The sequence below is a fragment of the Oncorhynchus mykiss genome, chromosome 11 (genome assembly GCF_013265735.2).
Source record: "Oncorhynchus mykiss isolate Arlee chromosome 11, USDA_OmykA_1.1, whole genome shotgun sequence".
NCBI classification, from domain to species: Eukaryota; Metazoa; Chordata; class Actinopteri; order Salmoniformes; family Salmonidae; genus Oncorhynchus; species Oncorhynchus mykiss.
The window spans coordinates 22,937,888-23,009,976 of record NC_048575.1 but is presented as its reverse complement, the minus strand read 5'-3'; the positions used below and the strand labels follow the sequence as shown (position 1 = coordinate 23,009,976).

The 72,089-nt window shown below is 42.5% G+C and overlaps 1 protein-coding gene across 2 annotated transcripts; it reads right to left on the bottom strand.

Annotated features, from left to right (window-relative positions):
* Positions 1-43,173: 43,173 nt before the first annotated feature.
* Positions 43,174-58,816, bottom strand: ptbp2a (polypyrimidine tract binding protein 2a). 2 transcript variants are annotated; one of them, XM_021620520.2, is made up of 13 exons: positions 58,693-58,816; positions 57,701-57,728; positions 56,331-56,397; positions 52,900-53,081; positions 52,157-52,453; positions 51,780-51,890; positions 51,156-51,369; positions 49,002-49,117; positions 46,422-46,455; positions 45,856-45,948; positions 45,370-45,586; positions 45,054-45,131; positions 43,174-44,826 (listed from the first exon to the last, which is right to left on the bottom strand). In XM_021620520.2, exons 1-13 carry the CDS (start codon positions 58,698-58,700, stop codon positions 44,697-44,699), a joined length of 1,575 nt encoding a protein of 524 aa, XP_021476195.1. In that variant the 5' UTR covers positions 58,701-58,816; the 3' UTR covers positions 43,174-44,696. The 2 variants fall into 2 exon arrangements, with proteins under 2 accessions (XP_021476195.1, XP_021476196.1); XM_021620521.2 differs by having other exon boundaries at positions 51,168-51,369.
* Between the last annotated feature and the right edge of the window lie 13,273 nt (positions 58,817-72,089).

The following is a 72,089-nucleotide window of genomic DNA, read 5'->3' as shown; positions in this document are numbered from 1 at the left end:
GAATACTAGACACATACCAGTAGCCTAATACAGCCATAGCAATACTAGAAACATACCAGTAGCCTAATACTGCCACAGGAATACTAGAAACATACCAGTAGCCTAATACAGCCATAGGAATACTAGAAACATACCAGTAGCCTAATACTGCCACAGGAATACTAGACACATACCAGTAGCCTAATACTGCCACAGGAATACTAGACACATACCAGTAGCCTAATACTGCCACAGGAATACTAGAAACATACCAGTAGCCTAATACAGCCACAGGAATACTAGAAACATACCAGTAGCCTAATACTGCCACAGGAATACTAGAAACATACCAGTAGCCTATTATTGCCATAGGAATACTAGAAACATACCAGTAGCCTAATATTGCCATAGGAATACTAGAAACATACTAGTAATACTGCCTCAGGAATACTAGAAACATACCAGTAGCCTAATATTGCCATAGGAATACTAGAAACATACCAGTAGCCTAATATTTCCATAGGAATACTAGACACATACCAGTAGCCTAATACTTCCCCAGGAATACTAGAAACATACAGGTAGCCTAATACTGCCTCAGGAAAACTAGAAACAGACTAATAATACTAGTAATGTAGCCTCAGGAAACCTAGAAACATACTAATAATGCTAGTAACACTGCCTCAAGAATACTAGTAACATACTAATAATACTACTAATACTGCCTCAGGAATACTAGAAACATACTAATAATACTAGTAATGCTGCCCCAGGAATACTAGAAACATACCAATAATACTAGTAATGCTACCTTTGGAAATCTATAAACATACTAATAATACTAGTAATGCTGCCACAGGTATACAAGCAACATACCAGTAGCCTAATACTGCCTCAGGAAAACTAGAAACACACTAGTAATACTGCCTCAGGAATACTAGAAACATACTAACAATACTAGTAACACTGCCTCAGGAATACTAGAAAAACACTAGTAATACTAGTAATACTGCCACAGGAATACTAGAAACATACCAGTAGCCTAATATTGCCATAGGAATACTAGAAACATACCAGTAGCCTAATACTGCCTCAGGAATACTAGAAACATACCAGTAGCCTAATACTGCCTCAGGAAAACTAGAAACATACCAGTAGCCTAATACTGCCCCAGGAATACTAGAAACATACCAGTAGCCTAATACTGCCTCAGGAAAACTAGAAACATACCAGTAGCCTAATACTGCCCCAGGAATACTAGAAACATACCAGTAGCCTAATACTGCCTCAGGAATACTAGAAAAACACTAGTAATACTAGTAATAGTGCCTCAGGAATACATTTAAACATACTAATAATACTAGTAATACTGCCTCAGGAATACTATAAAACACTAGTAATACTGCCTCAGGGAGTGTGCACACATCTATCATTGGCATTTGTAGTCATGGTACCCTATTGTTCATATTTCCTGCAGAGTTACATCAAATCAAATTTTATTTGTCACATACACATGGTTAGCAGATGTTAATGCGAGTGTAGCGAAATGCTTGTGCTTCTAGTTCCGACAATGCAGTAGTAACCAACGAGTAATCTAACCTAACAATTCCACAACTGCTACCTTATACACACAAGTGTAAAGGGATAAAGAATATGTACATAAAGATATATGAATTAGTGATGGTACAGAACGGCATAGGCAAGATGCGGTAGATGGTATCGAGTACAGTATATACATATGAGATGAGCAATGTAGGGTATGTAAACATAAAAGTGGCATAGTTTAAAGTGGCTAGTGATACATGTATTACATAAAGATGGCAAGATGCAGTAGATGGTATAGAGTACAGTATATACATATGAGAAGAGTAATGTAGGGTATGTAAACATTATATTAAGTTGCATTGTTTAAAGTGGATAGTGATACATTTTTCACATCAATTTCCATTATTAAAGTGGCTGGAGTTGAGTCAGTATGTTGGCAGCAGCCACTCAATGTTAGTGGTGGCTGTTTAACAGTCTGATGGCCTTGAGATAGAAGCTTTTCAGTCTCTCGGTCCCTGCTTTGATGCACCTGTACTGACCTCGCCTTCTGGATGATAGCGGGGTGAACAGGCAGTTGCTCGGTTGGTTGTTGTCCTTGATGATCTTTATGGCCTTCCTTTGACATCGGGTGGTGTAGGTGTCCTGGAGGGCAAGTAGTTTTCCCCCGGTGATGCGTTGTGCAGACCTCACTACCCTCTGGAGAGCCTTGCGGTTGTGGGCGGAGCAGTTGCCGTATCAGGCGGTGATACAGCCCGACAGGATGCTCTCGATTGTGCATCTGTAAAAGTTTGTGAGTGCTTTTGGTGACGAGACAAATTTCTTCAGCCTCATGGAGGTTGAGGAGGCGCTGCTGCACCTTCTTCACAGCGCTGTCTGTGTGGGTGGACCAATTCAGTTTGTCCGTGATGTGTACGCCGAGGAACTTAAAACTTACTACCCTCTCCACTACTGTCCCATCGATGTGGATAGGGGGGGCTCCCTCTGCTGTTTCCTGAAGTGCACAATCATCGCCTTTGTTTTGTTGACGTTGAGTGTGAGGTTATTTTCCTGACACCATATTCCGAGGGCCCTCACTTCCTCCCTGGAGGCCGTCTCGTCGTTGTTGGTAATCAAGCCTACCACTGTAGTGTCATCCGCAAACTTGATGGTTGAGTTGGAGGCGTGCATGGCCACGCAGTCGTGGGTGAACAGGGAGTACAGGAGAGGGCTCAGAACGCACCCTTGTGGAGCCCCAGTGTTGAGGATCAGCAGGGTGGAGATGTTGTTACCTACTCTCACCACCTGGGGGCGGCCCGTCAGGAAGTCCAGTACCCAGTTGCACAGGGCGCTGGTCTCGAGCTTGATGACGAGTTTGGAGGGTACTATGGTGTTAAATGCTGAGCTGTAGTCGATGATCAGCATTCTCACGTAGGTATTCCTCTTGTCCAGATGGGTTAGGCAGTGTGGTTGCGATTGCGTCGTCTGTTGACCTATTGGGGCGGTAAGCAAATTGGAGTGGGTCTAGGGTGTCAGGTAGGGTGGAGGTGATATGGTCCTTGACTTGTCTCTCAAAGCACTTCATGATGACGGAAGTGAGTGCTACGGGGCGGTAGTCGTTTAGCTCAGTTACCTTAGCTTTCTTGGGAACAAGAACAATGGTGGCCCTCTTGAAGCATGAGGGGACAGCAGACTGGGATAAGGACTGATTGAATATGTCCGTTAACACACCAGCCAGCTGGTCTGCGCATGCTCTGAGGACGCGGCTGGGGATGCCGTCTGGGCCTGCATCCTTGCGAGGGTTAACATGTTTAAATGTTTTACTCACGTCGGCTGCAGTGAAGGAGAGTCCGCAGGTTTTGGTAGCGGGCTGTGTCACCTTGGACATCCGTCACATCAAGTTTGACGTTTTTGCACACAATGACTCAAGGTTTTGGAACAAGTTGAGGGACAGGTTAGATTTTGACATTGGGGTGACACGTATGGATAAAACATCTAATGTGCTGTTTGATTCACGAGTTTGAGTTGACATTTACAATGCAGTTTCCCGTCTTTTGTAAGTTGGAAGAAAAAGTGTGCTATCAAAGTTTAGCTACATTTGAGTTTTATTGAATTTAATTTTGTAGCTACCAGACCTTCCTATTTTTTATTGCTGCCTGTCGTGGCTCAGTTGCCATAGCAACAAACAATTTACACTTTAAACACATCCGGCAAGAGCACCCCCCCCCCCCCCCAAAAAAAAACCAACAAAAAAAACAATTGGGGCTGGAGTGACTGGAGTAATGGCTAGCATCCCTGCTAGTATCCCAAGTGGGGTGTCCAAAACTTTCCGTGCCAAACCTCCATTCATCAGGTTGCTGCAATGTAATGAACAAAAGCATTAGCTCAAAGCTGTTGTATTTGCTCCTCCTGCGCCGTTCGATACTATATCTCACACCTGTCCATATCTTGCAGAGGGGGATGGTGCTGAGAAATCACAATGTCTGACACTAAGGGACTTCTGGGCCACAGTGATGGATGAACGAGGGAGACCTCAGTAACCAAGTTCTAAATGGTCTGTATTGAAGAATGTCCCTTTTTCCCCCTCTGGCTTAGACCATCAACCCCTTATTCTACAGTATGCCATATGATTAAGTCAACAGGCTGTCTGCGTCGTGTGGTTCTAAATACGCTGGGGGGAAACAACAGACTGAATAGTAAGAAGGAGACACAAGGGCCTTCGTCTATCGCTGGCTCTGGTAGCAGCTTTCAATGTGAACTTCAGCACAAAGGCATGTTTTGCAGTGTTATTGTTAAAAACCCATCCTTTGTTCTGTGCTTTGCTTTTGCCTCCGTGGAGCGAGGAGGAGGTTGACGTGCATTGTGAATTTTCTCTGTGGCAGCGTACTCAGCGGTGCCTTTCAAAAGTGTCGTGGAGGGGGCAGACAGAGCAGCGCCGAGCAGAATACAGCAGCCCTTCTAAAGGATACGCTCCCTGAAACATGTATAGTAATAGACGATCCACTCTACTGTGTAATAATCAATTTGATTTTGGGGTGTGTGTGTGTGTGCGTGGCCTGTGTGTGCCAGTGCAAACAGACACAATCTCCTCTCACTGTCAAAAGGAAGAGGCAGAGATGGTGGCCCGGAGTAATCATCAATGTGAAAGTTTGGCTGCTTCCATCAATGCCTCTCCCTTCTCCTCTCCCCATCAAATGTTTTAGAAAATATGAAGATTTTCTATTGGAAAATATTTTTGGGGGGAGTGAGCATGTATACAACCACCCTAACATCACATTGAGGTTGTGAAATAAAGCCAAATGTATCCCACTCCTATACGTACAACATCCTTCTCTAGAATGATACATTGGACAATACGTTGTTTGATGATTCTGTATTTTCCAAAGATACAAGTTCAAGACAGAACTCATGTCTACTAAATATTTAGAGTGAGTATACAGTATGGATGCAATCACATTGGGAGCGCACTATGCAAAACTGTAAGTGCAGAAACCAAAAATACAGTGCCTTCAGGAAGTATTCATACCCCTTGACTTTTTCCACATTTTGTTGCTTTACAGACAGAATTGAAAATGGATTAAGAAAAAAAAGATATGTTATGTCACTGGCCTACACACAATACCCCAAAGAGTCAAAGTGGAATTAATGGAATTTAATTAAAAATGAAAAGCTAAAATGTCTTGAGTCAATATGTATTCAACCCCTTTGTTATGATAAACCTAAAAAGTTCAGGAGTAAGAATTTGCTTAACAAGTCACATAAGTCGCATGGACTCACTCTGTGTGCAATGATAGCGTTTAACATGATTTTGAATGACTACCTCATCTCTGTACCCCACACATACAATTATCTGTAAGGTTCCTCAGTCTAGCAGTGAATTTCAAACACAGATTTCCAATGTCTAACAAAGAAAATAATTTATTGGTAAAAAAAAAAAAAAGCAGACATTGAATAGCCCTTTGAGCATGGTGAAGTTATTAATTACACTTTGGATGATGTATCAATACATCCAGTCACTATAAAGGTACAGGCGTCCTTCCTAACTCAGTTGCCAGAGAGGAAGAAAACCTCTCAGGGATATCACCATGATGCCATATGATGACTTTAAAACAGATACAGAATTGAATGGCTGTGAAAACTAAGGATGGATCAACAGAGTGAAAAGAAAGAAGCCTGTACAGAATAACAAATAATCCAAAACATGCATCCTGTTTGCAATAAGGCACTAAAGTCAAACTTAAAAATATGTGGAAAAGAAATTAACTTGATGTTTTGAATACAAAGTGTTATGGTTAAGGGCAAATCCAACACAACACACTACTTCATATTTTTACAAACATATTTTCAAGCATGGTGTTGGCTGCATCATGTTATGGGTATGCTTGTCATCGGCAAAGGAGTTTTTTAGGATAAAAATAAACAAAAGAGAGCTAAGCACAGGAAAAATCCTAGAGGAAAATCTATTTGTCTGCTTTTCAACAGACACTGGAAGACAAATTCACCTTTCAGCAGGACAATAACCTGAAACATAAGGCCAAATATACGCTGGAGTTGCTTACCAAGACGACATTGAATGTTCCTGAGTGGCCTCGTTACAGTTTTGACTTAAATCGGCATAAAAATATATAGCAAGACTTGAAAATGTCTTTCTAGCAATGATCAACAACCAACTTGACAGAGCTTGAAGAATTTAAACAATAATAATTTGCAAATATTTTACAATCAAAGTGTGCAAATGTCTTACAAACTTATTCAGAAGGACTCACAGCTGTAATCACTGCCAAATGTGATTCTAACATGTTTTAACTCAGGGTGTGAAATTAGACATTTCTGTGTTTTGTTTTCAATCAATTTGTAAAAATGTGTAAAAACATGTTTCACTTTGTCATTATGGACTATTGTGCGTACCCATCTACGCACAATAGTCCATAATGACAAAGTGAAACATGTTTTTACACATGTGTGCGTAGATGGGTGTGAGAAAAAATATTTAATACATTTCGAATTCAGGCTGAAACACAACAACATGTGGAATAAGTCAAGGGGTATGAATATTTTTTGAAGGCACTATGTATTCACATAATATACATCTTCATTCCCATTGCATATTTTCTATTAGCAGTTTCTGTATACTGCTTTTTACTCACATGGATTTACACTGACAGTTGTATTGTATGGTGTGTATTCAAGACAACAATGAACCATTAAATATATATTCTGTTCAGCCTCCCCTGTTCGCTGGGGCAGTACGGACATGTTTAACATGCATGGTTGATATGTGCTATTCTCCCTTTGCATTCACAGCCAATTCCCTATCCAGCCCTGCATAGCATTTCCTTGCTATCCGGATCCAGCTCCAGACTACTTCCCTCTCCTCTCTAATTGCAATAAGAGAATTATGCACTTGGACTTTGGCCAGCCATGCAAGATTAAATTATTCATAAATGTTAATAGGCGTACCGTCCTCCTCGTAGCCTCCCCTTCCCCCCAATCTCCCATAGCCATGCTCTCTCTATCTCTAAACATGCTCAAAGGACAATATTGACCTTTCCATTCGAGCATGGTATCAGGAGGTGGACTGTATTAAAACCAATAATTATATATACGTCATCTCAGAAGTGTATTTTTCTCCTCTGAGACATGTATATCTCTGCCAACCAACACAAAGGCTCCCATACTATACATGGAGGAGGACTAGGATGTCCACAAATAATAGTAGCCCACATCAGAACTTTGATTGCAGATGGGACATTATTGGTAATTATCCAGCCTGCAATTATTACATGGAAGTGTGAATAATCCTCATTTGTCAAACATTTGTGTCATCAGAGGTCTTCACTTTGACAAAGAGGAAACACACAGGAGTGGGAACAAGGAACAGCAGCTGAACAATGGAATAAAGGAGGCCAAAGGACAGACTGGAGCAACAATTCTCAACTAACGACTACTTCTGTAGTCTGTCTGGAGAGAACTGCAAAAGATCAACAATTACAAACACAAAGCCCCCGATGCATCAGACGACCCCGTACTGCCGAATAAACGAAACCATTTCGACTGCAGAATCGAATCACAAAGGACTCTCAGGACACCCCCACCCCCCACAGCACACCTTCCCAAGGTCCCCTCACCAACTCCATCTGCCAGTGGATCACTAACTTCCTGATCAACAGAGCACAACACAAGAAGTTAGGAAAACACCTCTCAGACTCTCTATCTCGCAGCATTGGAGCGCCGCAACGATGTGCTCTCCCCCTCCTCTACTCACTCTACACCAACGACTGCACCTCCAAACAAGGCATCTGTCAAACTACTCAAGTTTGCTGATGACACTACCTTGGTTGGTCTCCTCTCCTGACCTCTTCCATCACCGCCTGGTTCAGGAATGTGTCTGCCCGCCCCAAGGGCAATCTGCAACTCATTGTCTGGTCTGCCACCTACCTTCTATCGAGGACCTGCATGACTCCTGGGAAAGGAAAGATCATTGTTGAACTCTCCCACCCCGGACACCCGCTTTTCCAAAAACTCTCCTCTGGAAAAAAGGGTTCAGGGTCTGGTTTCCCAAAAGCATCTTAAGCCTAAGCTTATCTTTAGAACCTTCATCGGAGCATCATTACATCTCCAAGATGTTCCCCAAAACCACTACAACAGCTAAGTGCGTCATTAGATGTTTTTTCACAGAAGATCTCCGCTAAACATTGAATCAAGATTTTTACTGTGATCACCAATATATGAAGTTAACTACAAAGTTGCTAAAGTCTTTGCAATTGTTATAGACAGGTGAAGGATAAAGTGATGCTTTAAATGAAAACTGAGAGGACTGTATTGAAAGATAAATAGACTACATTAAAATGTAAATAGGCTACATGAGCCTATATACAGTGCATTCAGTAAGTATTCCGACCCGTTGACTTTTTCCACATTTTGTTACATTACACCCGTATTCTAAAATGGATTACATTGTTTCCCCCCCTCATCAATCCACACAGAGTAGCCCGTAATGACATGCCTAGTTAAATAAAACAATTATGCCAATGTAAAAATAAAAAATATATATTAAATTGACATAAGTAAATTACCCTTTACTCACTAGGTATTGAAGCACCTTTGGCAACGATATATATCCTTGAGTCTATTTTCAGGTCTCTCCAGAGATGTTCGATCAAGTTCATGTCCAGGCTCTGGCTGGGCCACTCAAGGACATTCAGAAACTTGTCCCAAAGCCACTCCTGCATTGTCTTGGCTGTGTGCTTAGGGTCGTTGTCTTGTTGAAGGTGAAATTTCACCCTAGTCTGAGGTCCTCAGCGCTCTGGATCAGGTTTTCATCAAGGATCTTTCTGTACTTTACGCCGTTCATCTTTCCCTTGATCCTGACTAGTCCCCTGGTCCGTGCCTCTGTAAAACATCCCCACAGCATGATCCTGCCACCAACCTTGCTTCACTGTAGGGATGGTGCCAGGTTTCCTCCAGACGTGACGCTTGGCATTCAGGTTCCTTTTGGCAAACTCCAAGCAGGCTGTCATGTGCCTTTTAACTTAGGAGTGGCTTCCGTCTGTCCACTCTACTATAAAGTCCTGATTGGTGGAGAGCTGCAGAGATGATTGTCCTTCTGGACGGTTCTCCCATCTCCACAGAGGAACTCTGGAGCTCTGTCAGAGTGACCATCTGGTTCTTGGTGACCTCTCTGAACAAGGCCTTTCTCCCCCGATTGCTCAGTTTGGCCGGGCAGCCAGCTCTAGGAAGAGTCTTGGTGGTTCCAAACTTCGCCCATTTAAGAATGATGGAGGCCACTGTGTTCTTGGAGACCTTCAATGCTGCAGACATTTTTTGGTACTGTCACGGATCCCTCCGGAACTTTGTCATTATGCACACCTGGTTCCTATTTCCATTGATTTGTAATTGTATAAGTGTGCCCTTTGTTCACCAGTAATAATCAAACTTAAAGGGAGACAGCGGGAATGGTCCATCCGATGACGCCGCAACTGGTCCGTTGCGGTCCTGTGATCGTTCTCGAGGCCGGTGTTGTTGCGCTGCTAGTGCAGCGTGTCGGAGAGAGTTACTGTCATGGATCCCTTAGGAACTTTGCACACCTGGTACCTATTCCTATTGATTAGTAATTGTATAAGTGTGCCCTTGTTCACCACTGTCCTGTCGATTATTGTTACAATGTCCGTTGGTCGTGTGAGTACCTGTGCTGTGTTGTTTTGGCTTTCGTACCGCTTGTATTGCGCAGATTATTACGGGTCTCATCCCGTGTGGCGTCATTGTGCGCCCAATGTATTTATTCGAGTTAGTCCTCACTCTTTTGTTTGGGTTTCAACCCTGTGTTTTGTACACGTGTTTGTTTGGGTTTCAACCCTGTGTTTTGTACACGTGTTTGTTTGGTCTTTGTCCCCGTATTTTTACATGGCACGCTGTAACTTGGGTAAATAAAAAAACCTATTACGCATTCCTGCGCCTGTCTCCCGATCCCTTTATACTTTATGCCAACGTGACAGGTACCCTTCCCCAGATGTTCTGTGCCTCAACACAATCCTGTCTCTGAGCTCTACGGACAATTCCTTTGACCTCATGGCTTGGTTTTTGCTCTGACATGCACTGTCAAATGTTGGACCTTATATAGACAGGTGTGTGCCTTTCCAATGTCCAATCAATTGAATGATTAGGATGATCAATGGAAACAGGATGCACCCCAGCTCAATTTCGAGTCTCATAGCAAAGGGTCTGAATACTTAAGTAAATAAATGTGCGAAATGATCTAAAAACCTGTTTTCGCTTTGTCATTGTGGGGTCATTATGGGGCGGCAGGTAGCCTAGTGTTTTGAGCATTGGACTAGTAACCGAAAGGTTGGTGGATCAAATCCCTGACCTGACAAGGTAAAAACCCCTGAACAAGGTAATTAATCCACTGTTCCTAGGCCGTCATTGTAAGTAAGAATTTGTTCTTAACTGACTTGCCTAGTTAAATAAAGGTATAAAAAGAAAAAAATATGTATTACATTTTAGGATAAGGTTGTAACGTATCAAAATATGGAAAAACTAGAGGGGTCTGAATACTTTCCGAATGCACTGTATATACCGTATATTCTTCAGGGATCTTCAGAGATTCACTCACACCAGCAGAAGAAGAACAAATGATAATTGAGGAAAGTGTCTCTGAAGTAAAAGTGTTTTCACACATCTTGCTAATGATTGAATGGTTGGGGTTATCCTAATAGGGTGCTAGGTATGTGTCATACAAAACGTTACACTAATATCTCTGTCTCTCTCTCTTTCTCTGTATCTCTCTTTCTCTCTCTTTCTCTTTGTCAGTTGAGTCATCAGTTAATTGTGGTGTAGGATTCATTAACTATGTTTAATTAGTAATCACGTCAAATTTCAGAGCAGAATTTTGAGTCCATATAGAATATAGTCATCCTAGAACAGCCTGAAGCTGTACAAAGAATAGAGTGAACAGTTGTCGCTTGAGACTCGAGTACTTGAACCCTTCGCTGTAGCATGCCTTTAAGCACTGACATTGCATGAATTCTCAATATAGTGAATTACATCAAACCAACACTCGCTCTCTGTAGTCAGATGCCATGCCTATTTCCCATGCCTATGTTTGACATTTCAAGAAAAAGGTAAATAGCAACGTAATATCCTCTGAAAATCCTTGACAGGGTAAACCCTCACACTAACTCTGTGGCTATGCATGCATAAAGCACAAAGCCAGTGGCCGACTACAGACGGCAGGCGGCTGACATTTTGATTATGATATTCTGTGTGTGATAACATGCTAATTCCAATGATGCTGCAGGAGCCGAGCCCATATGTATATTCTCTCTCTCTCCTCTCTCTCTCTCTCTCTCTCTCTCTCGCTCCACTCTCTTCTAGCCAATGATGCATGATGCTATCTATTACACCGCTGTATGTATTAGCATTTTTGGTCCGAGGCAGGCATTTTAATAATGCCACAACAGATGATATCCTGTAGGGAGGGATGGTATGTGTGTGTCTGTCCGCGGGTGTGTATGTGTGTGTGGAGGTTGCCGGTGACAGAATCAAAGCACATCAGAACACACAGATGTAACCGTTTCTTTCATTTAAAACAGGGACGGATTTGGAGAGAAGGGCAGTGAAGTGCATTTTAATGGTCTATTCACAACAGTCAATGGTGTGTTTCACAACACCTTGCATAACTAACCCTGCGATTGGATGTAGTGGTAAATGAGTACATATAGAGTTTAAGAAAGACCGACTGTATTCCCTGCATCATTTTATAGGATGAAAGTGACAATGACTATGGAGTCTAATTAGCATACTAGCACAATGGCAAAATGCAGGCAATGGTGTGAAGCAGATATGATGCAGAATCTTGACCTCTGTAATTGCTACAGGCAGGATGTTCTCATGGATTTTTGAAACTTTTTTTTTTTGCTGTCGCTGTCCTTGAAAGAAAAGCATAAATTAATTGAGAAATAACAGTGTTATCACGTCTGGAAGTATGATGAAGGCCCCTTTGATGGCCAGAGCTTGACTAAATAATTGCACAAAAGCATGCAAGCATGCACACACACACACACACACACACACACACACACACACACACACACACACGTGCACATGTACACGTACACGTACACATGCATACACGTATTAGCACACACACACTCTCTCTCTCCACATCAAGGGGAGTGGGATGGATTCGAGCGAATATACACTTCACCAGGATGAATATGTTGAATAAATGTATAAATTATTAATTACATATTTCATGATCTATAATTTTTTATGTAATTTGCTTACTTGCACATGAGGAAATTAATATTACGTTAAGCAATTGATTCAAGATTTTACATTGAATTGAATTAGTTTAAAATGGTTACACAAAGATAATTGTCACCCTAAAAACTTTTAGAAATCCCTTTTTGTCGACCTAGCCTTAATCAAAGAGGAGTACCTATATGTGTTCATTTCTATGCTTCAGCCTCACGTAATTCCGAGAAAGAGTCAGGTCTGAGTTGAGTTGAGGTGAGGTGAGGGGGAGGGGGTGTGGAGGTGAGGTGTGGGAGGGGGGTTGATGTCTGCACTGGGGTTGAGATGGGATGAAGTGAGGGGTGGCTGGGGGTGAAGTGAGGGGTGGGAGGATGTGTGTATGTGTGTATATGGAAGCTGGAGGCGGAGGTGAGGGGTGGGTCAGAGGCTGTGCAAGTCCGTCCATCAGTGTAATTGTCTCTTATTTTCAGCCTGGAAAAAAAGCTTGGTCCCTTTTGTTATTTCACAAAGGGCCCCATCCTCTTCCTCACAGCGAGTCCGCTTTGAAGAACACAGTACCTGGGAGAATTACCTTGACACTGGCATTCCAGGAGGCAAAGCTTTGATCAAAACATCTCTTCCCCCTCAAATGTCTCTTTAAGGCCATGTCTATCGCAGGTACGTGTGTGTGTGAGTGTGTGTGTCTGTGTGTGTGTCACCACAGACGTCTCCCTCCCAATGCACTACTAGCACAGCTGTCTTGTCAAGCACTTGTAATTGCTTTTCCTCCTTCACCTCTCTCTCTCTCTCTCTCCCTCCCTCTTTGTCTCTCTCTCTTTCTGTCTGTTTGTTGTTAACTTGGCCACCATGTTAATCCCCTTGACAAAGTCGATTCTTCACCGGATGACAGAGTTCCCAGAGTTTCCCTTAACACCGGCTTCTCTCGCTCCCCTTGTATTAGCTGTTGGCAGTCACTTCTGTGAATGAACCTCTTCCTTTCCTTGTCTCTCAGAGGCCATGGGGACATGGGTTTGATAGCATTCCTAGTATACTAGCTACTACCTGTAGGTGAATGGAACACACTAAACAAAAAACAGGATTGTGTTTTTTGTTTAGAGACCTAAGATGACGACAACAGCATGGCAGCAACACAACATGGCAGCAGCAAAACATGGTACTAACATTATTGGGCACAGACAACAGCACAAAGGGCAAGAAGGTAGAGACACAGGCCTCCTGGGTGGTGCAGAGGTTAAGGGCGCTGTACTGCAGCGCCAGCTGTGCCACCAGAGACCCTGGGTTCGCACCCAGGCTCTGTCGTAACCGTCCGCGACTGGGAGGTCCGTGGGGCGACGCACAATTCGCCTAGAGTCGTCCGGGTTATGGAGGGTTTGGCCGGTAGGGATATCCTTGTCTCATCGCGCACCAGCGACTCCTGTGGCGGGCCTGGCGCAGTGCAGGCCAACCAAGGTTGCCAGGTGCACAGTGTTTCCTCCGACACATTGGTGCGGCTGGCTTCCGGGTTGGATGCGCGCTGTGTTAAGAAGCAGTGCGGCTTGGTTGGGTTGTGTATCAGAGGACGCATGACTTTCAACCTTCGTCTCTCCCGAGCCCATACGGGAGTTGTAGTGATGAGACAAGATAGTAGCTACTAAAACAATTAGATACCACGAAAATTGGGGAGAAAAAGGGGTAAAAAAAAAGTTTAAAAAGGTAGAGACAACAATACATCACGCGAAGCAGCCACAACTGTCAGTAAGAGTATCCGTGATTGAGTCTTTAAATGAAGAGATTGAGATAAAACTGTCCAGTTTAAGTGTTTTTTGCATCTTGTTCCAGTCGCTAGCTACAGTGAACTGAAAAGAGGAGCTCCCCAGGGATGTGTGTGCTTTGGGGCCCTTTAACACAAAATCCGGGGAGGGGCCAGCTGAGTATAAGAAACCTCATTTGACTAAAGCAATAGATTACCATCAATGGTGTTGAAGTAGGAGACACAATGTAGAATAGATTATGTGAGGGAAATATTTTGGCACATGGAATGACATCATTGCTATGTTATGTGCATGAAACATAGACGCACCTGTGTTGATGTTGGAAAATGTGCTCTGCCACACTCATAAGTAGATATTCACTAGATATTGTATATTCAATAGGTATTGTATATTCAATAGGTGTTGTATATTCAAGAAGGTATCGGTCCTCGGCACAGTCCGGCACTCTGACCACCAACCCCTATTCAATCTCACTCGTCACAGGGAAGGCAGGATACTGTTGTTTTAGAAATCCTGATTGAAATGGAGCTGGAGTCTTTTTTTTCATTCATTTCCCCCTGCCTAAGTTCTAACTGGGAAGCTTCCAAAACGGAACAATATACTGTATCTCTGTCTCGTGACTTCAGATAATTCCCCCATAAACCTGTTATATTGCATACCGTAGATACACCCTTACAGAAATTAGCCCCAACTGCTGAATGTGGCTGAGGCAGTTAGGAATAAATCCAATAGCTGTATAAAAGTATAAAATCTTATTTGCTTCCTTAATAGAATCATCCTGTGGGAAGGAACTAGGATGTCTGTGGCATCACGTCTTCAATAATTAAATTTCTCCATCTTCTCAACTGAGTCTGGCCTGGCCCTCTGCCCGGTGGTGCCACCAAGCATCAGTTCAGGGTTCGCTCGGTGCCTGGCTACCAGCCTTCCCTGTCAAGGGTTTTGCCCAGGCACTGCATTATCAAAATCATCCAAACCTGCCGGAATGAAATGGTCTTGTTTTTTTGCTACACTAAATTAGGGTGATGTTCAGGGGGAGGTTGTGTGTGTGTGTGTGTGTGTGTGTGTGTGTGTGTGTGTGTGAGTGTGAGTGAGAGAGAGGTTCAAATGAACCAAGGGCCCATCATGGCTTGCATTTAGTCTGGAAATACCATTGTTTTTAGCAGATTTGTGGGGAAAAGCCTTTCAGCTGCAGCTAATACCGCAGTGTGCCCCAAAAGCCATAAATGAATGAACCCTGGCTGGCGCTACCTTCCCTCTGCTCTGGAGCCGCCCGGGCCTGCAGGATGGAGCGTCCTCCCTTTTAGAGCACAGGCAGGCAGCATAAAGCAGATGCTAGCAAAGTGGTCCCCTGATAGACAGTGCTGATAAATGCTAATGGAAGTGATTAGCTCACAAGGCAAATGGACCACTCTTTGGGGCTCTGGGAGGCGGTGTGGAATTATTGGCAGGCCCATTGACCACAGACACAACAGTTACAGGGACAGCAGGTGGAGTGGTGCATTACACCCTGGTCTGATGTTTAGCTCAGGTGCTCCTGGCATTAACGTACCAACATCATCAACATCACTAAATATTATCACCATCATCATCATTACCACCACCAGCATCATCATCGTCACCGTCATCATCACCACCACCACCATCATCATCATTACCATCCATCACCACCACCGTACAGAGGCTATGAAGAGACTCAATGTTTGTATGAAATTATCTTTGCTTTCTGTGAAATTGCAAGTTTGACCACCGTAACAACAAATATAAATCCCTCCACCCTCCACCTGATGTCCCTGTGCTTCATCTGTGGAGTTCATATGAAACAACCCAACAGCCCTGTGTCCTGTTTTTAGCAATAAGAACCCCAAAACCCTCCAAATCAAATGTATCCATAACGAACAATAACAATAGGTAAAAGAACTGGGCATGTGGTCAATAGTGTGTTCTAGAATCTTCCCACCAGGCCCATCAATCCCCTTTAGAGCCCTGCGTGGTGTAAAGCTGTCTCTGTGGTGTTGGACTGTGGAGAAGCAGAGTGAAGCAGAGTGTCATTATGGTGTTGTGGACCACAGTGGGCCTGGGCCTAGCAGAGGGGACAGACTCAATGTACTGTGGGATGATGTACAGGCTGCAGCCTGGCAAACTGAGACACTACGCTGTGTAGTCAATGACCCTTAGACGTCTCAGTACTTGGAAACCAGAAGGATAAAAGGCCACACGACTGATCCCCCACCGCACCGCACCGCTGGAAGCTAGGGAGGAGAGAGGGGGAGAGGGAGGGAGATAGGGACAGAGAGAAAGAGGGGAAAGGGCAGAAGGAGGGAGAGAGAAAGGATGAGGAGAGAGAGTGCAAGCATGGGAGGTATGAAACACAAGGGAGAGATGGAGACAGAGACGGAGAGAAGGAAGGCAAAAGAGAGGACGGGGAGGGACAGAGTGCAAACGGGAGGTAGGAGAATTAAGTGAGAGCTAGATTGAGAAAGGATAAGAGAGAGAGAGATGTGGAACGAGTTTGAGCGATGAGGTAGAGGTAGGAGGGATAGTGTGCCCATACTGTAGTGTGTGTGCCCATGCTGGGGGATCCATCCCTTCCTGTGGGGATGAAGAATGCCCCTGGGATTATCCCCTAGGCTCACTGTTCAAACAGCCCTCGCAGCTCCACTGATTTAGCTGCGGACATGCACACACACATGCACGTATGCATACACACACATGGCTCTGGAGTGTCACACACTCGCCCTGCACTCCACGAATTCCCGCTCTGCTATGCCTCCCTGTCACAGGCCATTCTGACAGTAATCTGCACAATAACAGTGAGAGTTGAATGAGACTGTGTGCGTGCATGCCACACATGCATGTCTGTGAGAAGAGAAAGAGAGGATATATCTGCATTGAACATGGTGTTTTGTCTTGATTTTTTTTTCTCTGATGTTGTCATAGCATCCCCACAGTCTGACTATGTTTCTCTTCATGCAGGAGACTAAAGCTTTGTCTAATTGCCATGGCAATTCCCCTTCAGTCTCTCGCAAATCAATCAAACAGTCTGTCCACCAAGGAAGATAATACAGATACAGTGACCGGGTTAAAACAAATCTAGCCAAAATACAATATCCAGTGAGAAACATCATGTGCTTTTTAAACCCTTCTATGCAATCTCAAAAGAGTGGAATGAATTGATCATTTTGATATCTGTTAGATTGTGACCCAGCGAGCACATAGAATTCTGAGAACCTTATGCTTCCTACAGCATACTGAGAGCGTGGTTGTCCTGTAGCTATTTTTTGCATACAACCTTTACACAATGTTCTGGTGTTACGATCGTTGGAATCATACTCGGACCAACGTGCAGCGTGATCTGGGTTCCACATCTTTATTTATTTAAAGTAAGTGAACCACATAACAAAACCATAAAGAATAACGAAACGTGACGACAACGGAGTGCTAACCTGAAACCAAAAGGCGGGGGGGGGGGGGGGGGGTCTAGTGCCTGCTCTGGTGCAGGCCGAAGAACCCGCTCATCCCGCGGATCCAGCCATGGACCCAGGCTGAACACTGCCTGGACTGGACCTCGGTGCAGAGGAAGGCTCCTGCCATGGAGCGGGACTGGACGCCGTGTCTGGACTGGGCATCGGCACAGAGGAGGGCTCCTGCCATTGAGCTGGACTGGACGCCGTGTTTGGAAGCTCCGGACCGTGGATCGTCGCCGGAGGTTCCGGACCGTGGACCGTCGCCGGCGGTTCCGGATCGTGGACCGTCGCCGGAGGTTCCGGACCGTGGACCGTCGCCGGAGGTTCCGGACCGTGGACCGTCGCCGGCGGTTCCGGACCGTGGACCGTCGCCGGAGGTTACGGACCGTGGACCGTCTCAGGAGGTTCCGGACCGTAGACCATCTCAGGAGGAGGAGGAGCAGGCACAGGATGTGCCGGATTGGAGAAGCGCACTGGAGGCCTGATGCGTGGGGCCGGGACAGGTGACACTCACTTCAGGGCGAGTGCGTGGAGGAGACACAGGACGTACTGGAATGGGGAGGCGCACTGGAGGCCTGATGCGTGGGGCCGGTACAGGTGGCACCGGACTGGTGACATGCACTTCAGGGCGTGTGTGGTGAGAAGGAACAGGACGTACTGGGCTGTGAAGGCGCTGGGCTATGAAGGTTTGTATAGCCTGCATCAATTATACCAGTTCGATGACACACTTCACATGACAAGTGCGAGGAGCTAGCACAGGACGCACTGGGCTGTGGAGGCGCACTGAAGACCTGGCACGTAGAGCCGGCACAAATTGTAGCGGAACGATGACACACCTCGCACGGCTAGCACAGGACGTACTGGGCTGTGGAGGCGTACATCTGGGTGAGTGCGAGAAGCAGGCACAGGATGTACCGGACTGGGGAGGCGCACTGGAGGCCTGATGCGTGGGACCGGCACAGATTGCACCGGACTGGTAACACGCTCCTCCAAATGCCTGCGTTGCCGCATACTCCTCGCCAACTCCATTCTCCGGTATCCCTCCTCTCACTGTTCCATTGATTCCCAGGCGGACTCTGGCACTCTCCCTGGGCCGACCGACCCTGGTTCACACCTCGGCTCCGCCGACCACCCCGTGTGCCCCCCAAAAAAAATATTTTTCGGGCTGTCTTTTGGGCTTTCCTTGTGGCCGCGACCCCCGGCGTTGTCGCTGTTCTCCCTTCTCTCCTTGCGTCTGCTGTGACTCCTGCCAAGGAAGGATCTCCTGTCCTTCCATTATTTCCTCCCAGGTCCAACTTATTTTCCCCATTGTAGCACACTGCTTGGTCCTGGTGTGGTGGGATATTCTGTCACGATTGTTGAAATCATACTCGGACCAACGTGCAGCGTGAACTGGGTTCCACATCTTTATTTATTTAAAGTAAATGAACCACATAACAAAACCATAAAGAATAACGAAACGTGACGACAATGGAGTGCTGACATACAACTACACATAAACAATATCCCACAAACACGTGGAAAAAATTATACTTAAATATGATCCCCAATTAGAGACAACGATTACCAGCTGCCTCTAATTGGGAATCATACCAATCACCAACATAGAAATAATAAACTAGACTAACCCCCAGTCCCGCCCTGACTATTCTACTCTGACATAGAAAATAAGGTCTCTCTTTGGTCAGTACGTGACATCTGGTAATGGTACAGGATGCCCAGCTAGCACATAACATTCTGAGAACCATATGTTGGTTAGGTGTGGATTTCAGTACTTCAGGATAAGGTTTCCATTTTTTGGTGAGTGGTTCAGATTACAGACAGGCAATATACACTGCTCAAAAAAATTAAAGGAACACTTAAACAACACAATGTAACTCCCAAGTCAATCACACTTCTGTGAAATCAAACTGTCCACTTAGGAAGCAACACTGATTGACAATAAATTTCACATGCTGTTGTGCAAATGGAATAGACAACAGGTGGAAATTATAGGCATTTAGCAAGACACCCCCAATAAAGGAGTGGTTCTGCAGGTGGTGACCACAGACCACTCCTCAGTTCCTATGCTTCCTGCTGATGTTTTGGTCACTTTTGAATGCTGGCGGTGCTTTCACTCTAGTGGTAGCATGAGACGGAGTCTACAACCCACACAAGTGGCTCAGGTAGTGCAGCTCATCCAGGATGGCACATCAATGCACATCAATGCGAGCTGTGGCAAGAAGGTTTGCTGTATCTAATATAATGTTTACATACCCTACATTACTCATCTCATATGTATACGAATATACTGTACTCTATATCATCTACTGCATCTTTATGTAATACATGTATCACTAGCCACTTTAACTATGCCACTTTGTTTACATACTCATCTCATATGTACATACTGTACTCAATACCATCTACTGTATCTTGCCTATGCCGCTCTGTACCATCACTCATTCATATATCTTTATGTACATATTCTTTATCCCCTTACACTTGTGTCTATAAGGTAGTAGTTTTGGAATTGTTAGCTAGATTACTTGTTGGTTATTACTGCATTGTCGGAACTAGAAGCACAAGCATTTTGCTACACTCGCATTAACATCTGCTAACCATGTGTATGTGACAAATAAAATTTGATTTGATTTTGTGTCTGTCAGCGTAGTGTCCAGAGCATGGAGGTGCTACCAGGAGACAGGCCAGTACAACAGGAGACGTGGAGGAGGCCGTAGGAGGGCAACAACCCAGCAGCAGGACCGCTACCTCCGCCTTTGTGCAAGGAGGAGCAGGAGGAGCACTGCCAGAGCCCTGCAAAATGACCTCCAGCAGGCCACAAATGTGCATGTGTCTGCTCAAACGGTCAGAAACAGACTCCATAAGGGTGGTATGAGAGCCCGACGTCCACAGGTGGGGGTTGTGCTTACAGCCCAACACCGTGCAGGACATTTGACATTTGCCAGAGAACACCAAGATTGGCAAATTCGCCACTGGTGCCCTGTACTCTTCACAGATGAAAGCAGGTTCACACTGAGCACATGTGACAGACGTGACAGAGTCTGGAGATGCTGTGGAGAACGTTCTGCTGCCTGCAACATCCTCCAGCATGACCGGTTTGGTGGTGGGTCAGTCATGGTGTGGGGTGGCATTTCTTTGGGGGGCTGTACAGCCCTCCATTTGCTCGCCAGAGGTAGCCTGACTGCCATTAGGTACCGAGATGAGATCCTCAGACCCCTTGTGAGACCATATGCTGGTGCGGTTGGCCCTGGGTTCCTCCTAATGCAAGACAATGCTAGACCTCATGTGGCTGGAGTGTGTCAGCAGTTCCTGCAAGAGGAAGGCATTGATGCTATGGACTGGCCTGCCCGTTCCCCAGACCTGAATCCAATTGAGCACATCTGGGACATCATGTCTCGCTCCATCCACCAACGCCACGTTGCACCACAGACTGTCCAGGAGTTGGCGGATGCTTTAGTCCAGGTCTGGGAGGAGATCCCTCAGGAGACCATCCGCCACCTCATCAGGAGCATGCTCAGGCGTTGTAGGGAGGTCATACAGGCACATGGAGGCCACACACACTACTGAGCCTCATTTTGACTTGTTTTAAGGACATTACATCAAAGTTGGATCAGCCTGTAGTGTGGTTTTCCACTTTAATTTTGAGTGTGACTCCAAATCCAGACCACCATGGGTTGATAAATTTGATTTCCATTGATTTTGTGTGATTTTGTTGTCAGCACATTCAACTATGAAAAAATGATTTAATAAGAATATTTCATTCATTCAGATCTAGGATGTTATTTTAGTGTTCCCTTTATTTTTTTGAGCAGTGTATATTCTTAAAGTACATATATAAAGAAACAAAACTGGATTCCTTATGGTCCTCAAATTGTTCAGAGAACATTAAGAAACATTATTTTGTGGGAACGTCAGTACTTCAGCATAAAATGTTCAGCAAGGTTCCTCGTGGTTGTATTAAAAGTCATTTTCTTAGAACATTAAGAAAGCGTTCCATAAAATCACAAGAAAACATTGGTAACGTTCAAAGAACGCTCTAAGGATGTAATTTAAAAACATATACATTCTGTTGAAAGCGTGAACAAAACTCTCTATCCTCTATCTTGCTAAGTGTGTTCAGGTGTGCTGGCCGCACACACTAATTGGCCACACCTGATTGTTGCTAGTTTCCTTTGAAATGGGCTGTTTGAATAGACTAAGATAGCTTTGTATGACAAAAAAATGGCATGCTAGCTCCATCCTGGTGGCGCAGTGGACTATTTTGATTGATAGAAAACAGAAGATTAGGTTTGAAAGATAGGTTTGAATCTCACTGAGCACAATAAAAAAAGATTCATGATTAATGTCTAAGCAAATTCATTTCCATGTGTCCTATCTGTGCTTGGAGTTAGAAACAGTTAATGTAAGCTGGCAGTGTTATTAAAAGTCTTATCGAAACATGTTTTCAGAGTGTTATTGAATTACCTAAAATGTTAGTTCTCGGAACGTTAATAAAACCTCACAGGAAAACTTTCAGGGAACCATAGTAAAATGTTCTCATTACCTCCCTGCAACCTGGAAATAAAATTGTAATTTCTGTTCAAATAATGTTCAGTTTTACCAGTCAGGAAACGTATGATTTCGTTCCCAGAATCAATGTGAAACCAAAAACCCACATTCCCATAACTTCCAAGGAACTAAATGTGCTAGCTGGAGAATCTCACAAAGATACATAATCAATTCAGTTTAATTATGCTTTGATCACACATCTCTCTATATGACTAGATACTTGTGTGTGGAAGGCTCAAACTACTTTGTATTATATTATTGTTGTGAACCCTTTCTGAGAACAAAACTTTGGTGGAAATGTATGTGCTTAGCACTGTTCTGCTGACGTACATCATAGACACAATCCAAGCAAGAGACTATCAGCTAACAAAATGAGTGCTAAAAACTAATTTTACAGACACAATTTTAATTAGCTGAAAATCCTTTGCCACGTTTTTTTATGATGGGTCAAAGTTTATTTGCTTCTGCCGTGAACATTAAGCCAATATAAGGCGTTAATTGGGGTTATTTTAGGCTCATTACTTTTTAATATTTTTTATCTTGCTTGAGATCAGATGTTGTTTCACCCCCCAAAAATGATGCAAATTCCTCGGACACACACACACACACACACACACACACACACACACACACACACACACACACACACACACACACACACACACACACACACACACACACACACACACACACGCATACAGACACCATACAGTTAATTGAGATCCAGGCTCCCCTGGTAAAGGTTTCCTCAGATTCACCTTTTCTCCTGTTCAGCTCCCAACGGCACATTACACATGATTACCAACATCCTCAAATGTGTACGCTGAGAATAATCACAGACCAAGGAGGTTTCACAAAATGTGGCTTATTTTTTTAATCATTTTTTTGTGGTCTTAGTGATTTTCTTGCTCACCTTTTTGACTGTTTGACTGTTTGTGTCTTAAACAAGGCTTTTTATTTAATATGTTTATTTAATACATCAATTAAATGTTTCCTTCCTGATGGAGAAATTATATTTGAAAGCCTATCAGTTATCAGATCCTTCATATGATAAAGAATTCATATGATTAAAGCTTTCAAAATGTGAGAATACAACAATTGTTTTCAAGTGACCAGGATATGTGTTTGTGTGTTTTATTCTGAAAGAATAAGACAAAACAGTGTTCAATGAGGCGAATTGCGTGGTTTCACACATCTTGAATGCGTGGTTTCACACATCTTGAATGTGTGGTTTCACACATCTTGAAGAAGACTAACATGCAAACCTCACCGGCCACATTGCGTGCGTGAGCGTTGCAAAATATATCTATACATACATGTTATTCAATAATTTCACCCACAACGCTTGAATGCGTGAATGAGCGTCTGCGTAGCCAAGCACTAAAATAAAACTTGGTTCTATTTGAAACGTGCCAACCACTCCCTCCTTATTGAATATCAATATCATTCATTAAAGATAACTAACTAAAAATGAACGAGGTTTCCCTTTTTATCTGTGAATTAATCGTCATAGAAGAGAAACACAATTTTGTATGACTTCAGGTCAAAATTCTACAAAGAACCAGCTAAAAAGAAGAGCAAATGCATGTCAGCTAAAATAACAACCCAATGTTCATCTCCCAGGACAAACTAGCTACAAACAGCTAGCTAACAAAATGTTCATCTCCCAGGACAAACTAACTACAAACCGCTAGCTAACAAAATGTTCATCTTCCAGGACAAACTAGCTACAAACAGCTAGCTAACAAAATGTTAATCTCCCAGGACAAACTAGCTACAAACAGCTAGCTAACAAAATGTTAATCTCCCAGGACAAACTAGCTACAAACAGCTAGCTAACAAAATGTTCATCTCCCAGGACAAACTAGCTACAAACAGCTAGCTAACAAAATGTTCATCTCCCAGGACAAACTAGCTACAAACAGCTAGCTAACAAAATGTTCATCTCCCAGGACAAACTAGCTACAAACAGCTAGCTAACAAAATGTTCATCTCCCAGGACAAACTAGCTACAAACAGCTAGCTAACAAAATGTTCATCAAAGTTTCATGTGTTTTTTGACCTGCCCCCAAATTGGTTGGTTCACAGTTGGTTTTGATATTTGAACCGGAGTGTCATGAGCACGTCTGGTGAGGATGGACACAATCAACATTTGCACGATGGCACACACGGACGGACGCACGTGCTTGGCCGATGTAGTCAGCATGTAAGTCACAACACAATTGTAATCCTTTTTGGCCTGTTTCTCTGGGATTACTGACATGTAATATGCCAGAAATTCCACTCATTCAATTTACCCAATGAAATTCCTTTTATGTATTTTTGACTGCTCTTCTCCCCCCTTTCTATAATATTTGCTCTTGTATGAGCCTGAATACACTGATTGCAAATGCCAATCGCCAAACAAATTGCAGTTATACAGATGCATGTATTACATCAATACATGCAAATGATATGCCAGCGCTGTATTCTAGGTCAGCCTTTGTTCTGTCAAGTTGTTATCAGCCCATCTTTTGGAGAAAAGCTCAGTGTCCTTCAAAAAGAATTGGCATTTCATCTCCACAGTTATGCCTATAGATAGATTTATGAAAGGCTCCACCTCTAATAACAGTGATATTGGCATAGATCAAGGCATTGCATGTACTGTATCTGCACATGGTCTCTCGCTCACACGTACATAGAGAAAATAGATATGCAAGCTAGTATGTATGTATGCAGGCGCGCAAACATGCACATGTACACGCTAAGTCACAAAAACCTTGTGATGGCCAGGTCTTATATTTACAGTACTGATCCGACTGGCCACACCTATTGAACACATTCATATAGGAATGTGGTCTCTTTTATAAATGAGGAAATGCTTTTCTCAAGTCAAATTCTCCCAGTTAGTCACAGCACATAGACCTTTCTCCTGAGAGTATGTGGTCTCACCGCAGGGGGTTTGATTAGATGACTCGATGAATTACTGTCTGACTGCCAAGCAACGGTTATGTTTAGAGAACAAGAAACATAACTGAACAAAAAACATAACATATCCTTCTTATCAACAGAGATCTGAAAATTACAGAAATTAAAAGCGTAAGTAAAACTGTTTAATTAAGGGAGGAAGGAAAGCTAATGGTTCCTTCTTTCCCCCTAGTCCAGAAAGAGAGGGGGGGGGGGGGGTGGGGGGAGAGAAGAGGGGGAGAGAGGAACACAATTTTTTATGCACTACACTGTATAGTGTATTTTTTATGAAAGGTTGTATTTTCTCAGTGTGGGTTTCTGCATTGCGGCTCGTGTCCATTCGTTATTCTTTTGTCACTGATACTTCCCTAGGAGGACTAGGTGGAGATTGAAAACATCTTAATGGATTCTGCTAGTCTCACAATTAGATATTTCCACAGGCAAAATCCACTTCGCTGCTTTACAGAGAATCCCCATTGATGCTATTTGATTCTCCTTTCTCTCCTCACCCTGACAGCCACAGTGTGTTAATTCCAAGCTGAATGTTTGCTGTTAACAATGCCAGACTAATATTAAGTAACTCTTCAAGTCCTAACCCCACCACAGCGGGGGACGCAGCCATAAGTAAGGCTCAGTAATTGTGTTCTCATTGATCGTTTTAAGCCAGAGACCGTAAATATGCGTGATATTCTTCCCCTCAAGTGTCACCAGTTCCTTCCTGCACAGACCGACACAGATGATTGTGTTGTTATGTATACATCCAGTATTCAATGATTTGACCCTGGCTTGATGGTTTAAGAGAACGTTTGTTCGTGCGGTAAAGAAATAGATTGTTTATTATACAAATATTTGCTTCAGTCGTACTAGCTCTCCAAATGAGGCCGTATTACATCTACAGGTTTCTCATGGATCCAGCAAGCATTTCCTAGGCAACGATAAAATAGCACAGCGTCTAAAATATGCCTCCCAATCGAAGGCAAATAGCACAAAGATGTGTGTCTTCCTTTTCAATGTCTTGTATTTAGTGTGATTATTCTCTCTCTCTCTTTCTCTCTCTCTCTCTGATATTCCCTGTGTAGTTCTTATCCTCTTCTTTCACAAATGCCCTTGGAGAGCAAGACCCTGTAAGCTACAATAAAGGCACCCAAGCATGTGCCTGAAATAAACCTATTAACGAACAACCAATTAGGCTGTTTTGTTTTGAAATCGGTAGCCACGGAGACCTTGTTTGAGACCGTGCCTTACAAGACCTAATACAGGAAACCAGTCGCGATGCGACGGCAGCAGGTCCTAATGCCCACCAAACCACTTGTCACTGTGAATACACAGCATTATATTAGCTGACAATGATATACTTTAAAAAATAATATAGAGATGCTGCATCTCTGCCAGCATTTTGAGGGCGAAAATACTTTTCAATCTTTTGTACCATCAATTTGATTATTACTTTGAGTTTGAGATTATTTCTTCCATATGGCTGAAATTAATTTGGAGGTAGTAAAGGTTAGATGACAGAATGTTGAGACACATATCCCCTCGTTCTGTCATATTGTCAGATCAGCTTCACATACGAGGAGAACCAGGATAAAGATCAAAGCAAACAGCACAAGACCAGAGCTGTGGATCAAATTATAAAGGATGAGAAATATTGAGATGTGATAATATCAGTAATGTCTTTCTGGATGGGGCTTTTACTCTGGCTCCGCCGCGGGGGACGAGGAGGAAGAGGAGGGCAAGCAGCAGGAAGAGAAGGAGCAGGAGGAGGAGAATAGGTCCCGTCCTAAAGAGCAGGATATTAAACGTGTTATTGTTCCCTAATATATCCTTCTGGGAGATAAGATCATCACTATGGTGACCTCACCTCACACACTAATGTCATCGCCCCATAACAGAACGATCCTCTGAGAACACTGCTGGGCCATTGGCCACATGTCATTCTGCCAAAATAGCGGAGAGAAAGAGATGATGTACATGTACAATCCTCAATTAGCGACCAGCGTTGAGATGAACCTTTGTCCAACCTTTAGAGCCGGTCGTATAAATCTCTCACTGTTACATTGTCTATGTCTTAAACAGGCATTCTCAGGAGTAAGTGTAGCTGCTTTGGTACATTGACATTAACTGAATGCATATAATTGATGACAAAAATGGGGTTTGAATGCCCCTGTTTTGAATGATAATAACATTAGAAGATATACAGAGAAGGTTTTTTGAAAGACAGACACGTTTGTTTAAGCTGAGGTGAATGCGGGATGGACAAAGGGCATACTGTAACTTGGTGATGGTGTACAAAATTTGACCATTTCTATCCTTACTCTGCATTCATAACAGCACGCAATCGGAATGGCATGGATTGGGAAGACAGTGTTTGAAGTACATTTCCCTTTGGGAGTGAGTCTAAGACTATGGCTGTTCATTGCCCTTTGACCTCTTTGAGTAGATGAGATCATTCCCCAGTGGAGTTTGTATTTTTTTTCCCGAACAAGTGGAAGATGTATATTCGTGTTTCATCAAATCAAATTAGGAACAGACAGAGAGCTCGTAAAATGTACAAACACACCCCAGTGGTATTGACATGCGGCCTACATATTCTGTACTGTAACAGTAGACTGTCACAAGCTAATTGTGTAACTAACAACTATGATTTGGTCATCTCAGTGTAGTGAAGGGAATAAAGATGGACTCTACAACAGTTCAGTAAATCAAATCAAATTGTATTTGTCACATGCGCCCTTACAATGCAACCTTACAGTGAAATGCTTACTTACAAGCTGTTTTAAGAAAATACCTAAAAAAGTAAGAGATAAGAAATAATTAAAGAGCAGTAGTAAATAACAATAGCGGGGTGTCATAGTAATATTATTAGAGAGTTATTAAAGTGACTATGCATAGATAATTATAGAAGCTTAGAAGAAGGGGAAGTGCAAATAGTCTGGGTAGCCATTTTCTTTATTTAACTAGGCAAGTCAGTTAAGAACAAATTCTTATTTTCAATGACAGCGTAGGAACAGTGGGTTAACTGCCTTGTTAAGGGGCAGAACAACAGATTTTTTTTTACCTTGTCAGCTCGGGGATTTGATGTTGCAACATTTCGGTTACTAGTCCAACGCTCTAACCACTAGGCTACCTGCCGCCCCATTTGGTAAGCTGTTCAGGAGTCTTATGGCTTGGGGGTAGAAGCTGTTTAGAAGCCTCTTTGACCTAGACTTGGCGCTCCGGTATTGTTTGCTGTGCAGTAGCAGAGAGAACAGTCTATGACTAGGGTGGCTGGAGTCTTAATAACAGCAGGAGAGAGAGTTCTCCTCATTGTAAGCATGATGTCAGAAGGTACAAAGAGCCAGTCTTCTACCACCACTCATCAACATAAAAGTGTCTTTACTTTGAGGTGTCTCTCTCCCTGGACCGTGCCTGTGCCATTCTGGTCATGTGACAGACAGGAGAGTGATGCCTGGGCTATTGAAGGGAACAGGAGTCATAGCTAGTAAGAGCCGACACACGACAACAAACATCTTAGACGTGAGATGAAATTACCCATGTCCCCATGTCTGAGAGGCATGACGTCTTGATGTGTGACAAGAGGTTTGACGGAGGCTTGAGGAATGAGCCGAGCACCTGATATTGACATTACTCTACCCGGTGAAAGCCCCGCAGGCAAAATATTCACAGAGAAAGAGTGCAATAACCATAACGTTGGCTCCCACAGCTCAACCCAGAGGAAAGCAATTGCTGTAATTGAAAGAAATAAACTCTGGTAAAAAAAAAAATTGTTAATAGTTTCCTTTATAGCCTAACTGGGTTATCTTTCGACGGCAAGAGACACCCACCTCACTTTCAAACCTTCACATAAATTATTCAAATCAGTGGAGGAGGGGAGTCATTTGCATATAGATAAAAGTCAGTTTAATATTGCAAATTACCTTTTTATACAGCAATCTAGAAGATTTGGCTTTAATCTCCCAATAAACGTCTCTTTGTGGATCTGTGTGAACCTGGAGAGTGTGAGAGGAGGAGTGTGGGGGGGGGGGGGGGGGGGGGGAGGATGGAAGGATGAAGATATCACAGGAAAAGGTTTCCTATTCATTCCACTCCTCCCTTTAATTAATAGATTATTTACACATGCACACCCCTGTCACTCTCTCTCAAAGCATCTCATTACCTCTCTGACCCCTCTGCCTGGCAACTGAGCTGAGCCTCCCTGACCACCCACACACACGGAGGGATATTTGACAGAAGGAGAGAGAGAGAGTCTGTTTTGTGTTGTGTATATGTGCCTTCTAGGCAGAGAGAGTGTCTGTCTGTCTGTCGGTTAGAGTCAGTATGTGTGTATATTGTACGTGCAAATGTTGAGGGGGGAGGGGGGGGGGGGGGGGGTTGTGCTTAGCATGTCTGACCGGTGACCACTCACCCAACCATACTCTCTCCATATTGGGAGAAAACCAAGACTAAAACAAACATATAGGGTATAATATAATCTGTTTCAGTTTATAAATATACAGACTGTGAGTTAGTAGGTCTACAGTACAGTGCCTTGCAAAAGTATTCATCCCCCTTGGCGTTTTTCCTATTTTGTTGCATTACAACCTGTAATTTAAATTGATTTTTATTTGGATTTAATGTAATGGAGATACACAAAATAGTCCAAATTGGTGAAGTGATATGAAAAAAAAACTTGTTTAAAAAAATGACAAAAAATGTAAAACGGAAAAGTGGTGCATGCATATGTATTCACCCCCTTTGCTATGAAGCCCCTAAATAAGATCTGGTACAACCAATTACCTTCAGAAGTCACATAATTAGTTAAATAAAGTTCACCTGTGTGCAATCTAAGTGTCACATGATCTGTCACATGATCTCAATATATATATACACCTGTTCTGAAAGACCCCAGAGTCTGCCACACCACTAAGCAAGGGACACCACCAAGCAAGCGGCATCATGAAGACCAAGGAGCTCTCCAAACAGGTCAGGGACAAAGTTGTGGAGAAGTACAGATCAGGGTTGGGTTATAAAAAAATATCAGAAACGTTGATACATCCCATGGAGCACCATTAAATCCATTATTAAAAAATTGAAAAAATATGGCACCACAACAAACCTGCCAAAAGAGGGCCACCCACCAAAACTGACAGACCAGGCAAGGAGAGCATTAATCAGAGAGGCAACAACGAGACCAAAGATAACCCTGAAGAAGCTGCAAAACTCCTTGGAGATTGGAGATTGGAGTATCTGTCCATAGGACCACTTTAAGCAGTAAAGCCCACTCCACAGAGCTGGGCTTTATGGAAGAGTGGCCAGAAAAAAAGCCATTGCCTAAAGAAAAAAATAAGCAAACATGTTTGGTGTTCGCCAACAGGCATGTGCGAGACTCCCCCAAAATATGGAAGAAGGTACTCTTGTCAGATGAGACTAAAATGTAGCTTTCTGGCCATCAAAGAAAACACTATGTCTGGCACAAACCCAACACCTCTCATCACCCCGAGAACACCATCCCAGTGAAGCACGGTGGTGGCAGCATCATGCTGTGGGGATGTTTTTCATCAGCAGGGACTGGGAAACTGGTCAGAATTGAAGGAATGATGGATGGGGCTAAATGTAGGGATATTCTTGAGGGAAACCTGTTTCAGTCTTCCAGAGATTTGAGACTGGGTACTTAAGTGGTTTAAGAGGAAACATTTAAATGTGTTGGAATGGCCTAGTCAAAGCCCAGAACTCAATCCAATTGAGAATCTGTGGTTTGACTTAAAGATTGCTGTACACCAGCGGAACCCATCCAACTTGAAGGAGCTGGAGCAGTTTTGCCTTGAAGAATGAGCAAAAATCCCAGTAGCTAGATGTGCGAAGCTTATAGAGACATACCCCAAGAGACTTGCAGCTGTAAATGCTGCATAAGGTGGCTCTACAAAGTATTGACTTTGGTGGGGTAAATAGTTATGCACTCTCAAGTTTTCTGTTTTTTTGTCTTATTTCTTGTTTGTTTCACGATAAAAAATATTTTGCATTTTCAAAGTGGCAGGCATGTTGTGTAAATCAAATGATACAAACCCCCAAGAAAATCAATTTTAATTCCAGGTTGTAAGGCAACAAAATAGGAAAAATGCCAAGGCGGTGAATACTTTCGCAAGCCACTGTATATGCTAGTTCTAGTCAGATCAAGTTAGTTAGTGTGAAGGGGGTGTTCTGTGTTCAGAGGGAACCGAGAAGGTGCATGTCAGACAGGCGGAAATTCAGAAAAAGGACCCTAGCTCTAAGAAGTAAACCTAGGGTCCTTTTTCTGAATTTCCGCCTGACTGACATGCCCAAAGTAAACTGTCTGTTACTCAGGCTCAAAAGCCAGCATATGCACATTTGGTATTACTGGATAGAAAACACTTTGAAGTTTGTAGAAATGTTAAAATAATGTATGAGACTATAACAATTGATATGGTAGCCGAAAATCCAAAGAAAAACCAACCAGAAATCTTTTATTTTGAGATCCCATGCTCTTTCAATGGAAAGATATGGGTCCTATGCAATTCCAGCTCCCAGATTGCAATTCCTATGGCTTCCACTAGATGTCAACTTTGTTCAAGGTTTCAGGCTTGTTTCTTCAAAAACGAGGAAGAATTTTGAGTTTTGGTACCGGGAGTCACAGTTGGAAATCAGTCTGTGGGCGTGCGACAAAGAGGACGCGCACTTGCTAATTTGACTTTTCTATTGAACTTCTTTACTTCTTTCCGTATGAAATATTACAGTTTATTTACATTTTAGGGTACCTGAGGATTGTATAGAAACGTAGTTTGACTTGTTTTCACCTTTCAAAGACATTGGTTCCCATTTGGGACTCTACCCTCCCACGTTCAGCTGGAACGGTGGCGCATGGAACGCAAAAATATTCTTAGAAATATTTAACCTCCACACATTAACAAGTCCAATAGCTCAAATGAAAGATAAACACCTTATTCATCTAGCCAGCAAGTCAGATTTCTAAAATGTTTTACGGCGAAAACATAGCACATATATATGTCAAACCACCACCAGACACAGCTCATTTGAATAGCCAAAACATGCAATCAACAAACGCAGGATTAAAAAATAAATCATTCACTAACCTTTTGAAAATCTTCATAAGATGACAGTAATAGGACATGTTACACAGTACATTTTTTTTCTTTCAATAATATGCCATTTATATCCATAAATGTCCATTTACATTGAGTTCATGTTCAGAAATTACTCAAAAATGTCCGCAGGAAATCTAGGTAGCGCGGCAAGAAAACGTAAATAGACATCATAAACTTTGACTAAATATACATGTTCTACATATAGTTAGAAAGATACACTGCTTCTTTATGCAATCGCTTTGTTACATTTATTTTTAACGTTACAGAAATCGCACACTATTCAATATTCTGAGACGGCGCTCAGATATAAGCTACATTTCTCCGTAATGTTGGAGTCAACAGAAACACAGATTTCAGCATAAATATTCCCTTACCTTCGATGGTCTTCGTTCAGAATGTTCTAGAAGGCTTCATACTTACCCAATACATCGTTTGGTTTCAAGTCTTGCGTCTTTGTATTAGCTACTGCTAATAACATCTGCTGAAATGCACCCAAAATGTCCTCTGGTCCGGAAAAGTTGCGCATCAAAACTTCTAAATTACATATTATATGTCGACTAAACAGGTCAAACTAAGTGCAGAAGCAAGCTTTATGATGTTTTAAACACACAAAACAAATTTTAATTCAACCCGTCGTCGTTTCTCCTTCTTCTGAGTACTGGAACAAAGGAATGGCTGGGACCAATTCGCGCCACAACGCACAACATATTTTCTCATGGCACACACTAATTTCACTCCCATAGGGCCAATTCTCGCGGGATTTGAACGATTAAAAGCTCTACTGAATGAGGACATCTAGTGGAAGACATAGAAAGTCTCCCCAGAATAACTGGTTGGGAAGGGTGGGGGCGATGACGTCAAAGTTGCTCCAACTTTCATGACCACAAAAACTAGTTTGGAAGAATGCCTGCCCTGTGAGTTCTGCTATACTTACAGACATAATTCCAACGGTTTTAGAAGCTTTAGAGTGTTTTCTGTCCAATAATAATTATTATATGCATATATTAGCAATTGTTGACAGATTTTTTTTTCAGTTTACTAGGGGTACCCAATTCCTCCAAAGGGGGCATAAGTCTGCCATATCCTTAACAGGTTTTAACAAAGTTTAGTGCTAGCTTTTTGGATTCCTTTGTCTGCATGTTGAAAAAGTGAATTGCTGAAATCAATGGCGCCAACTAAACAGACTTTTTGGGATATAAAGAAGGATTTTATCTAACAAAACGACCATGCATGTTGTAGCTGGGACCCTTGGGATTGCAAACTGAGGACGATTTTCAAAAAGTAAGTGATTATTTAATCGCTATTTGTGGATTTTATGAAGCCTGTGCTGGTTGAAAAATATGCTGATGTGGGGCGCCGTCCTCAAACAATTGCATGGTATGCTTTTCCAAGTCGTCCCTCCCAGCTGAACATTAAACTATATTCCACATCAAGTAACTTATGGAAGCAGTAAAAATAGATTTTTTAAAATACACCATACAACTTATGGAATAGCGGGGACTGTGAAGCAACACAAACATAGGCACAGACACATGCATACACACACACAATAACATGCACTATACACACACGTACACATGGATTGTGTGTTGTAGATACAGTGGGGCAAAAAAGTATTTAGTCAGCCACCAATTGTGCAAGTTCTCCCACTTAAAAAGATGAGAGAGGCCTGTAATTGTCATCATAGGTACACTTCAACTATGACAGACAAAATGAGAAGAAAAAAAATCCAGAAAATCACATTGTAGGATTTTTAATGAATTTATTTGCAAATTATGGTGGAAAATAAGTTTTTGGTCACCTACAAACAAGCTAATTTCTGGCTCTCACAGACCTGTAACTTCTTCTTTAAGAGGCTCCTCTGTCCTCCACTCGTTACTTGTATTAATGGCACCTGTTTGAACTTGTTATCAGTATAAAACAGTCACAGTCCAAACTCCACTATGGCCAAGACCAAAGAGCTGTCAAAGGACACCAGAAACAAAATTGTAGACCTGCACCAGGCTGGGAAGACTGAATCTGCAATAGGTAAGCAGCTTGGTTTGAAGAAATCAACTGTGGGAGCAATTATTAGGAAATGGAAGACTTACAAGACCACTGACAATCTCCCTCGATCTGGGGCTCCACACAAGATCTCACCCCGTGGGGTCAAAATGATCACAAGTGAACGGTGAGCAAAAAATCCCAGAACCACACGGGGGGACCTAGTGAATGACCTGCAGAGAGCTGGGACCAAAGTAACAACGCCTACCATCAGTAACACACTACGCCGCCAGGGACTCAAATCCTGCAGTGCCAGACGTGTCCCCCTGCTTAAGCCAGTACATGTCCAGGCCCGTCTGAAGTTTGCTAGAGAGCATTTGGATGATCCAGAAGAAGATTGGGAGAATGTCATATGGTCAGATGAAACCAAAATATAACTTTTTGGTAAAAACTCAACTCGTCGTGTTTGGAGGACAAAGAATGCTGAGTTGCATCCAAAGAACACCATACTGTGAAGCATGGGGGTGGAAACATCATGCTTTGGGGCTGTTTTTCTGCAAAGGGACCAGGACGACTGATCCGTGTAAAGGAAAGAATGAATGGGGCCATGTATCGTGAGATTTTGAGTGAAAACCTCCTTCCATCAGCAAGGGCATTGAAGATGAAACGTGGCTGGGTCTTTCAGCATGACAATGATCCCAAACACACCGCCTGGGCAACGAAGGAGTGGCTTCGTAAGAAGCATTTCTTGGTTCTGGAGTGGCCTAGCCAGTCTCCAGATCTCAACCCCATAGAAAATCTTTGGAGGGAGTTGAAAGTCTGTGTAGCCTAGCAACAGCCCCAAAACATTACTGCTCTAGAGGAGATCTGCATGTAGGATTGGGCAAAAATACTAGCAACAGTGTGTGAAAACCTTGTGAAGGCTTACAGAAAACGTTTGACCTCTGTCATTGCCAACAAAGGGTATATAACAAAGTATCGAGATAAACTTTTGTTATTGACCAAATACTTATTTTCCACCATAATTTGCAAATAAATTCATTAAAAATCCTACAATGTGATTTTCTGGATTTTTTTTCTCATTTTGTCTGTCATAGTTGAAGTGTACCTATGATGAAAATTACAGGCCTCTCTCATCTTTTTAAGTGGGAGAACTTGCACAATTGGTGGCTGAATAAATACTTTTTTGCCCCACTGTATGTGGTAGTAGAGTAGTGGCCTGAAGGCACACACTTAATGTGTTGTGAAATCTGTTATAAATGTATTGTAATGTTTTTTAAATTGTGTAACTGCCTTAATTTTGCTGGACCGCAGGAAGAGTAGCCGCTGCCAAGGCAGGGATCCTTAATAAATACAAATACAAAGATGAAAGGAATTTTCCCCTCCTCTCACTGTACAGATAAACTGTACAGTAGATAATACAATGTGATAATGTGTAGGCTTGTGAGGAGTGAAAATATCGCGGCTTGATTTGCATGTCCGACGGCAACACTTGAGATGAACGAACCGTGCCTCAAATTACCATGTAATAAAACTATACCTCAGAATGGGGGTTACTCCCTATGAAAAATATTGCTGGCAGCTTAATGGCGCCAATGAAGAAAAAACTGTATTATATTCTCCCATCTGAAACCAATTCCTTTAGTGATTCAACATGTAAAGATGGTATTGTGGTGATGTTATGTAAGTTGATAGTTTTCTTTTGTAGTATTAAGGTACAGTAAGATATCGATTTAATTGTGTTCATACTTTTTATTCAGTCATAATATTGAGTGTAAACTACAATACATTATTCTGAGGAAAGCTTCGAAAACTGTTCTAATGTCAGTTGGTCAGGAGTCAGGTAGAGCCACCCACTGTGTTTATGGTAGCTAGTCTTGCTCCAGGCACTAGGTAATCAAGTACACAACATAGGACAACACAGACCCATGAACGTCCCCCTATTTCCCCCTCTGCCCTGGGCGTTGGTGACAGCAATCACCATGCCGATCTTACAACATGCACTTCCACTGGGCCGGAGCAAGTGAGGGAAAGGGGGGTGGACGACACTGGTGATTGTGTTGGGGGAGGGTAAGTTGTTTGTTTGTGAGGGGGATCTCCGCACGGAGCAAACCAAGCAGTAAAAGACACAGTCCCTCCATGTCCCTCTCCCTCTTGAACAGGAACACAATCCAAATCAATAGTCATTACCAGCCGGGCCAACTGAATTGCATGTCACAGTAAGGTTACCTTGGGGCCAAGGGAGGCTGACACGTGAAGATTATGAGGCCTGTGTGATAGATAGGGACATACACACACTCACAGTCTTGAACAGCTAACCTTGTGGAGACACACAATTACGTCCCATTCCGTCCCATACAATCCTATTTTCCATAAACCCTAACCCTAAAAGCTAACCCGTACTCTTACCTTAACCCAAAAATCGAACCTTAACCCTAAACCTAGCTCCTAACACTAAATCTAACCATAACCCCCTAAGAAATAGCATTTGACCTTGTGGAACCAACAAAATGTCCCCAGTTTGTCAAAAACAAAAAAAAACATTATTGTGGGGACTTCTGGTCACGCATGCACGCACGCAAACACACACACACTCTTTAATGTGGTGTGTGTGTATTGGCTGAGTGGAACAGTATGGATTAGCAGTTACGGTCCCCACCATGCACTGATGACCAGGTAGTGAACTTAGTAAATGGAATACAATATCAAAACAGCAGGCTCACCACTGTGTCTCTATACAAGGGAATGAGACGAGATGAGTGGAGCACAGCGGCATGGAATGGCTGACTGAGCTGGAGACTGGAGTTGGTGCTGACTGACTGACTGCTAGAGGGCCTCACTGTATATTAGCCAGAGCCGAGCACAGATGAGAAGTGCACTTCTACTATTAAGAACTGTCTCTAAGCTCTGAACTGAACAGGCCTCCAGTGTGAACAAGATACTTCATGATTATCCACTGATTAACAGTCTGAATTAAATAAGTTACTGAATGACTTTGGAAAGAGCTATTATTTTCACACTCCAACAATTGTTTTGATGTCTTTAAATGCAGCTAATACATTAAATTAGATATTATTCTTCATTACAAATGCCAACACACTGGGTACACTACCTCATTTCACCGTGGTGATTGGGTAATATTTGGTTGAGACGTTGATCAATGAGATTACAACCTACAGTTGAAGTCGGGCGTTTACATACACTTAGGTTGGAGTCATTAAAACTAGTTTTTCGACCACTCAACAAATTTCTTGTTAACAAACTATAGTTTTGTCAAGTCGGTTAGGACATCTACTTTGTACATGACACAAGTCATTTTTCCAACAATTGTTTACAGACAGATTATTTCACTTATAATTCATTGTATCAGAATTCCAGTGGGTCAGAAGTTTACGTACACTAAGTTGACTGTGCCTTTAAACAGCTTGGAAAATTCCATAAAATGATTTCATGCATTTAGAACCTTCTGATAGGACAATTGACATCATTTGAGTCAATTGGAGGTGTACCTGTGGATGTATTTCAAGGCCTACCTTCAAACTCAGTGCCTCTTTAATTGACATTATGGGAAATCAGACCTCAGAGAAAGAATCGTAGACCTCCACAAGTCTGGTTCAACCTTGGGAGCAATTTCCAAATGCCTGAAGTTACCACGTTCATCTGTACAAACAATAGTACGCAAGTATAAACACCATGGGACCACGCAGCCGTCATACCACTCAGGAAGGAGACACATTCTGTCTCCCAGAGATGCACGTATTTCCCAGAACAACAGCAAAGGACCTTGTGAAGCTGCTGGAGGAAACAGGTACAAAAGTATCTATATCCACAGTAAAACGAGTCCTATATTGACATAACCTGAAAGGCTGCTCAGCAAGGAAGAAGCCACTGCTCCAAAACTGCCATAAAAAAAGCTAGACTATGGTTTGCAAGTGCACATGTGGACAAATAATGTACTTTTTTATTTTCTTGGAGAAATGTCCTCTGGTCTGATCAAACAAAAATAGAACTGTTTGGCCATAATGGACATCGTTATGTTTGGAGGGAAAAGGAGGAGGCTTGCAAGCCGAAGAACACCATCCCAACCTTGAAGCACGAGAGTGGCAGCATCATGTTGTGGGGGTGCTTTGCTGCAGGAGGGACTGGTGCACTTCACAAAATAGATGGCATCATGAGGCTGGAAAATTATGTGGATATATTGAAGCAACATCTCAAGACATCAGTCAGGAAGTTAAAGCTTGGGAGATGTTGCTTCAATATATCCACATCATTTTCCTGCCTCATGATGCCATCTATTTTGTGAAGTGCAACAGACACTGGCTTAATCCCATTCTTTAACTTGTATTTTTGGTTGAGTTGGAGATGTGAATCCAACATATAATTTGTGATTTATCTTCTGCTTAGTTCCATCTGTGCCACAAGTCATTTAATTTTTTGTCTTCAAATTAATAATTGATATGTTTGATTCATGTCTCCATCTCAACTAAAAATATATATTTTTTAAATATGTTATAAAAGTTATGAAAACTTAGTACACTAAAGAGGCCTTTCTACTGACTCTGAAAAACACCAAAAGATAGATGCCCGTGGTCCCTGCTCATCTGCGTGAACGTGTCTTAGACATGCTGCAAGGAGGCATGAGGACTACAGATGTGGCCAGGGCAATAAATTCCAATGTCCGTACTGTGAGACGCCTAAGACAGTGCTATAGGGAGACAGGACGGACAGCTGATCGTCCTCGCAGTGGCAGACCACGTGTAACAACACCTGCACAGGATCGTAACATCCGAACATCACACCTGCGGGACAGGTACAGGATGGCAACAATAACTGCCTAAGTTACACCAGGAATGCACAATTCCTCCATCAGTGCTCAGACTGTCCGCAATAGACTGAGAGTGGCTGGACTGAGGGCTCATAAGACATCACTGGCAAAAACGTCGCTTATGGGCACAAACCCACCGTCACTGGACCAGACAGGACTGGCAAAAAGTGCTCTTCACTGACGAGTCACGGTTTTGTTTCACCAGGGGTGATGGTCGGATTCCTGTTTATCGTTGAAGGAATGAGCGTTACACCAAGGCCTGTACTATGGAGCGGGATCGATTTAGAGGTGGAGGGTCCATCATGGTCTGGGGCGGTGTGTCAAGGCATCATCGGACTGAGCTTGTTGTCATTGCAGGCAATCTCAATGCTGTGCGTTACAGGGAAGACATCCTCCTCCCTCATTTGGTACCCTTCCTGCAGGCTCATCCTGACATGACCCTCCAACATGACAATGCCACCAGCCATACTGCTCGTTCTGTGCGTGATTTCCTGCAAGACAGGAATGTCAGTGTTCTGCCATGGCCAGTGAAGAGCCCGGATCTCAATGCCATTGAGCACGTCAGGCACCTGTTGGATCGGAGGGTGAGGGCTAGGGCCATTCCCACCAGAAATGGATTTTGACCCCCCCCTTTGTTCGGGGACACATTATTCAATTTCTGTTAGTCACAAGTCTGTGGAACTTGTTCAGTTTATGTCTCAGTTGTTGAATCTTGTTATGTTCATACAAATATTTACACATGTCAAGTTTGCTGAAAATAAACGCAGTTGATAGTGAGAGGACGTTTCTTTTTTTGCTGAGTTATTAAATTATTCATTCACAGCTGGAACTATCCAGGCAAGAAAATACATCTCTTTCAAATGTTGATTTTTGGTTGAGTTGGCTAAACATCATTACATTTGAAATCAACCAGAGCTTGAAACCCTAGGTCTATTGTATTGTCTATTTTCAGTCGGATTCTGGGTTGAATTGAAACAATAGCTGTTGAGGACTTCGCAAATGCTATATAGGCCTGAATAGCACCATTGACGATATGTGAGTGATGAAGTATGGTCATGTTTAATTTGCTCTGTTAAATGTACCCTTTGGAATCATTTCAATAGCAACAGTGAATCTATTTCGTGTTTAAGTGGAGACCTCTCAACAATCATTCTCACGATAGCACATTGGTAATGGTCAATGACAAATACCATAGCTAAGCAGGGCTTGGTTATTAAAACCCTGGATGAGAAACTAAAGGGTAGCTGTAGATACTGTTGATTAATTCTCCAGGAGGTGCTGCCTAGCCTATTATTATTTTTTCTGATAGTGTCTTCAGAAAGTATTCATACCCTTTGACTTATTCCACATTTGGTTGTTTTACAGCCTAAATTTAAAATGGATTAAAAACATTTTTTTTCTCCCACCCATCTACCTACCATACCCCATAAAGTGAAATATTTTTTGCAAAATGTATTGAAAATGAAATACAGAAATATCTCATATACTTAAGTATTCACACCACTGAGTAACTTGGCTGCTCAGGAACATTCACAGGCTTCTTGGTAAATAACTTCAGTGTGGATTTGGCCTTGTGTTTCAGGTTATTGTCCTGCTGAAAGGTGAATTCATCTCCCAGTGTCTGGTGGAAAGCAGACTGAACCAGGTTTTCCTCTAGGATTTTGCCTGTGCTTAGCTCCATTCCCAGTCCTTAGCGATTACAAGCATACACATAACATGATGCAGCCACCACCACTATGCTTGAAAATATGGAGAGTAGCACTCAGTAATGTGTTGTATTGGATTTGCCCCAAACATAATATGTTTTTAGGATAAACAAGTGAATTGCTTTTCCACATTTTTACAGTATTAATTTTGTGCCTTGTTGCAAACTGGATGCATGTTTTGGAATATTTTTTTTCTGTTCAGGCTTCCTTATTTTCTCTTTGTCAAATAGGTTAGTATTGTGGTAACTACAATGTAACTAGTAACTACAATGTTGTTGATCCATCCTCAGTTTTCTCCTATCACAGCCATTACTCTGTAACTGTTTTAAAGTCACCATTGACCTCATTAAATCCCTAAGTGGTTTCCTTCTTCTCCGGCAACTGAGTTAGGAAGGACGCCTATATCTTTATAGAGACTGGGTGTATTGATACACCATCCAAAGTTTAATTAATAATTTCACCATGCTCAAAGGGATATTCAATGTCTGTTTTTTTTATTTCTTTAAACCCATCTACCATTAGGTGCCCTTCTTTGCGAGGCATTGGCATTGGTCTTTGTGGTTGAATCTGTGTTTGAAATTCACTGTTAGACTGAGGGACCTTACAATTATCTGTATGTGTGGGGTAGAGACAAGGTAGTCATTACAAAATCATGTTAAACACGACGCAACTCAATGTAACTTGCAAAGCACATTTTTACTCTTGAACTTATTTAGGCTCAAATACTTACTGACTCACAACATTTCAGTTCTTCCATTTATAATCAATATGTTAACATGTCTAAAAACATAATTCCACTTTGACATTATGAGGTTATTGTTTGCAGGCCATTTTTTTCCATTGTAAATTCAGGCTGCAAAAAAGGCAAAGGTTGTGAATACTTTCTGAAGGCACTGTAACATTGAATATCTGATGTTTTAAAGGTACAAATTCAACATATTTCAGACAAGTTTGTCTATGTTGTAATTTACCATGATGACACTGTATTTTCCATGTCACAATACGCTGACAAATTATATTGAAACAACGTTGATTCAACCAGTTTGTGCCCAGTGGGAAATGACTTGTGGGAAATGACTTGCTCTCACATTACATTATGAAAGAAATAGTGTTCGTACAATATCACATGATTTGGAAGAGTATAGTAACATATGTCTTACTCGTTGGTACAATATCATATGAATTGGATAATGTTATTTATCATACGTCTTCGAGGACTTTAGGGTTATACGTCTTTCTCTGAGACCAGGCTGCTTGTTCCATGTTGCTGGTTAGGAGAACTGACCACAAAGGTTAGAAGAATGTAAAATGGTAGGAGAACTAACGACAAAGGTTACAGAGAATTTACTAAAATGTTAGAACTAAACGAGAAAGGTTAGGAGAGGTAGGATAAGGTTAGGAAAAGGGTTATCTAACATTCTACAATTGTCCCTGGTGCGACTTGAACCCACAAACTTTGGATTACTAAATGGTTGCGGTATAAAATATTACAAAATTACACAAATTTGAGCTTCACTGACAACAGAAACATTTTGACATTACTGGAACTTGCACAGGACAGAGTAACACTATATTCAACTCCAACAAGAACTTCTTAGCCACACCGCTCAGAGAGGGGAAAAAATAGAACAGCGCCCATCTTGTTGACTGGGTGATGGAGAGTGGATACAGATGTCTCGTGATGCATTGGGGCTAGACGAGCTATTGATTCGGTCTGGGTCGTCCGCCTGCTGATTTATCATGTATTTTGTGTTTATAAAGGTAGATGGAGAACACAAGCGCTTTCATTTAAGTGTGCAAAATAACAGCAGCGTGGACTGGGAGTACCGGTATGGTGGTAGTCAATCTAGGACTAGGCCATGATGAATCACACCGGCCCCGCGTTTCAACTCCAGAGCGGGGCTGGAGAATCGTCTTCATCAGACAGTCACAGACAGGGCGTCCATCATTGTACAGCCCATGCCGATGAACTGACTCAATAACGGCACTGCAAATACAGCAGCCACTGGTCAAGTACAGAAATGCGTTGAGACTATAATAAACAGACTGCCATAGACTAGACATTAAAACATTTCATGACCAGAAACATGAGTTATTGGTCAATGGATGTTAGACATGCTTTCCCCCCCTATGGCCTCAGAATGGAATGATATTACCCAGATTACTCCAGATGGTAGTAACTGACACAGTATACCCACACACAGTATGTTAGTTGGTCTAGATAAAATGGTGGCATTGGATTAGTGCGGTATGCAGCGGATTCCATTGGTTATGAGCATTTAGTGACAGATGCCCTTATAGTGCAGAAAGAGAAGACTATATATGGATTTTAAAAAGTGTGTCCCAGAGACTGGTTAGTGTATTCGATCTACAGGAAGAGGAGACCGAACAAGTTCATAACCAGGGGGTTTAATCTGCCAGAAGCAAACTTCAAATTGTTCATTTATTTTGTTCAGATAATTGAATTACCCACTTGTCTTGGTGCCTTTCCTTTCCCACCCTGGGACAGAATATACCTGATATCAGAAACCTAGTGAGGTGAGACCGGAGAAGAAAGATGAGCAAGCTGTAGACAGAGACAGAAGAGGTGTATACAGAGCTACAGAAGAGTTTATTGAGCATGCTACACAGGTAAAGTAAAGTACACACAAGAGAGAAGATAAAAAGTGGAGAAAAAAATATCTCAAAACAACTAAGTCAGACCAAATATCCCAATTTGTTAGAAAATTATTTTAATTGTGCCGCTTCCAAACTATATCTGAATATTACATTTCTAGAGCTGTAAAAATGTAACTGATAGAAAATATACATGACTTATCTTGAAAAACAATCTCGTTTTCTAGGAAGTTGAGGTTGTGGGATTCTTCAAACTATTGTGGGTATTACATGTAGATCAGCTTAAAATAACCATAGAAGGAATGAAGGTTGTTGATTCTGAATCAGGTCCTGTATCTTATTTGTTCAGATATACAAAATATATCAGCGGTTCACTAAAATATTGTTCCTTTCCTTGGCGATGAGATGTAAATTAAAACTAAAAACAAAAAAGGCACATACACTTTGGTCCCAACCCTCATCAGTAAACTGCAACACGTTGACGTCACTACAGATACTCTTCTAAAACGCATGCAACAGCAGATCTCGTAACACTTCATTTAAACTGTACTTCATAATAATCGCCATGACATTCGTTTCATCACCTGTAGGACAATGACAGTTATGAAGTACAGTTCAAATGAATAAAGTACTACCAACTTTTAATTCCAATAACTAGACCAGGCAGTACATGCTTAGGAAACCACTCAACTTCTACCCATGTACACCCCCCCCCCCAAAAAAAACCTAACACCTAAAGAACAGCAACATGGACTATTTTAGTAAATGGATGACCTGTGGAATCAAACAGTTAAAATAATCATACAGATGGAAACTCAAGCATGGTGGTCCAAGTTAGCACAAAAAAAACAGATGTAAAAAGTCTGATTCAACTTCAATCTCATATGGTTCCCCACTCCACAACTAGTGACTAACAAAATAAAATCTAGCACAAACTCAACACCTACAACAAAAAAGGGGACGTTTTTTGGGGTGGCGGCAGTTCAAACTGCACAGACACATGGGAGAACAGAAATCATGTTTTGAACTAATCTTACACATCAAAATGAATGTGCCTCAAAATCTGACTGCAGGGATTCGTGTAAATATTTAAATGTAAAAAGAGTTGATATTGTCAGGTAAGGCACATATCTTATATAACTAATCATAAAGAGACACCAAAGTCCATTCATCCACCCTTCATAAGAAGATGGAAAAAGAAAATGGTTTGCCTATCATACAAATGGAATATGGGACTTACACAGGGGTCAGGTGAAGGGGGTAAAACACCCTCAAAAACATACAAGTACAACAACTTTTTTTTTTAATACACATTTTAGTTTCTGGTTCTCTGAAGGAATGACTGATAACACGTAGAAAGACAAAAATAGAAAGAACTACAATGAGGTCAAAATGTGGTCCCCCCCCGTCTGGAAAGAGTGAACCGGATAAACGAACGGCAGCCAAAGGCCATTTGGAAACAGAAAGCGATGGATATTGTGGAGGATCATTATGCTGGTTTAGATGGAGGATTTGGAGAAGGACACTCTCAGGTGGTGGTTGTCACCCATGTTGTAGTTGTGGAGGTCGATCAGACCCTGGATGGCCTCTTCCACCGTCGACATCTGGAGCAGCGCCATTTTGTGATCCCTGGGAAGAAGACAAGATGGTTTATTTGTCCCACTGTTACATCAGAATTTATATTATTCTCTGATCTCAAAAAGCCCACACAAACATGCACATATTTGAGTTACACAGGGTCAGTCAGTGTAGCACCCTGGAGCTAGCCACAGAGCTAAAGAAATGAATTCACAACCAAATCAAGAACTGTAGCGCAGTTACATTATTATAGCGGTAAAGAAAAATAAAATACTTACTGGAAAAACTTGAATGCGTTCACAGTGCCCCCGGCATTGGAGAACAGTAGTCTCAGGTCTTCTTCAGTTACGTCCGTTCTGTCGAAACAAGTGAACTTAGCATTCCAACAAAAGACAGCCAACCCAGACCATAGGGTTCCCTTTACTTTCTTTCCAGGTATAGACGTTTCCCTTAGTCAGCACAGACCTGGGATCAGATTACCCTCCCCAAATACCGTTGAGTGAGAAACCGCAAAACTGACCTTGGATCAGGGGCTACACTGACAGACACAGGATCTGCTGAGTGTCTAGTCTAGGGGCCATGACATAGACTTACGGGATGTTGGAGAGGTGAAGGGTGGTGGAGGGAGGGAAGATGTTCTGAAAGTTCTTGGAGCCGGGCTTCTTGAAGCGGTGCAGGGGGGAGTTGGTGAAGTCCTTGGTAAGGCCCTGGTCATCCAGTCCATCCCTGGGCAGCTGCACTGAGGTGTGCTTGGACAGAGCCACCCTGATGACCTTCCCATACATCTTCTGACCGTTCAGGTGACTCATCGCTGGAAGCAGATTGGATTTGTATTAAGTGTGTATGGTTTGTTTTATCCAGCTGTAATGTTCCCGAAAAAACAAATGCCCTTGTGAGGATGTTTATCCTATCCAATTTTAGTTCATTTAACATTTATTTATCCAGGTTACATCAAGAAAATAAAACAAATATTCTTATTTGCCACTTGAGAACATGGGAAACTGAATAATATTTAAAATCCTTTTAAGTCAGCCGGTTAACATGGGAGTTGACAGTTGGGGAAATGGAGGAGAATCTTACCTAGCTGGGCCTGACTGGCATCGGCCATCTGTATCAGAGCACTGTCCTTCTTATTGTAAAGAATCTTCACCCTCTGGGTGTCCCCATAGACCCCTGTGTTAAAGCCATGAGCAGACGAGAGGAGGGCGAGGAGGAAGAGGAGACAGTGAGGAAAACAGTTAGCGCTGGAGATAGAGGGAAGGTTAAGGCAAGACAGAGAGAGAAAGAGGCTAGATAGAGACAGTAGGCTTGAGATCATTCATCAGAATTAAATGGAGGCGTGTGTCTGTAAAGGTCAGACAGAGGAAACCCTCAAATAGAGAAGTTAACAAGCTCTGTGAGATGTTTAGCCAATCAAACTACAGTACATGCCAAATCAATTTAGCATGCATTTGAACAAATCTATGGATGGATCAATTTCAATAGCCGAAACGAGAGATTGAGATAACCAAACCAATGTGGCAGAATAACCTATTCCTAAAAACTACAATCCAAACCAGTTACAGTGTAAGGAAATAAAATAAAATGTCTCTTAACAGAAATAAGCAACAACAAAAGCGAGTGGTAGAGAGCTAACAATAACATACCGAAGAGAGTAAACAGACTTTGGGGCGTAACCATCTTTAGAAGGAGAGAAGAGCAAGCAGCGGAAGACAGGTAGAGAGGTAGAAGAGTCGGAGCGGAGGTAGAGAGCGTAGCGGAGATGGACAGATCATCCATAACGGAGGAGGGTGGTTTCCCGTAGAATGGTGAAGGTGGTCATGGAGTATGGTTCAGTTAATTTGGGAATACGGTTGGTCCAGGGGAACGGGTTGGTTTTGTTCAAGCACCAATCATGAACAGTGGGGTTACAGTGATGGATGAAGCAAGGGGAATAGATGGGGGGGTGGGGGGGAGAGAGAGAAGTGGGAGGGAGGAGCAAATGCAAATATTAAAACAAAGTGAGGGAGGGGGACAAAAATAAACACAGGTCAGTACACTGGAAATGCAGGAGTTTGGTCAGAAAATGGCCGGTTCATGTACTTAGAACTAAACAAGCAAATAAATTGTGCCAAATGTAATCACCCCCTGGACAAACATGGGCAAGGTACATTCAATGTCAAATCATAATCATAGGAGTAATAGCCTCGCAATGAAGAAACAAAAGGACATGCAGTAGGCTAAAGCTTGAAGTTCAGGGCCCAGTTTTTCAAAAAGGTATCTATCCGGATAGGATTAAATAGAATGGAAGTTCCCATTCAAGTCAATAATTGGTCTGTTCTATTTCTATGCATTTAATCCTATCCGACAGGCAAAATCCAGATGGATAGCTTTTTTAAAACGGGGCCAAGGAGATTAACTGAAATGTGTTAAAGGGTATGAAGTGAATCAAATTTGTCCAAAGACCATGCACTCAAATGTTGAGACAAGACATAAAACCACCTGAGTTATGGCATTCAACGATCATGTTTGGGCCCACAGACCAGTACCAGTCAAAAGTCTGGACATAGCAACTCAAAGGGTTTTCCTATGTTCTCCATTGTAGAATAATAGCAAACCAAAAAGAAGTGTTAAAAGAAAAACTAAATATATTTAATATTTTTCAAAGTAGCCACCCTTGGCATTCTCTCAACCAGCGTCATGCGGTAGTCAACTGGAAAGCATTTCAATTAACAGGCGTGCCAGTTAATTTGTGGAATTTCTTCCTTCTTAATGCGTTTGAGCCAATCACTTGTGTTGTAACAAAGTAGGGGTGGTATAGAGAAGATTGAGAAGATAGAAGTATTTGGTAAAAATTAGCAAAGAAAAACAGTCTCTTGACTTTAAGACATGGTCAGCCAAATCGAAAAAAATTCAAGACTTTTAAAAGTGCAGTCGCAAAAACCATCAAGCACTATGATGAAACTGGCTCTCATGAGGACTTGCTTCAGAGTTCAAGTAACAGACACATCTCAACATCAACTGTTCGGAGGAGTGAGTGAATCAAGCCTTCATGGTCGAATTGCTGCAAAGAAACCACTACCAAAGGACACCAATAAAAATAGATTTGCTTGGGCCAAGAAACACATGCAATGGACATTAGACGGGTAGAAATTGGTCCAAATTTGAGATATTTTGTTCTAACCACCGTGTTTTTGGGAGACGCAGAGGATGTGAACGGATGCTCTCCGCATGTAGTTCCCATCGTGAAGCATGGAGGAGGTGGTGTGATGGTGTGGGGATGCTTTATTTAGAATTCAAGGCACACTTAACCAGCATGGCGACCACAGCATTCTGCAGCAATTCACATTCCATCTGGTTTGCGCTTAGTGGGACAATCATTTGTTTTTCAACAGGACAATGACCCAACACACACCTCGAGGCTGTGTAAGAGCTATTTGACAGGGGAGAGTGATGGGGTGCTGCATCAGATGACCTGGCCTCCACAATCACCCAACCTCATCCCAATTGGATTGTTTGAGATGAGTTGGACCACAGAGTGAAGGAAAAGCAGCCAACAAGTGCTCAGCGTATGCGGGAACTCCAATACTGCTGGAAAAGCATTCCTCATTAAGCTGGTTGAGAGAATGCCACGAGTGTGCAGAGCTGTCATCAAGGCAAAGGGTGGTTTGTTTAACACTTTAGTTACAACATGATTCCATACGTGTCATTTCATAGTTTATGTCTTCACTATTATTCTACAATGTAGAAAACAGTAAAAAAAATAAAAAAAAATCCAAACTTTTGACTGGTACTGTACATGTTGAGAGTGTGGGAAGTAATAACAGAGTCATAGTATCTGAAATATAAGGTCCTCTCCATAGAGATTTCATACAAGACAGGCAGACAGAGAGATCAAGTTAGGAGATGAGAGCAGAGAGGAAAGAGATGGTTACGTTTTTTCAGTATGGCAAAATGAGAAAGGAGAGAAGAGCAGTGAGAGTGATTCAGACAATACAAAGTCATCATATGATCTTTCATATGAGCCAGAGAGGAAAGCTTAGAGAAAACTAGTCCCCCCCCCCCCCCATCTTTAAAGAGAGCGAGAGGGGCTCAGTCTGCACTGGCAGACTTGGACATCATGGAGAGGCAGAGAGAGCGAGAGAGAAAGAGGGAAAGAGAACAATAGAAACCAGAGCATGTGTGTTAGGCATGTGAGAGGGGTTAGGTCCATGTCTGGATGGGAAGGTAGGTAGAACAGTACTGACCTCTTCATTGAGGTTGGAGGCCAGGAGCACGCCGCTGGAGCCAGAGTGACCAGACAGAGCCACCCTCCCTGCAGCAGCCGCCGCCGCCGCCGCAGCATTCAGCGGGCTCAGCGCACCTGGAGAGAGGTCAGAGGTTAGAGCAGGGGTCCCTGCTGTCCTTAGAGTACCAGAGAAAGTAGCGCACCGTTCTGTCAATATAGCTGGTCAAATAATGGTCCATAAACAACTCAAAAAGGGGGGCCCCGTAAAATCGGATTTTTTCAAGAAACATTTCATATCCTCCCAAATTATGTTCCCAGTTGTGTCTTGGTCTTAGATTTGTTTTTCACTCTCAAAATTAAAATTGTTCCTAGAGAAACAACGAAATTGAATGTTCTGCGTCCATGTCAACTGTTAAATCACACCAGGAAACGTTTTCTCAGGGTCTGGAAGAAAACAGTACCAGTCAAAAGTTTGGACAAACATACTCATTCAAGGGTTTTTCATTATTTTGACTATTTTCTACATTGTATAATAATAGTGAAGACATCAGAACTATGAAATAACACATATGGAATCATGTAACCAAAAAAAAAAAAGTGTTAAATCAAAATAGATTTAATATTTGAGATTCTTCAAAGTAGCCACCATTTGCCTTGACAGCTTTGCACGCTCGTGGCATTCTCTCAACCAGCTTTCCAAGGCCTCGAAGGAGTTCCCACATATGCTGAGTAGATGTCCAAACTTGACTGGTACTGTATTTTTTGTGCAATTTCCCTTTAATAGCGCATCTGGTCCTTTAATTACGTATCTAGCGAGTGAGGAATGTGCCCGACGTGCATGCATAGTGATGGTTCCGCATTGCCGCTGCCCATTTCATGGCAAAGTTTGCAAATAACAAAATTATGGATACAAATGATATACTTACTCATGATATACTGCTGCCAGGTAAGCCTGCTTTGCAGTTAACGGTTAATTGAGGAGATTGAGGAAAAAAATTCTGTCAACCCACAAGACAGGTATCACATCAACTGGCTTCACGCACCACACAGACGGGCAATATTACAGATAGCTTAAGCTTTTTAAGCCAATAGTGGCTAACACTAACTATGGTGGGATAATGTCAATGATGCGTTGATTAGATAGTAGCTGGGAGCTTGAGGTGTCTGATTAGTTTACGACAGTTTGCGGTGGGAACATGTGAATTGCATGGCAAGCTACTCATAGGTGGGCTGCGAGCTACTGTTAGTTCGCGGCCGACCTTTGGAGATAACTGGGTTAGAGGGATCAGGACTTAGACCCAACAAGACCCCGAGGGCGCATTTGGCTCACCCAGGGCCCAGTGTGGGTGGAGATTTCACTTTAGGACCAATGGAATGGTCTATGATGTGCAAACCCCACCCACCCAGAACCCCGGTTGTGGTAAAACAAAATGTACTTTCCCTGGCAGACAGGCACAGCAAGAGTGATTCCACCTGACACTGGACATTAGGCGTGGGCAATATTCCGTACATTTTTCGAAATACAGGCGTCCCAGATGTGTAACTCAGTTGGTAGAGCATGTCGCTTGCCATGCCAGGGTTGCGGGTTCATTTCCCATGGGGGATCAGTTCGAAAATGTAAATGTTTGATTTACAATGCTAGCTATACCACTGCTTATAATGCCACTGTGGGCTCCCGAGTGGCACAGCGGTCTAAAGGACTGACTTGCCTAGTTAAATACACTTCTTTTTATTCTAACTAAGAAATAGAAAATGTGTCAAATAAATGACATCCAGCTCAGGTCTCAGGCTATGCATTTGGTTTGCTAACTTGCTAGCTAAGTGGATAAATATCAAGATCAAGCTTCGGTACAGCATAGACATTCAATCCCCTACCGGATCAAGATCCCTGTTGCCTAAATTGTTTTGTGCTAAAAATTAAACAGCACCCCTTTTGTGCAATTCCGGCAATAGCGTATACAGAACATTTGGATACTGCCCCACCCTACTGGACATAGGAGAAGGATGAAATTGACAGACATGAGCAGAGATAGACAAATAGACCCCACAGCACCAGAGATACAGAAAGCAGAGCTAGTCCCTAAACCAGTGTTGAGCATCCAACACCTCCCAACCCCAAGAGCCCCAAAAGAAGACATTAAGAGGAAAGAGAAAGGAAAAGAGAGGGATCTACCTGGGATCTTACCAAGCAGAGAGTTGGAGTCCTTGCCTTGAAAGGCAGCAGCCATGTTGGGGTCCATGGCAGGCTGTCCATCCCCGGCGGGGAGCTCTGGCCGGGTGTAGTCACGGCTCTTGTCGTTGTTGTACTTGACATTCAGGTTGACCAGCTTGGAGTAATCGATGCGGAGCGTACAGCACGAGTTGTAGATGTTCTGACCATCCAGGGCCTGAGTAATAATGGAAACAAGTTTCAGGTTTATTTGCACGTGGAAACCTTACTCAGCAGTGCTCTCACAATAGAAACAGCGAGAGAAGTGTACAAATACACCAACGAGTAATGAAATTGTACAACTCAGTTAATTTCACGGTCCCTTGTGGCCCAGTTGGTAGTGCATGGCGCTTACAACACCAGGGTTGGGGGTTTGATTCCCACAGGGGACCAGTACGAAAATGTATACACTCACTAAAGTAAGTCGTTCTGGATAAGAGCGCATGTCGAATTACTAAAACGTCATTATGAACTCTTGAGGTGCTATGAGAGGTCTGCACGAGGTATCACAGTCGCTCTTACTCTGTGGTTCTTAGAAAAACGCTCTATCATACCCATGTATTTATTATCATCTCTAGGACTACTCACAATTTTGGCTTGCTGTGCGGTAGATGGGTCGTTGAACTGCAGCAGGGCCTGGAACTGATTGTTCTTAGTGAATGTGATTATCTTCATGACCGTGCCGAACTTTGAGAAGATCTAACAGATGGAAAAAACAGGAAATGTGTTTAAAATACGTCAACAACATAGCTGATGTTTGACTATCAGACATATTAAACCACCATTAAAAAAATAACATTTTACTTTTTTTAAAAACCCTAAAAACTCCCTAATTTCCACAACGAGATTAGGGCAGACGAAAAAAATGTACAATGTACAAAAAAAATGGAGCATACCCACAAGAAAATGTATATTGCATTCATAAACCTGCTCTCCGACACAAAAATGTGAAGTTGTGAGGGTACCTGCTGCAGCACATCCAGAGTGACAGGGTAGAACATGTTGTCAATGATTATTCTGAGCACAGGGCTGGATGCAGCTGTTAGAGCCAGATCTGAACCCGATGTAGGGGTACCGCCTCCTTGGACCGCTGACACCGCCTGCAGGACCGCCTGGGCCCGCTGGTTTCCGGCGTCCGTTTTGAGTTCTTTGTGGTTGGAGTACTGGATGAATACGGGGACATTACGAACATGCGGTGTCACAGTAGAGTAGTAGTTGACCATAGTAATTGCCGCTTCCTCTGTCCCCAGCTCCAAGAAAGCCTGAGGACCAATGGACAAAAAGAGAAATTAGAGTTCTGTTGGGATAGATACCCAATGTCATTCTATGGAGTCTTATGATACAGAAATTATAGTTATATAAAATTAATCTAAACTTTATCATTTCTGTATTGTAAGACACTATACAGGGACACAAAGCAAGGAAACTTAACAATTCACTATGAAAACATCAATGTGACCATGACATTCATTTCAGAAAAACACAGCCAATGTTTTAAAATCCTAATGGCAAGTTTGAGATGGAATACCAATGGATTAAAACACAGGCAATTAGGAGTCACTCAGACAAAGAGGTCGCACAAGAAAGGAATCTAAGGGGCAAGAGCCAAACATCTCCCACTGACCACTCACCGAAAAATAGACATTTGGCAGGACACGGCAGGGAACAAAATCTAAAATGGCTGCAGAATTGTTCTGGGCCCACTCACCTGGTTTTTTCCCTTCAGAGTCAGGATATTGGTGACCTTCCCGAAAGGTAACCCCAGGGCAATGACCTCCGTTTCTGAAGTTTCGTTGGGCAGTTTTCTGATGTGCAACACACGAGAAGGAGGAGCCTCCATCCTGTCTTCCACTCTCAGTTTTTTACTGTCACTCCCGTTGGACGTACCATCTAGATAGACAATAAAAGTCATATTTTATTCTATCCGTCACAATGTAAATTGGTCTCCTGCTCTGCTCTCAATCTGCCCGCCAGAACGCACACAAACAACTTAAGGCGCACAATGATTGTGGTTGTGATATAGCCTGGAATCGAACCAGGGTCTGTAGTGATTATTACAACTATAGAAGAAAAGACAGAGGTTGGGTGGGGGCCTTGTAAGAATTTGCAGACGAGTAAGTAAACCACTACTACAGTCCAAATTATTGGCCAAAGTGCAATCATTGGAAAACAAATTACGAATGAGACTATACTACCAATTAGACATTAAAAACGGTAATATCTTATGTTTCAACGAGATGTGGCTGAACGACGACACGGATAACACAAAGCTGGCTAGCTCCTCTGTGCATCGGCAGGACAGAGCAGCTACGTCTAGTAAGACAAGGGTCAGGGGTCTGTGTCTATTTGACAATAACTGCTGGTTCGTGTCTAATATTAAAGAAGCCTTGAGTTATTGCTCGACTAAGGTAGAATACCACCACCACTTTACCTCATTTCTACCTGCATGTCACACGTGCAACCAAAGGAAAGGGGAAAAAAATATATATAACTCTGGACGACCTTTACTCCACACACACAGACACGTAAAGGCTCTCCATTTGGCAAATCTGACCATAATTAAATCCTCCTGATTCCGGCTTACAAGAAAAAACTAAAGCAGGAAGTACCAATGACTCGCTCAACATGGAAGTGATGAGATGACGCGGACACTACAGGAATGTTTTGCTAGCACAGACTGGAATATGTTCCGGGATTCCTCCAATGGCATTGAGGAGTATACCACCTCAGGCATCAGCTTCATCAAAAAGTGTTTGACAACAACGTCGTCCCCACAGTGACGTACGTACATTTCCCAACCAGAAGCCATGGATACAGGCAACATCCACACCGAGCCAAAGGCTAGAGCTACTGTTTTCAAGGAGCGGGACACTAATCCGGACGCGTATACGAAATTCCGCTATGCTCTCAGACAAACCCTTAAACAGGCATAGCGTCAATACAGGACTAAGATTGAATCCTACTACACCGGCTGACACTCGTCAATATTACGTACTAGAAAGGGAAACCCAGCCGCGAGCTGCCAAGTGAAGTGAGCCTACCAGACGAGCTAAATGCCCTTTATGCTCGCTTGGAGGCAAGTAACACTGGAGCATGCACGAGAGCACCAGCTGTTCCAGGCAGCTGTGTGATCACGCTCCCCATATTCGATGTGAGCAAGCCCTTTAAACTGGTCAATGTTCACAAAGCCGCAGGGCCAGACCGATTACCAGGACGTATACTCAAAGCATGCGCGGCCCAACTGGCAAGTGTCTTCACTGACATTTTCAGGTATTACAGACAGACCACCATAAACCCTGGGCCTAAGAAAGCGAAGGTAACCTGCCTAAATGATTACCGCCTGTAGCACTCACGTCGGTAGTCATGGCTCACATCAACACCATCATAATGGAAACCCTAGACGCACTCCAATTCAAATACCGCCCCAACAGATGACTCAGTTTCAATCGCACTCGACACTGCCTTTCCCACCTGGACAAAAGGAACACCCATGTGAGAATGCTGTTCATTGACTCAGCGTTTCTGCATCAACACCACAAAGCCCATAAAGCTCATCACTAAGCTAAGAACCCTGGGACTAAACACCTCCCTCTGCAACTGAATCCTGGACTTCCTGGCAGGCCGTCCCCGGGTGGTAAGGGTAGGCAACAACACGCCTGCCACGCTGATCCTCAACACTGGGACCCCTCAGGGATGCGTGCTTGGTCCTCTCATGTACTCCCTGTTTACCAACAACTGCGTGGCCAAGACTCACACACCATCATTAAGTTTGCTGACAACACAACAGTGATAGGCCTGATGACCGACAACTATGAGACAGCCTATAGGGAGGAGGTCAGAGACCTGGTAGTGTGGTGCCAGGACAACAACCTCTCCCTCAATGTGAGCAAGACAAAGGAGCTGACCGTGGACTATAGGAAAAGGTGGGCCGAACAGGCCCCCATTAACATGGGCGGGGCTGAAGAGGAACAGATTGAGAGTTATGTTCCTTGGTGTCCACACCACCAACAAACTATCATGGTCCAAACACACCAAGACAGCCGTGAAGGGGGCACGACAACACCTTTTTCCCCCTCAGCAGACTTAAATGATTGGGCATGGGTCCCCAGATACTCAAAAAGTTCTACAGCGGCACTGTCGAGAGCATCCTGACCGGTTGCATCACCGCCTGGTATGGCAACCGCTCGGCATCTGACCGCAAGGCGCTACAGAGGGCTGTGCGTACAGCACTTCACTGGGGCCACGCTTCCTGACATCCAGGACCTATATACACTAGGCGGTGTCAGAGGAAGGCCCCAAAAAATTGTCAAAGACTCCAGTCACCCAAGTCATACGGCAAGCGGTACCGGATCGCCAAGTCTAGGACCAAAAGGCCCCTTAACAGCTTCTACCCCCAAGCCATAAGACTGCTGAACAATAAATAACATGGCCAAACAAAGTATTTACATTGACGACCCCCCCCCCCTTCACTGCTGCTACTCGCTGTTTATTATCTATGCCTAGTCACTTTACAAATGACCTCGACTAACCTGTACCCCCGCACATTGACTCTGTACCAGTATCCCCTGATACCAGTACCCCCGTTACCGCCTGTTATTATGTAATTTTCTTGATGTGATTTAAAAAAACGTTTTAATTAACTCCATTTCTTGAACTGCATTGCTGGTTAAAGACTTGTAAAGTAAGCATTTCACGTTAAGGTCTACCTGTTGTATTGCATGTGACAATTTTACTCGATGTTGAGGATTTCAAGATATGGATTTGGACCTGTGGAAAAGAAAATTAAAAACAAAGGGAGCAATACAGTAGCTTTCTCAGGCTACTATATTTTCTCTTTAAGGCATTACAGCAATGCTCTGAAGAGATATAGCCTATTGAAATGCACAGCAGGCAGCATCTCTATTCCAATCACATGCAAGCATGCGTGTGCCCACCTACAGAGGCGCACTAGGTTTATCAGATACTGAAACACCTCCCGTGAGGAAGACATCCACTAATACAGCCGTTCAACTTTCAAACATTCATTAATCCTTTCATTTCTTTTAATGCCGGTGGATGCCGATCAAATGACGTATGCAAATTCCATTAAGAGAGGGATGGCAAAGAGGAAAAAGAAAAATTAGGACCACACCAACTTACCACTGATACTGCTCATGTCAGAGCCACTGTTGTAGAGACTGCTTGACAGCAGCTCATCTGATCCTCTCTGGAGAAAGAAAGAAAGGAAACAAAGAGCGAGAAAGAGTGAAAGTGAAATAAAGGCATGGCTCTCCAAGAAGAGACCTTCCATTTGCAGTGAGCAGAGCCCCTGAAAGACCACAATGAAATAAGTCTCTCCCTGGACAGTTTGAGGAAACGGAGGGAGGACATAACACCAAGAATCGCCCCTCATTTAGTTTTTTTTCTAGTGTCGGTCGGTTTAATCTCATGGAGTCTCAAGATATCAGACATGTCATTTCATCTGGAGCTCCCCAGCGCTCCCTGAAGGCTCGGCGCTGTCCTCTGTCCGCTGGGCTGCAGTTGCTGGCTGACGTACTCTGAGCACCGCTAAAACTGACAGATGGGACAGCGAGGCCTGGAGCCATTACAGACCCAACTATAGAATAGGCCCGGGTCTTAGTCTTTTTCTCTTTTGTCTGCGAGTGAATTTGAACGAAATGTTCTTTATCGCCAACATGTTTTATAGATGTGATAAATTAGATATGGAGTGCTCCCGTAGGGCCAGAGTCCACAAATACATTCCAGATAATAAAGTTGTCTTTGACTTAAAATGTGACAACTAGACCTAACTCACACCAGGGCAGGGAATGTTTCTCAAAGCAAAGTTTCTTTTGGACATTAAATATTGATGAAAAACACAGAGGCAAAGCCCAATAATACTATCAAAGGACTGCTTGTTTTTAAGAGTCATTCCTTTAGCAGAAGAGTTAACTTAGTTTTGCACCAAACGGAACTGCGGTTGTTGGACAAACTGTGTTAGGAGGGTACAGGATCAGGATGCATTTATAAAAGAACACATTTCTCACTAAACAGAATGGACATAAGTTGGTCCTATCTAATTACGGTTGTTCTAATATCATAAAAGCTAGAAATTACAATTTGAAATGTAGCCTCATCTTTCTTCCAAATGTAGCCTCATCCAATACCACATGCTCTCTCAACAGTAGGAGGCTACATTTAGGATTCTGTGTGCAGATTCTGACTTGAAAAGCTGTGCCATGTACACAAAGCACTTTAGTTTGTATTAATTGTAGTAAATGGTCGGGTTGCAAATTTGAGTTGTGTCCCCCGTGTAAGGCATCTGCCCACAACGTGTAACATAGGGGTCTAAAACTGGATGGAGGCAAACCTTGACCAAGGTGTTATTCGGGATGTAGTTAGCATAATGTAACAACTAAGCTGGTCAAGAAAAATGAGTTTTGCATTGCCATAGTAAATGAGAGAGAATTTTAGATGTTTCGAAGCATCTATAACCTTTGCCCTAGAGAGGGCACTGGACTGAGGCTTACCTTTACGCCAACTGCAACATCTCCAATACTGAAAAAGAGAGGGAACATACTGATTAGCTAAGCATAATCTTTCCACCATACAGAGCATGCTGCTTATCTAGCCAGCTACAGTTCAACTGGCTAGTTAGTTAACTCGCGGGATGGAGACGGCAGCTAGCCAGCTAATGTCACCTAGTAACAGTAAGGTTATTTGCAGATACTTTCTGTGCAGCACAGTCACCCAACAAGCTAACGTTAGTAAGCTAACGTTCAAGTAGATTCCAGCTTGCATAGGAAGTTAGCTAACACTAGCCAGATAGCTAACGTTACCCATGGTAAGATGCGCAACTTAGCTGGCTAGTGCCATGGCTACCTACAAAAAGAAAACCAAACGTTTCTTTCCACAAGCACATAGTTATAACATATACACGTTGATTATCTGACCACATATAAAAAGGGAAACATGCATGGCAATTCAAGTTAACCAGGATTTATTTTTAGGTAACGTTAAATGGTGTTGACGACTTCTACTTTGAGTTGATAGCCAGCTAACATTAGCCAGATTTCCGATCAACAAAGGATTCAATGAATGATCAACGCACAAGCGAGGACGACACACCCTCGCATGGAATACTATCCAGAGCTAGGTAGCTAACGTTGGACTGTGCAATGTATTATTCAGCTATGTACTACCTAACGTAAGTTAGCTAACATTAGCAGGCTACTAAACAGTTTCGGAAACAAAATATACTTTGTTTACGTAGCTATCGTTAGCTAAATAGGTAACGCTAACTTGCCATCGGTCTCTCCCAGTTCACTGACATGGGTCAGCCAGGAGTTAATTAGCAGCTACCAGTAGCTAACCAAGCTAAGGTAACGCTAGCTAGCTAAAAAAAAAAAACCTAGCTAGAATCTGACGTTAGCTACCTTACTTTTAATCAAAGATATATTGCCGCGCATGAAGCATTCATTCAAGAAAAACACAAGCTTCGTAGAAGGCCGATTTTACATACCCGTCCATTGCCAGAAAATCCTTCTAAACAACTCAGTTTTCTGAAATGTTCTCTTGCCAACAACAGAAAACAAAATGGAGGGACTGGAGACCGTGGCGGAAATAGTCGAATAAGGCGGAAATAGTCGAACAAAAAACGTGTTTCGTTTCATGCAGCGTCATGCTTTTTTGTGTTTATTAAAGACGAGAGCATTTTAAGAGATAGTGGTACAACCGTTTTGTATTTAATAGTGGCTTTAAATTGATGCATTACCATTAAGAAGTCTTCATCATTTGGCAAACGGAGTGTTCAATACAACAGACATAAGCTTGCCTTGGCCTTGTTGGCTATTATTTGAGGGTGTTTTCCTATAGGCTATCTGTTGTACCATTTATAAATTAATGCACTTTATGTATCTAGCATGTATCTAGCATATATTTATGTATCTTATGTATTTGGACACATTTGCTTATAGTGTATTACATTCAGTCAAAGTATCGGATTTGGTCTCATATCCCTAGCATGCAATGACTACATCAAGCTTGTGACTACAAACTTTTGGATGCATTTGCAGTATCTTTTGGTTGTGTTTCAGATTATGTTGAGCCCAATATGAATGGTAAACAATGTAGGCCTATTGTGTCATTTTGGATTCACTTTTATTTTAAATAAGAATAGAATGTGAATGCTACCATGATTACGGATAATCATGAATGAATAATAATGAGTGACAAAGTTGCAGATGCACAAAGATCATGATCCCAAAACATGCCAACCTCTCATCATAACAGGAAAGGTGGAAGAAAATAGGGGTGGGGGGGGAGATTTTCATGCGTAAACTTAAAAAATGTAAAAACATTAAATACACTATAATATACACTACAGGTCAAAAGTTTTAGAACACCTACCCATTCAAGGGGTTTTCTTTATTTTTGCTATTTTCTACATTAGAAATAACTATGAAATAACACATATGGAATCATATAGTAACCAAAAAAAGAATTAAACAAATCAAAATATACTTTATATTTGAGATTCTTCAAATAGCCACCCTTTGTCTAGATGACAGCTTTGCACACTCTTGGCATTCTCTCAACCAGCTTCACCTGGAATGCTATTCCAACAGTCTTGAAGGAGTTCCCACATATGCTGCGCAATTGTTGGCTGCTTTTCCTTCATTCTGCGGTCTAACTCATACCAAACCATCTCAATTTGGGTGAGGTCGGGGGATTGTGGAGGCCAGGTCATCTGATGCATCACTCCATCACTCTCCTTCTTGGTAAAATAGCCCTTACATAGCCTGGAGGTGTGTTGGGTCATTGTCCTGTTGAAAAACATATGATGCTGCCACTAAGCCCAAACTAGAATGGATGGCGTATTTCTGCAGAATGCTGTGGTAGCTATGCTGGTTAAGTGTGATGACAGTGTCATCAGCAAAGCACCCCCACACCATATCACCTCCTCCTCCATGCTTTACAGTGGGAAATATACACACAGAGATAATCCGTTCATCCACACCTAGTCTCTCAAAGACACGGCAGTTGGAACCAAAAAACTCACATTTTGGACTCCAGACCAAAGGAGCAACTGGTCTAATGTCCGTTGCTCATGTTTCTTGGACCAAGCAAGTCTATTCTTATTATTGGTGTCCTTTAGTAGTGGTTTTTATTTGCAGCAATTTCACCATGAAGGCCTGATTCACGCAGTCTCCTCTGAACAGTTGATGTTGAGATGTGTCTTTTACTTGAACTCTGTGATGCATATATTTGGGCTGCAATTTCTGAGGCTGGTAACTCTAATGAACTTATTCTCTGCAGCAGAGGTAACTCTGGGTTTTCCTTCCTGTGGCGGTCCTCATGAGAGCCAGTTTCATCACAGTACTTGATGGTTTTTGCGACTGCACTTGAAGAAACTTTCAAAGTTATTGAAATGTTCCGAATTGACTGACCTTCATCTCTTAAAGTAATGGTGGACTGTCGTTTCTCTTTGCTTATTTGAGCTTTTCTTGCTATATTATGGACTTGGTCTTTTGCCAAATATCTATACCCCCTACCTTGTCACAACACAAGTGATTGGCTCAAATGCATTAAGAAGGAAATTAATTCCACAAATTAACTTTTAACAAGGCACACCTGTTAATTGAAATGCATTCCTCATGACCTCATGACGCTGGTTGAGAGAATGTCAAGAGTGTGCAGAGCTGTCATCAAGGCGAAGGGTGGCTTTTTGAAGAATCTCAAATATACAATATATTTTGTTTTGTTTAACACTTTTTTGGTTACTACATGATTCCATATGTGTCTTTACTATTATTATACAATGTAGAAAATAGTAAAAATAAAGAAAAACCCTTGATGTGTTCTAAAACTTTTGACTGGTAGTGTAAGTGAATTTGACAAAATACTTATAAATACACCTTCAAATGGATATAGTGCCTTCAGAAAGTATTCACACCCACATTTTGTTGTGTTGCAAAGTGGGATTAAAATGGTTTAATTGACGTTTTTGTGTCAACGATCTACACAATATACTCTGTAATGTCAAATTAGAAGAAAATTCTAACATTTGTACAAAATGTATGAACAATTAAACACTAATACATCCGAGTAGTACAGTGGTCTAAGGCACTGCTCTCGGTGCAAGAGGTGTCACTACAGTGCCTGATTCGAATCCAGGCTGTATCACATCCAGCCGTGATTGGGAGTCCGATAGGGTGGAGCACAGTTGACCCAGCGTGGTCCATGTTAAATTGTAAATTAGAATTTGTTCTTAACTGACTTGCCTAGTTAAATAAAGGTAAAATAAAAAAAATAAAAAGTATTAAACCCCCTGAGTCAATACATGTTAGAATCACCATTGGCAGCCATTACACCTGTGAGTCTTCCTGGGTAAGTCTCTAAGAGCTTTGCACACCTGGATTGTACAATATTTGCAAGTTATTCTTAAAAAAATATTCAAACTCTGTTAAGTTGGTTGTTGATCATTGCTAGACAGACATTTTCAAGTCTTGCCATAGATTTTCTAACCGATTTAAGTCAAAACTGTAACTAGACCACTCAGGAACATTCAATGTCATATTGGTAATAAACTCCAGTCCTTGTGTTTTAGGTTATTGCCCATCTGAAAGGTGAATTTGTCTCCCAGTGTCTGTTGGATTTTGCCTGTGCTTTACTCTATTCTGTTTCTTTTTGTTCTAAAAAAAACTCTATAGTCCTTGCCAATGACATGCAACCCATAACATAAGGCAGCCACCACCATGCTTGAAAATATGAAGAGCGGTACTCAGTGATTTGTTGTGTTGGATTTGCACCAAACATAACACTTTGTATTCAGGAAATATAGTTTGTTTCTTTGCTATATTCTTCGCAGTTTTATTTTAGTTCATTGACCTGCCGCTCCCCCAGTACTCTTTCCCTCTCCCTCTCCCTCTCTCTGTGTGTGTGTGATTGTGTGGGCGGAGACAGGTGTGCTGGAGTCAGAGCAGATCCCCACCAGCTGCAACCTGTTCCATAATCAAGACCTCTACAAATACTCAGCCCTGCCACTTCCACGCTGCCGGATCGTAGTCTCTGTCCATGGTCTAGCCATTTGTTACTATTCAGATCCTGCTGTGCCTGGTTTCCTTGACTGATGCTGTTTTCCTCTCCACTACAGTTCTGCCCACTCTGTCTCTGGTCCCTGTCTCCTGTGCCACATCTTGTCATCCTGCTCCTCTGTCCTGGATTCCCCACTCTACTACCCTCTTGGATTCCCCTCCGGACATGCTTACCCTGTCTCAACCCCTCTCGCTTCAGCCTCCGCTCCTGGTTTCCAGCAACCTGCCCTATCTTCCCCTGACCTGCACTCCATCTCCCCCCTGGGGTTCAATAAATACCTTGGTTTCTTCATCCCAGTCTCCTCGTTGGAGTCTGCTCTTGGTTCCCCTGTTCCACCCAGCGCAACAGGATTACCTGTATCTTTGTAGTGACTGGGTGTTGATAAACCATCCAAAGTGTAATTCACCATGCTCAATAGGATATACCCCCCCCCCCCCCTTTAATCTACCAATAAGTGCCCTTCATTGTAAGGCATTGTAAAACCTCCCTAGTTATTGTGGTTGAAACTGTCTGAAATTCACTGCTTGACCAAGGGACCTTAGAAATTATTTTATGTGTGGGCTGCAGTCATAGGAAATCCTGCGAAACACTGTTATTACACACAAAGGGGGTCTATGCAACACATTATTTGACTTGTTAAGCACATTTTTACTCCTGAACTTTTTTAGGCTTGTCATATGAACGAACTGGTTTGAATACTTATTGACTCAAGATATTTCTTTTTTAAATTAGTTTGTAAGAAAATCTAAGATATAATTTCACTTCGACTTTGTGGTATTTTGTGTAGGCTAGTGACAAAAAAATCTAAATGCAAACCATTTCAAATTTAGGCTGTAACACATAGAAATGTGGAAAATGTCAAGGGGTGTGGATAATTTCTCTAGGCACCGTACATAAAGTGCATTCATTTCTAAACAGGGAAACAGGTATGTATGAAAATACCTTCAAAAGGTTCTGTACTGTTGCCTTATATACAACATTTGATCTCACATCCCAAATGCTGGAGTGTAGAGCCAAATTAAAAGTTTAAATAAATAAGTATGGGGAGTGTATATATTTTATCTATTGGCATGTACGCTATTCATAACTAATGATATGCGTAATACACTGTCAGAATGTTTTTAGAAACATGACAGACATATCATTAGGAGTTCTTTGTCATACCAGAGGGAGGGGGTGTACAGAGTTTATGCATATCATTAGTCTTGATAGACATACGTCATGCTACTCTGGCTCTATACAACTTCACGCCCTAGGTGAAATTAATGCCTAACTGCTTATCTGAAAGGACCTGGGATTTAATTAAAAATGACATTTCCCCAAACACTTAGTTTAACTTCCACTGCCTGCCATGTTGAAATTAGCTGATGAGAGCCCTCTGAGCAGAAGGGAAATAAGCAAACTGTCAAACACTCACCAAATCACCACTGTTTATCAGCCAGGCTGTGCTCAGGAAAATAAAAGCTAAACTGACATCCTGCAGACCGCAGTGGGATAAGTCATACTCTTATTAGCAAGGGGGTAGAAACAAACCAGTCTGATGTGATAAAACAAACAATTAGTTTTTGTATAGCAGTGGATTACATTTTTGAGGACGTCTGATAGCTGTTATAGTTGAGAAAAGCTGTACACACAGCAGACATCATTACATTAACTGTTGTTACAAGGCCTTTTGAATGTTCTTGATTGAAGTTGTTGCCAGAAATGCACCCTTTAAGGACAATGAAGTGATGTTAGAATACCACGTTGATACCGAAGCATTTCAACAGAGATTTAATGTCATCGATCTATGTCATGATAATGTGCAGGATAGTAAAATGTCATCCTGTCTGAATATCCAAATGTTTCTGAGGGGTCAAAGAACCCATTTATTAATCATCATGTGAGAGTGAAGCTCTGTGCTAAAGAGAGTATTTGCTGTCATGTTTTCTGTGACCCTCCAGCTTGACATTTTTATTTCGCTCTTTGTCCTTTGGAGTTTTCACTCAGAATGACAGGGTGTGTTTAGTATGCACTAGACATCCCATTCTGACAGGGCCTCAAACTGAAAGATTTTCACCCTGAGGGGAACACAGAGGCCTACACCAAAACTGGCCCGGTACCTTCCTAACCCAGGTGGCACAGATGCCAGTCTTCCAGAAAAGATCTCAGTCTATTTACAGAAGTCACCTTATCAGAACGTCTATTTGCTTGGAGATGGTTGCTTCAACTTCTTGCCTGTTTTCCTTGAGGGAGCTCCAAAAAGGATATTTTAATTAAACACTGAATTTCCTTTTCTACATAGCATAGCATGTTGCCAGACAAAACACATATGTTTGTACTGCATTTGGAGCATCCAAGTAGCCTGTGACACCGTAGTACTATTTTCCGTGTCAATAGAGAGGCATCGCCCTGGCCATATCGTCATGGCGCCAATACGGACGACCATGACTCTAGGAACTCTAGTAGCATGCTCTCACTCCTGTAGCTAAAATAGCACTGCTTTTGCTAGTGAGAAACCTGTATTGATTTCCAATTTTCTGCATACATGTTCTCTAAGTCCCCCAGGAGTCTGTAAAGCTGTGCCCTGCCATGTCAGTCCAGCTGAAATGAATCAATGTGTTGATAGCCCAGGTATAAACTTCAGTATTCTTCCCTACTCTATTTCCAATTTGTTGCTATATTGGAAACATCTTTCTTGTGCTGTCTGTCTTTGCAGAGGGTATTGCCAGCACTATGTGATATGGTCCTACGTATCTAGGTTACTGGTTAGTTGTACGAAGCTTATTACTGTGCTTTACCTCCAGACAGAAGTTGGCACATAAACTTTACTGATTTCAGACGAGTCGTAGAGAAAAACACAATTGTGTTCGTGAGAGTCTCCCCTTTCCATACTGTAGAGTGTTCAACAGTTTGTAGACCAAACCGTTCGGACGCTACAGATGTTTTTGTGAGAAGACCAATGTTCGGGTCTCGTGGTCTGACAGGTGCGGAAGGCCGACAAATACGCGGATGCGGTGGATTGAGAAGCGGTCCATGCAAAAAACCTGACATCTCTAGCTTAAACTGACGGATTTTGATGGGGATATTTTTATGACGTGACTTAGATTGACGATTGGGTTCTTCAGTAGACTCTTAAGGATTACATTTATTTGACATTTTTATGTAGAGTATTATAGCGGATGTGTGTACAGATTATGTGTTTGATGTTATATGTCTATTAACTCAAATTTAGCTCCTCTGTTCCATATGCTGTTTTGTGAGATAAAAGGTGCCAAATGTGAAAAATATATCTACAGAGATGATTCAAGGCCTTTCAGGGTGTACGGTAGTCCAACCACTAATGGTGCATGGTGTGCTGTCTACGAACGCTTGAGTGCAGCACTCAACCTGTGACTTTAGATGACATGACAAGTAAATTATTTTCCAAAGTCGTATTTGACCCTAAATGGCATACCGTTTTTTAGATGTCCCTGATTATTTTGAAAAGAACAAAGTAGTAGAGACATAAAGCACTTTAGACATGAGGAAGGCAAATACTGAAAACAGACTGAAAAAAAAAGTTGATTCTTTCCTAGTATTTGCTGTATTTTCTCTATTTGCTTTCATTATGGTTTGCTTTGGCGGTGAATAGGGGGTGTCGGGTTGTATTTGACATCGGTCAAATCTAATGAATAGACCATAATGGGACTAACCTCAAGGTCATGTGTGATTAAATATTAACGTAGTGGTGTTGCTGCTGAAACTGTTATGCTGAGTTGAAGGACAACTTCACACACAGACAGCTGCTCGATTTGGTTCTGGGTTTAGGACTCGTATGTTGGACGAGTGGCCGAACCAGGGCGAATGCTCTTTGGTAGCAGACAAGTCAGTCTGAATGCTTCAACAGCTGTCCATGAACGGTTTTGTATGGGAGGCGGACACAAAATAATACATTTTATATAATCTTTGGACTACATTTAAAATTAATTTCAAATATACGGTATATCTAACTTCCAGTTTCATTTGCTGCCCTCAATGCAATCCTTTTTCTGTAACATTTTTTATGACAGTCGTTTGTTATCTGTGTAGCCGTATGCTGAAACGTACAGACAGAGTGAAGAGGGAAATGGAATTGGGTCCATATTTCTAAATTTGATCAAATTTTTTGTAATTCTCCAGCCTCCCTTTTAGAGGCCCATCCCATCCTGTGTCTGCCAGAAGGAGACTATGCCTGGACACTTACAGAGTAATAGAATCATGTTTTCCCCTGATGTGACCCATCGCACAATATTGGCACAGCTGCAGCTCCAGAATGCCTTATGATTATGAAAATGAGGTGAAACCGAGAGCTGCAAGCTGTCTCCTGTCTCCAGTGGCCTATCACCTCTACCGGCACAGACAGACAGACAGAGACACAGCTAAGTGACGATCCAAACTATTAAACCCGGGTCCCGATTGATGCATCATTGTTTTTGTTTACCCCCTCTCCGTCCTGTTGTCATTTTTTATTGTCTTTACAACTCTCACACGATTGTTCCATTTGAGGAAACCACTGATGAGGTGTGTACAAGTTCCGAATGCTGCCTTTCTGCTTCAAATACACTCACATATGGCCCCGGCCGTGACACGTAAACTAAGCAGCAGGTGCATGCATCCTCCTTGATGAAAGATGACTCTTCAGGTATCCCATGTCAGCAGGTGTGCTGTGGTGGGATGTGTCCGTGTGATTCTGGTGAGGGTGGCAGGGTTAAAAAGTAAGGGATCCGTGAGGCGATTAAATGTAACCCAAAGACACTTCACAGATGGGGCGAAGCAATAGTGCTGCTGTGGCTGTGGGGCTCTGAGGCAGAGAGTCCCTCCCAGCCAGGGGAAATTGGATACTCTCAGAGCCTGGGGAGTGAAGCCAGGCACAAGGCATGGCAGACCAGACAGAGGGCAGGCCGGGCCTGGAGAAGTACCTATTATGCACTAAGAATGGGGAGATTGGGGCAGCGACCTCTGTAAGCCACACTAAACACTGCAATCACAGGCAATCCTGAGCTAAGATAACTCCCTATGTCAGTGCAGGAGGAGTCAGTGGCCATTTTACAGAACAAATTGTGAATTTGGTTTGACTTCACTCATATTCGTATCCGTGTATTTGGAACTCGCCTTGGATAATCCCATCTATTTAAAATGTTGCGATTGTTTTTGCTCAATGCGTGTGTCCTTGAGTGCGTGGGCAAGCACAATGGAGCAAGCACAAATGTATAAAACCCATTTCTGTGAGACATGTTCACAGACTATACTCATTGGCACAGAGTGTTTTTTCCCTCAGCATCAATCCAGCAATGTTTACACATGATTTACACAGATAGATGCAGTCCAGCTTGGCTCCCATGGTTGGTCTCTGGTGTCGTCCTCAGTCCAGATATCACAATGCCAAATACTCTGATTCCCTCACAGAGAAACATTGGAAGCATATTGAAGAGTTTGGCCCTTGGCTTCTCAATCAAGACCGGTCACTAAAGACAGTTTAATTAAAATTCAGGCTGGAGGGTTGCTAGAATAGATCAGTGTTTCAATTTTGTATGAATCCAACCACCAATAGATTTCATGGGCAAACAACACTTTTTGGAGAAAAATTACTACTGTGCTTGAAATGTTGCAGTGAATGATTGTTGTTCGATTAAATGGAAGACGTAACAAGTGGAGCAGGATACAGTGATAATAAATCAAATCAAATGATATTTGTCACATGCTCCGAATACAACAGGTAGACCTTACCGTGAAATTCTTACTTACAAGCCCTGGGGCGGCAGGGTAGCCTAGTGGTTAGAGCGTTGGACTAGTAACCGGAAGGTTGCGAGTTCAAACCCCCGAGCTGACAAGGTACAAATCTGTCGTTCTGCCCCTGAACAGGCAGTTAACCCACTGTTCCCAGGCCGTCATTGAAAATAAGAATTTGTTCTTAACTGACTTGCCTGGTTAAATAAAGGTAAAATAAAAAATAAAAAAAAAAAAACCAACAATGCAGTTCAAGAAATATAGTTAATAAAATATTTACTAAATAAAAAGTAACACAATAAAAGAACAATAAGGAGGCTATATACGTACAGGGGGTACCGGTCCTGAGTCAATGTGCGGGGGCACAGGTTAGTCGATGTAATATTGTCACGCCCTGATCTGTTTCACCTGTCCTTGTGCTTGTCTCCACCCCCTCCGGGTGTCGCCCATCTCCCCCACTTATCATCTGGGTATTTATACCTGTGTTTTCTGTCTGTCTGGGCCAGTTCGTCTTGTTTGTCGAGTCAACCAATGCTTTTTGTATCAGCGCCTGCTTTTCCACAGTCTCTCTTTTCTCATCCTCCTGGTTTTGACCCTTGCCTGTCCTGACGACTGACCACTCTGCCTGCCCCTGAGCCTGCCTGCCGTCCTGTACCTTTGCCCCACCTCTGGATTGCCGACCTCTGACTGACCCGACCCTGAGCCTGCGTGCCATCCTGTACCTTTGCCCCTGTTGCTGTAATAAACATTGTTACTTTGACACGGTCTGCATCTGAGTCTTACCTTTATCCTGATAAATATGTACATGTAAGTAGGGTTAAAGTAACTACGCATAGATAATAAACAGCGGGTGGCAGCAGTATAAAAACAAAGGGGGGAGGGTGTCAATGTAAATAGTCCGGACTTTGGGTAGAATGGGTAAGGTACCCTAATACAATTCCAAACATAATTTAATTTGATCATTTAACTCCTCTCTCCATGAGGACATCTGATCCTCTCAGATACTAAAAGAGATGCTTGCGTCTTCTCATCTTCTAATCAGATCAGTTGTATTTCAGGGCCTGTGTGACCACCTGCATGCCTCTCTATGCATCCCATTAATAATAATCAGGACTATTTCCATGTCTTTAATATGCAGGTGCGTCAGGATGCCAATTGAGAAATCATAAATGCACCTGCTAATTGCTGTAACTGGAAGGTTTAATTCCTTAATGTTCGACTTGTTACTCAGACACCCAAATGAGAGGTGATTCGGTTAATTGAGAATGCCAAAAAGTCTCTCTGTGTGTCCCTGAGGAGGGGAGACAGGGAGACAGGGATAAAGAGGGAGAGGGATAGAGATATATAGAGAGAACGAGAGAGAGAGACAGAGAGAGAGAGAGAGAGAGAGAGAGAGAGAGAGAGGGAGAGAGAGAAAGACAGACAGCGAAAGAACCAGAGACAGATAATGAAAATGGTCATGCATAAACATTTTGTGATGTGTTGGTGCTGGGAAATGCTGGCACACTCAGTACAATAGCTCTTCTTAAACTGGTCAGTGTTATTTTGGAAGATGAATTATCTGAAGACCACAGTTTTAAACATATTCAAGTCAAGTGCTAGTTTAGTGTAGTGCCACTTGGTAGGCCTATCCATATTTCCATTGGATAAGCCTACCAAACATTAAAACATTAAGAACGTGTTCTTTCCATGACATAGACTGACCAGGTGAAAGCTATGATCCCTTATTGAAACTTGTTAAATCCACTTCAGTCAGTGTAGATGAAGGGGAGGAAACAGGTTAAAAAAAAATTTTTAAGCCTTGAGACAATTGAGACATGGATTGTGTATGTGTGCCAATGAGGGGGTGTATGGACAAGATAGAGGTGTCTTTGAACGGGATACGGTAGTAAGTGCCAAAATGTACCGGTTTGTGTCAAGACCTGCAACGCTGCTGGGTTTTTCACGCTCAACGGACATAATGTTTTTATTTTTATTGTATTTTTTTATCCCGGGGGGGATAAAACGCCACGCAAAGGACATCCAGCCAACTTGACACAACTGTGGGAATCATTGGAGTCAACATGGGTCAGCTTCCCTGTGGAACTCTTCCGACAGCTTGTGGAGTCCATGCCCCTACGAATTGAGGCTGCTCTGAGGGCAAAAAAGCGTTCCTGATGTTTGGTATAGTCAGTGTTCAGTACGTGTCAAGAGGCAAGTAAGAAAATATACAATTTCAAGAACATGATTTGGCTTTTTTGTTATTTTCTAGGCCAGTGGTTCCCAAACTTTTTATAGTCCCATACCCCTTCAAATATTCAACCTCCAGCTGCGTACTGCCTCTAGCACCAGGATCAGAGTACTCTCAAATGTTGTTTTTTGCCATCATTGTAAGCCTGCCACACACACGCTATATGATCCATTTATTAAACATAAAGAGTTTCTGTCACAACCCAGCTCGTGGGGAGTGACAAAGAGCTCTTATAGGACCAGGGCACAAATAATAATATAATAATAATCAATCATTTTGCTCTATACATATAAAACTTGATTTGTTAATTGAAAATTGTGAATAACACACCACAGGTTAATGAGAAGCGTGTGCTTGAAAGGATGCACATAACTCTGCAAGGTTGGGTTGTATTGGAGAGAGTCTCAGTCTTAAGCCATTTTCCACACACAGTCTGTGCCTGTATTTACTTTTCATGCTAGTGAGGGCCTAGAATACACTCTCACATAGGTACGTGGTTGCAAAAATTGCATCAGTGTCTTAACAGTGTGATTTACCAAGGCAGGATACACTGAGCACAGCCCAATCCAGAAATCTGGCAGTGGCTTCTGATTAAATTCAATTTTCACAGAACCGCTTGTTGCAATTTCAATGAGGCTATCTTGTTCAGATATCGGTAAGTGGATTGGAGGCAGGGATAAGGGATAAGAAATCCAGTTGTTGTGTCATCTGTTTAGCGAAAGTACCTGAGTAATTGCGCACCCAACTCAATCAGGTGCTTTGCTATATCACATTTGACATTTTGTATGTAAGCTTGACTTCATTTGCACACAAAAAATCATACAATGATGGAAAGACCTGTGTGTTGTCCTTGTTAATGCAGACAAAAAAGAGCTCCAATTTCTTAATCATAGCCTCAATTTTGTCCCACACATTGAACATATTTGCTGGGAGTTCCTGTAATCCTAGATTCAGATCATTCAGGCGAGAATAAACATCACCCAGATTGGCCAGTCGTGTGAGAAACTCGTCATCATGCAAGCGATCAGACAAGTGAAAATTATGGTCAGTAAAGAAAACTTTAAGCTCGTCTCTCAATTAAAAAAAACGTGTCAGTACCTTGCCCCTTGATAACCAGCGCACTTCTGTATGTTGTAAAAGCGTTACATGGTCGCTGCCCATATCATTGCGTAGTACAGAAAATACACGAAAGTTCAGGGGCCTTGCTTTAACAAAGTTAACCATTTTTACTGTAGTGTCCAAAACGTCTTTCCTTTGGCAGCAAGAGCCTCTCGTGGATGCTGCAGTGTACCTAAGTGGCGTCGGGAGCACTGTTTGCACGCGTGGTACCACTCCACCATGTCTCCCTGTCATGGCTTTTGCTCCATCAGCACAGATACCAACACGTCTTGACCACCAAAGTCCATTTGATGTCACAAAGCTGTCCAGTACTTTAAAATATCCTCTCCTGTTGTCCTGATTTCCAGTGGTTTGCAGAAGAGGATGTCTTCCTTAATTGACCCCCATAAACGTAACGGACGTATACCAGGAACTGTACCAGGCCCGCCATGTCTGTTGACTCATCCAGCTGTAATGCATAGAATTCACTGGCTTGTATGCGAAGAAGTAATTGTTTCCAAACATCTCCTGCCATGTCACTGATGCGTCGTGAAACAGTGTTGTTTGATGAAGGCATTGTCTGTATAGTTCTTTTGGCCTTTTTCCCCAGTATTGTCCCAGCCATATCCGCGGCAGCAGGAAGAATGAAGTCCTCCACAATAGTATGGGGCTTGCCTGACGTAGCCACTTAGTAGCTCACCATATAAGATGCTTCTAGCCCCTTCTTATTAATTCTATATGTTGCTTTTATACATGTCTTACTACTC

Bases quoted from the DNA above. Each gene is read 5' to 3' on its own strand.
- ptbp2a (XM_021620520.2), bottom strand. The intron at 51,370-51,779 runs GTGAGTAGTCCT...ATTATTACTCAG, and splicing joins CCGCACAGCAAGCCAAAATT to GCCCTGGATGGTCAGAACAT. The intron at 44,827-45,053 runs GTAAGTATTTTA...TCTTCTTCCCAG, and splicing joins AACGCATTCAAGTTTTTCCA to GGATCACAAAATGGCGCTGC.